General features: G+C 38.4%; 1 protein-coding gene across 1 annotated transcript; it reads right to left on the reverse strand.

Moving 5' to 3' along the window:
• Positions 1-15,864: 15,864 nt before the first annotated feature.
• LOC129767625 (sodium/hydrogen exchanger 9B2-like) lies at positions 15,865-49,909 on the reverse strand. The gene is made up of 8 exons (XM_055768695.1): positions 49,812-49,909; positions 38,687-38,951; positions 38,085-38,372; positions 27,373-27,555; positions 17,279-17,454; positions 16,841-16,947; positions 16,348-16,653; positions 15,865-16,284 (listed from the first exon to the last, which is right to left on the reverse strand). Exons 1-8 carry the CDS (start codon positions 49,834-49,836, stop codon positions 15,991-15,993), a joined length of 1,644 nt encoding a protein of 547 aa, XP_055624670.1. The 5' UTR covers positions 49,837-49,909; the 3' UTR covers positions 15,865-15,990.
• Positions 49,910-72,089: the final 22,180 nt, after the last annotated feature.

Genomic DNA, 72,089 nt, shown 5'->3' on the forward strand with positions numbered 1-72,089 from the left:
CCGACGGGACCATAATGCCTCGCAAACATTCGAATCTGGTAGTTGAGCACGATAGGAACTGCTGGTTACGCCCTCTGGCGCAATGTTAACTGTGGAAAGTAGAGATGAATCACAATTAACTATCAATCGCCAACATATATTATTCTGAAATGACTAATAACTTTCGGAAATAAATAAAAAAAAACCTTTTTGATTCTTCATTTTGATTCACTCCCTTATACTAGAGACAAAACATCACTTGGTTATCGATGTGCGGCGGAAATCAAACTAACAAACTCGGAAGAAAATTCTCTCACACGAACTAATCATAAATTCGAATGTGCCAATTAGAATATCATGAATGAAGAATGATCGCACGTTGGGTTCAGCGCAATCTTTTTCGTGGTGACAATAAATAACCCAACCAAAATCAAATGATTCTAGACTGCATGAACCCACCTCTCAATTAGTAAGCCTTCAATAAGTTTTTCTGCACATATCCGAAACCCACAAAGAACGCCATAGCCGAAAGATTATTACAGGTGGTTAAATTATATTAGGCTGTCAAAAAAGTCCTGCGGTATTTCCGCGAGGTGTCGTTGTAAGCGCGTAGTTCTAGTTGTATTCATTGTATCGAGTCATACTATAGCTTGTTGGAAAGGTATTTTTGCGCGCTATAATATAGTCCTTGACAGTGTTTTGTTTGGTTAAGTCGTTCGTGAGTTATAGTGTCGCAAATATGGAGCAAAATAAAGAGAAAATCCGACATATTTTACAGTGCTACTATGACAAAGGCAAAAATGCATCTCAAGCTGCCAATAAAATTTGTGCAGCTTATGGACCCGATACAGTTTCCATTTCCACTCATAACGATGGTTTCAACGTTTTCGTTCTGGTGTAGAGGTCGTCGAAGATGCGCCACGTTCCGGAAGTCCTGTCGTCGAAAATTGCGACGAAATCGCTGAATTAGCCGAGAAAGACCGACATAGTAGCAGCCGTAGCATCGGCCAAGAGCTGGGGATAAGTCATCAAACCGTTATTAACCATTTGAAGAAGCTTGGATTCACAAAGAAGCTCGATGTATGGGTGCCACACACGTTGACGCAAAAAAAACATCTTTGACCGTATCGACGCATGTGAATCGCTGCTGGATCGCAACAAAATCGACCCGTTTCTGAAGCGGATGGTGACTGGCGATGAAAAGTGGGTCACTTACGACAACGTGAAGCTCAAACGGTCGTGGTCGAAGCCCGCTGAAGCGGCTCAGACGATGGCCAAGCCCTCATTAACGGCCAGGAAGGTTCTGCTGTGTGTTTGGTGGGATTGTCAAGGAATAATCTATTATGCGCTGCTTCTCTATGGCCAAACGCTCAATTCGGACCTGTACTGCCAACAACTGGACCGCTTGAAGGTAGCACTCATGAAGAAGAGGCCATCTTTGATAAACAGAGGCCGCATTGTCTTCCATCAGGACAACGCCAGGCCACACACTTCTTTGGTGACGCGCCAGAAGCTCCGGGAGCTCGGATGGGAGGTTCTTTTGCATCCGCCGTATAGTCCGGACCTTACACCAAGTGACTACCACCTGTTTTTGTCCATGGCGAACGAGCTAGGTAGTCAGAAGTTAGCCACAAAAGAGGCCTGTGAAAATTGGCTATCCGATTGACTATTTTATGAACAAATGAAAATTCAAAAAAAATACCGCAGGACTTTTTTGACAGCCTAATATCAAAGGATCATCTGTGATTAGCGCAATCCCGAAGGACCGTTCTCACGATGAGCCATCACCATCGACACGCGTTCTAGAATACATACTGATCAGAACCAGTTAGAGTGAGATAGTGGTCCATTGAAACGCATTTAAATCTCAACTAGTGCAAACGACGACAAGATGTCAACAAAAAAAATCGTCCACTTGTGTGAATTCAAGATTGTTCCACGATTAGAGCGACGCGGCGATCGCTAGCATTGAAATCAATAATTAAATTATCTTCAATTAAAGTTTGTTTGTTGAATTGTATGACTTGGCTGGAATGACAGAATGTAACAGATTGAATATCAATAGTGACTGATGAGTGTTTGAGATGAATACGCTGAATCGCGCTCCCATGTAATCGATAGTAAAAGATGAAAATTAACCACAAACACAACTGAAGCCGTGCTCAATACCCGCTGATAACTGCAATGTAAAACAATAGATAGCGACAAAAAGAGACCATTCTTTCACAGCGAGATTGGTAGTATTAACTTTTATGGCACTTTGTTCATACGAAGAAAGAATACTCCAGTTTGGGTTAATCTAGATTTGTTTAAATACACGAGACGGTTCAAAGTCTCCCTCGTGTGATATTTCCCTATCTTAAATTCCTATGATTCATATCAAACTGCTGTTGTTTTATCTTCCGCTGCCTAAGGACACAATATGAATTCTGATCCGAACTGTTATTGTCATTAAACTGAATTTCCAAAACAGAACCGGAAACATTCCTCCCTCAAATTGCGTGTCTAAATTTGAACTGATTGAGTTTCGCGAAATTGGGTTGAGTTAAAAAAAAAGGCATAAAGCATGCTAACAACAAGTTCGCGGTAGGATCTGAAATTCAAAAAGTGCACATATAGATGGGTAAAATATTCGTTGGAATTGTATCGATTCCAAAATACTCAATTTTAAAACAGAATGAATAAATTTCAGCCGAAATCGGTACGACGGAAAGCATTTGCATTTGAATGCATTGGAAGTGAACGGTTGTTTCAATTAACACATTCCTCAGTAAACATTATTGTAGATTTTTACAATAAAACTAGACAAAACACTCAAATACAACCACCTATAGTGTTAATGTATCACAATAGCTTGAAGTTTTCTCAGCAATATCTTCTTTTTGACGGCGCGTTTCTAGACACGAAATTCGTTGTCTCTACATAGTTTTGTTTGCGTCATTTCTCTAAAATAGTTTCGGTGAATCGAGCTTTAAATAGTTAATATCGACGACGGCCACGTCCTTACAGTCACCAGGAGAACGGAAGGAATGTTGGAACGAGTATCAAAGAAAGGATAGTTGTTAATGGTGGGAGGTAAAAATCAGGATTCACTGTGGTGAGTGATGTGATTAGGAGTTTATTCATTTCTATGTATAACAGCTATCACAACCATCCTCCTTAGGGGCTCTGGGCATTCTGCTCTGGCTCTCAATAGTTACAGATTCTTTTCAGACATGTAACTATTTATTCTATTTATTTCAGAAATTTCAGCCATTCATGTCTCTTTATTTCAGAATTTGAAAAACAACATAATTTTGAGAAGAATGAATTTAAATTTTCCAAATATTTCATGTTTAAAAAAAATACTATTAATGTTCAACTCGTAACATTTTTATGCACAAATTATCGCGATTCACATGTTCTGGAAACTTTTTTCTATCTAGAAACATGTCAAGAACATGTCAAACGCGAGAATTTACAACATTAGTTTTTTTAGGAGTCGTTAGAAAAAAAAAATTTCCCTGTAAGAGTACCTATCTTCCAATGTATAGGAAGCTTGTTTGAAATTGTAAGGGCTTTTCACATGTTTTTTTAGAATTTTATAAAAAAATAAGTTTTTTTAAAAAAATGAGTTTCAATTTTTAAATTTTTTTTTTTTCATCATAATTTTTCTTTAAATTTTTATATCTTCCTATTTTTCATCTTCTGACCAGAATTTTGTAGATATTATAATTTTTGAGTTATATTTTTTTGTAAACAATAAAAATAAAAAATGGCCCATTCCAAAAAGTAATCTAATTCTTTTTTGAAGATTTCAGGTATGTTTTTAAAATTTCCAATGTCTTCACATCCACAACGTTTTACTGCAATCTGAGATGTTGATGTCAATGGCCAGTAGAGTTGGGATAAAGATTCGTCAGCAGTAGCAAACAATCAAGAATTTCTTAGCCTACAATTTTTTTAACAGATCACACTAATGTTGCAAATAGCCAGGTTTATGGCATTAATTTCTTTTGACTGATCATCAAAAACTGATAATACACTCACAACTATAGAACCACTCATGTTTTCTGAGTTTTCAGAGATATGTAAGAAGTCGGTTGAATTGAGATATATAGTGTAGAATACAATAACTATCTTCATTCATAAGACTGACCATTTCAACTTTATTGTTGTGTTCAGACGCGAAACAATCAAAAAACAAAAATTCCAGTGTTTCATAACAAATGGAAAAACTCTGACTCCTTTACAAAATTCACGTCTATTTCACATGAATTACAATAAGCTTTTAATTCGTAGGTCATCTTTAGTTCTCAATCAGTTCAAATAACCCATTCGGGATGGTTTCGGCCAAACTGCGCCATGTTGTAGTGTGTATCTCGTTCTACGCAAAGGATACTGCTCGTTTAAGCTCTCCAAATCACTCATACTGCTTGTAAGCTGCATCTACTATTCCTGGATTTGTGCACAAAACTGTCCTCAAGTTTGCCTAAAGACCCTCTAAAATTTGACTGGCAAACTGTCCTTATGTTGGCTGATGATCTGTCCTGAAATTGGTTGAGAATCTGTCCTGAAGTTGGCTTAAGAACTATACAGCTTCTATAAGACCACCTTGAACATATTGAATATGAATATTTGGTCGCATGTAAAATCTTGCATTTAATTTCAATGATCTTTCGATTATCAACATGACGAATATAGATCCAACGAATGTCATAAAAAGGAAGCATATGTCAATTGTTCTCCTTCTACAAATTCTTCCGAATATTTGCGATCGAAATCGAAAAATTCAGGATATTGATAACGAGTTTGGGGAGTTCTGAAACCTGGATTTTATTGACTTCACTGGAAACGAACGCAAGGATGCTTCTTTCTTTTGGGGTAAAATTTTGTCACTAAAAAGGAATGTCAATCATTTTGCTCATCCTAAGTTGAAAAATATTATTCCAATATTTCTTATTTTGCCCCATTACTCAGCAATCGTTGAACGATTGTTTTCATAATACAATTTGAACAAAACAAAACTAAGAAATAGAACAGGAACAAAAACTATGCGTGGAATTCTAGCTTTCAAAAATTATGTAGACATGCATAAAGAACAGTCAGGATTAGTAAGAATCACACAGAATGTAAAACAAAAGTATAATGTTAATAATGATCAAACAGATTGGGGAAATTTGAAAATGCTACGGTACTTACGTATTACGCCAACGAAGCGCAATTTTTTATGAAATTATTTTTTTGCTATAAAATTTATTCTGAGGGTAAAGTAATAGGGTGGCGAAGCTCCCATTTAACGAGAATAAGGAACAGAGAGGGTCCCAATTCATCGAGGTGACGCAATCCGAGTCGACCGCCGACTCGCTGTCAGAAGCGGCGGCCTCTCGCAAGCAGACCTGTTTCCCCAAATTGTAAACAATAAATTTCACTAAGAAAAAAATAAATTCATATTGAAAATAACGCTCCGATGGCAGAAATACGTAAGTACCAATGCTATGTCACCTGTCACTGTATACCCTTATTTGTATTGTTCATATAAAAAATGAGAAAAAACTTATAAAAATAATTCTTCCAGTTTTTTCCAGTTTTTTCAAATTTTTTCCAACTTTCTCCAGTTTTATTTCCTATTTTTTCCAGCTTTTTTTAAAAATTTGATTGGCATCTCTGACCGTGATGAACGGACATGCGAAATCGTTTGCTTTTGAATGCACCCAAGGGGTAGAATATGATTTCGCACACATTTGGGCAGTTAACTAGGTGTTTCCGTGATGATTTCTTATATCACGAAATGATATTTCAGATGTACGGAGGATTGAATAAGCTTGTCTTGATGATTTGAGTGTTGAACATCAAAAAGACATCTCAAACAAAAGGATATTATTTCATATATATGTGAACAGAACGCAAGATAACTCCATCTTCATCCATTTATTGAAAATTGATTTTGATGCAACTTCAAACAAATAATTACTATGCCGATGGTTGTCCAACGTTAACCTTCCGGTTGAATTACAGATATAACCCACTCCTAGTTTTTGACGTAGAACTACGTCTTTCAGGAAGAGTGCCAAATCAGAAAACAGGTCACGTTTTTATGAAATAAAGTTATAGTTAATAACTATTTTAACTGTGAACGAATTCTCATGATTTGCATACCAATCGAATCGGAAATTCTCTAAGATTTGCTATACATTACAATTCGCTAATATCTAAACTGTTTAAATCCATGAAAACTGGAAGAACTTCTTTTATTCCCATACATTTGTTCTGCCGATTTATGTGCTAGCCCTACCCGTATTTCGAATGCTTCTAACTCGAACATTTCTCAACAGATCGGAAAGATGTTTACATCAATTGATAGGAAATATTTCAACACGTCTATCACAATTAATAAAATATTATTTTCCATGAGATGAACTATTGAAGAACTGTAAAATATCAAGCCATGTCAAGTAAAATGTCGTTCCAATAATACGTTCAAACTGTCATGTTTTAATTAGCCCGATTTACGGTTTCCCCAACACAGACGTCAAAACCAAGAAGCCTAAGAAAATCAATATTGCAAAAACATCCAAGTAGGTCTTACTTTTGTTCTCTGGGGAAATCTGGGGGGAATATCACTGCCGTTCAACTGCACTTGGCCACAGATTTGTTTTTCTCTCTCATACTTCACGCACTGAATATTGAACACTGCGGTGTTTTGATTCGGTGTTGTCAAAATTTATTCATGGTGCCCACCACTCCTCATCTATAGCGCTGCGCACAGTTGGAATTGACAAGTTGTAGCCATGTAGGGGAACCGCTGATAATACGGACAGTGGGGTTAATATGGACAGGTGGTTGATTTGAGTAGTTACATCTTGAATTTCCGATTTCTGTTAATGAAAACATCTTCTACATGTTTTTTTCCAATTACTTATTATCTAACGTTTACAGAGTCAAATTTCACCTTAGAATATAACTTATTTTCTATATAATTAAGACTAACAATTTAATAATAACTAAATCTAACACTAGATTAATTGGACCGGATTAGGATTTAGGACTAGGATGGGGCGAATGGGGTAGTTTGGTTTGATGAGAAATATCATTTCTTGGTATTGTAAATTGGTAAAGAGAAAGCATAAGGTTGAGCTCGCGACTAGCTAAGATGTCTCTAACCGGTAAGTCAGATTGCCATTCTAGTGCCCTGAGTGAATCCGATAGGTGAGCCCTGGCAGAATGAAAGTTTCTACAGGACCAGACCACATGCTCGATGTCATGATAACCATCACCACAAACGCAAATATTACTATCAACGATCCCAATGCGATACAGATGTGCATCTAACAAGTAATGATTAGACATGAGGCGGGACATCACCCGAATGAAGTCCCGACCTACGTTCAATCCTTTGAACCATGCGTTTGTCGATACCTTGGGAATAATTGTATGTAACCAGCGACCCATATTATCTTCACTCCAATTGTGGCAACATAAGTACATAACTACGAGGAGTACAAAAAAATCTTCTACATGTTATTCTATAATATTAGGCTGTCAAAAAAGTCCTGCGGTATTTCCGCGAGGTGTCGTTGTAAGCGCGTAGTTCTAGTTGTATTCATTGTATCGAGTCATACTATAGCTTGTTGGAAAGGTATTTTATAGTCCTTGACAGTGTTTTGTATGGTTAAGTCGTTCGTGAGTTATAGTGTCGCAAATATGGAGCAAAATAAAGAGAAAATCCGACATATTTTACAGTACTACTATGACAAAGGCAAAAATGCATCTCAAGCTGCCAAGAAAATTTGTACAGTTTATGGACCCGATACAGTTTCCATTTCCACCGCACAACGATGGTTTCAACGTTTTCGTTCTGGTGTAGAGGTCGTCGAAGATGCGCCACGCTCCGGAAGGCCTGTCGTCGAAAATTGCGACAAAATCGCTGAATTAGCCGAGAAAGACCGGCATAGTAGCAGCCGTAGCATCGGCCAAGAGCTGGGGATAAGTCATCAAACCGTTATTAACCGAAGCTTGGATTCACAAAGAAGCTCGATGTATGGGTGCCACACACGTTGACGCAAAAAAACATCTTTGACCGTATCGACGCATGTGAATCGCTGCTGAATCGCAACAAAATCGACCCGTTTCTGAAGCGGATGGTGACTGGCGATGAAAAGTGGGTCACTTACGACAACGTGAAGCGCAAACGGTCTTGGTCGAAGCCCGCTGAAGCGGCTCAGACGATGGCCAAGCCCTCATTAACGGCCAGGAAGGTTCTACTGTGTGTTTGGTGGGATTGTCAAGGAATAATCTATTATGAGCTGCTTCCCTATGGCCAAACGCTCAATTCGGACCTGTACTGCCAACAACCGGACCACTTGAAGGTAGCACTCATGAAGAAGAGGCCATCTTTGATAAACAGAGGCCGCATTGTCTTCCATCAGGACAACGCCAGGCCACACACTTCTTTGGTGACGCGCCAGAAGCTCCGGGAGCTCGGATGGGTGATTCTTTTGCATTCACAGGCCTCTTTTGTGGCTAACTTCTGCCTATCCGAGTTTTTGCCAATAAGGAAGCGAGCTTCTATAACAGGGGTATTATGAAGTTGGCATCTCGTTGGGAACAAGTCATCGAACAAAACGGCGCATATTTGACTTAAAACAGATGATTGTAACTAATATTATGAACAAATGAAAATTCAGAAAAAATACCGCAGGACTTTTTTGACAGCCTAATATTACACACCTGTCCAAATTACCCCCACTACATGTCCATATAACCCGCATCGAAAAAAATGTTGTACTTTTCGGTCTGTTTTAATTTCAGTAAAAACATAGAAAAACACTTTTTTGTGAAATATTTGGCCAATTAGGTAGAGAAACAGTATTTTGAATTGCAAGAAACTGCATCAAAGTTTTAGGAAACATGAATTTCCAAAGATATAATTGAAGTTCTTCTTAACTTGTCCGTTTTACCCCCACCTCCCCCACAACAGTGAAATAGGTCGTTAGGGGCTGTCCACATACCACGTGGACAGAAAAAGTAAGCTTTTAGACTCCCCCCTCCCCCTCCGTGAACAAGCGTGGACATTGACTACACCCCTCCCTTGTTGTCCACGTGGATTTTCTTCCATATATTGTGATTGCAAAAAAGGAAATAATTGCATTGTGCCTATATTCAATTTTAAATTAGTCTTATTTTATGTTTGGTGTTTTTTAATGATAAAAAACAATTCAAGAGAAAAACATGTTCTTTTTTTGTGAACAAATGAATAGAAATAAAAAAATATTTTTTTTCGTCTCCGCAAATCACATATTCAAAAAATGAAGTAGGCAACAGTTCGGAAGCTTCTTAACTGTACTTCATCCAGCTACAGTATCTCAAATTAACTGTTGTTGTCAGCGCAATACAAAACCTTTCCCGTCATTGTTTGGAGAATTTACAGAGGACGCGTTCCATTCCGTAAATCGACTAAGACTACATCAGCACTTTGTAAATATGTGTTTCTAGCTGACCCGGCAAACTTCAACCCGCCCAAAATTTGTTTTTTGTTATCAATAGCAATAAAAAAAATCAATACCTTCAAGAACTGCACTCCAATCGAATAGAATCAGTACAAAAACAATTTTTATTATTTGCCCTGAGAAAGCTAGGTTGGACAACATTTCCCCTTCCCCCATATGAAGCTCGTTGTATGTTAATAAATATTGAAACACTTGAGAAACGCAGAGAAAATGCCACAATTTCATGTTTAATTGACTTAGTTTCACACAGGATTAGCTCTGAAAACTTACTTGAGAGCCTTGCGAGCACGGAATTTGTTCAAATCAACTTCATTTCGAACTTTATATGCTATGAATGGTCCACTTAATAGAATGATGAGAACGTACAATAAGTACAGTAATGTAATTGATGTGACAATGACGAAGAAATTATTGAAAAAGTCATTGACTGAAAGATCATTGTATTCGTGAATTACAGTTTTGTCATATATGTTTGCTGCGTTGCAGTTCGTAATTTATTATTAATACTAAAGACATGATACCTCTTATAATTGATTTTCATAAATATAGCTATAAATTATTCATTAAGTATATTATAATTGTAATGTAATGTATGTAATTTGTTGTCTACTATAGTTTGACGAAATAAATAAATAAATATAAACATTCACGTTTTCTTACTAAGCGCAAGTTCATGAGTCCAATCGCAGAACTGTTAATTGATTGATTTTCTAATCGACCCCGTTGAATTTACCTTTCACTAAAAAATTCCTAGTACTTCTACCAAAACTCATCATTATAATATCAGATTATTTTCAGACACAATTTTCGTTCAATATTTTTCAATCACTTGCAAATAACACGTTTCTCCGTTACATGGAATAAAAGTTTGATACAGAAAATATGATAGAAAAAAGACAGACCCCTCCCCTCTTCACCCCTTAGAGAGGAGGGAGGAGTGTCCATTCACCATAGAAACGTTTCGTGCCCCCTAAAATCTTCAAATGCCAAATTTGGCTCCATTTGCTTGATTAGATTTCGAGGTATGAAGAAATTTGTTTTTCATTTGTATGGCAGCCCCCCCTAAGAGAAGGGGGAGGAGTATCTAAGCACCATAGAAACATTTATTGCACCCTAAAACCTCCATATGCCTAATTCGGTTCCATTTGCTTGATTAATTCTCGAGTAATGTAGAAATTTGTGTTTGATTTGTATGGCAGACACCACCCCCCCCACCCCCCTTAAAGAGGGGGGTGGAGTGTCTAGCTTCCATAGAAACATTTATTACACCTTAAAACATTCACATGCTAAATTTCGTTTCATTTGCTTGATTAATTCCGTAGTTATACAGAAATTTGTGTTTGATTTGTATGGCAGACCCCCCCTTAGAGAGGGGGGGGGTGGAGCGTATAACCACCATAGAAACATTTATTACACCCTAAAATTTCCACATGCCAAATGTTATTCCATTTGCTTCATTAATTCTCGAGTTATGCAAAAATTTGTGTTTCATTTGTATGGCAGCCCCCCCTTAAAGAGGGGGGTGGAGTGTCTAACCACCGTAAAAATATTAATTACACCCTAAAACCTCCACATGCCAAATTGGGTTTCGTTTGCTTGTTTAACTCTCGAGTAATGAAGAAATTTGTGTTTAATTTGTATGACAGGCCCCCCTTAGAGAGGGGGGAGGGGTCTGGAAATAACATAAGAACCTTCCCCGACCCCAAAAACCCCTACATACCAATTTTCATGTCGATCGGTTCAGTTTGCGAGTCCATAAGAATCAGACAGGCAGACATACAGACAGAAATCCATTTATATATATATATATATATATATATATATATATATATATATATATATATATATATATATATATATATATATAGAGAGAGAGAGAGAGAGATTAACGAATTCCCAGCGACCATTCTGCATTTATTTCCAGAGTGCTCGTGAGGCAAAATTACACTAGACAATTCTCGTCTGAGGCAGTGCATCTTTCTTTCGATGCAACGCAAACTGCTTTACTTTTTGATCATAATCTTAAATCGAATAACCTTTTTTGAAAAAAAAAATAATGCAAATGGGCTTTATTAGTAGTAAATGTTGTTTTTTTTTCTTTGATTCCTTCATTAACATTGCCCGAAAAGTTATTTGTATCGCGCTTCAGTTTGTTCCAAATTATATTTATGTAGCATTTCTTATACCACTTCCTACCAATATATTTGAGAGTTTGAAAATATGTGAAATCGTAGGCTTCAGGAAACGCTCTGTTAATTATATGAAATGGTGAGTTAAAATTACTAAAACCAAAAATTCGTTCTTTTTCATCCCATTTGTTCGAATGCGTATGGAAATCTATTTAATGATTTGTGTAATAATCCCATTATGATAACTGCCCATCATTTATTTGAACAGATCTGAATGTATTTTTAAAAAAATCTGTTTAACGTGTCCACGTGGACATTATCTGTACCCCCACCCCCCCTCACCGTGGACAAGCGTGGACATTTTCGTACCCCCTGCCCCCCTAAAGTTGTCCACGTGGTATGTGGACAGCCCCTCACAGATACAGTGATTGTACCAGGTTGCTTGCATGGTTCTAGCCAAGAAGCTGGAATTGACAGGTGGTTCGTTTTCGACAGTATGATGATAAGGCATGGAAGATGCGAGAGGGGATAAAAAATGACAGCGACTATTTTTGTTTATAAACAAAGCAGGTCTAATTTTTATGCTACATAGCGGTCCACACCAACATATACATACGCTGGACCGGTTTCAAGCGAACTAGCTGTTGTGTCTCACAACCCGCACGATCAGGTGAGTCTCCAGCTAAAGCAGCAGTCGCCGGGAAACGATATGCATGGATATCCACAGCGCATCGCTATCACTCAATCCTAATGGGTCGCCAACGACTAATTCCACCAAAGCGAATGGAACTTAGAGCAGTACGGCATAAGCCCGCCGGTAGTGACCCTTTCATATACCCACTAGCAAAGCTCCCACAATCGCTGAATTGCCAATCCCAGCAGCAACAGCAACAACCCTCACGTTCCTTAAAACAGCAATGCAGACAACAACTTGCAGCAGTCACCGAAACACAACAATGATGCCAACAGCGTAAACAAAACCAACGTTTATGCGCAGCAAACACATAGCGGTATGCACTCATCATTGCATGCCATTTGTTATCCTCTTTCTCGGAAAACTCTAGCCGTTCGTTTGGTCGCTGTCAATTCGAACTCAAGTAATGGCCGAACAGCAGTTCTGACATAACGTTCCACCTTATTATACCGCCTTGGTTCTAGCGCTGTACATGCTGACAGACATAAACACGAAATGGGTTGTACAGGCAAACCTGTTATGGTGCGATCCCTTTTTGCGTCATGCCTCGTTTGTGCGACTCTTTTTGTACGATTTTATTATTAATCACATTAATCACAAACCAATCGTACAAATCATAAAATCGCACCTAAACAGTCACACAAATGAGAAATCGCACCAAAAGCAACCGCACAAAAACAGGTTTGCCTGTATATAACCTTGTACACCTTTCATTTCGTTTTCACCGTTCGTGATCAGGCCCACAATGTTCGGAGCCTCTATATATACCAGGTGAAACAATCATATGAAATGCACTTTCAGCCATATTGGAATTGCTGTCGGTATTCGCGTTGACAGTGCGACGGTAGTGCCTCCTGGTGTTGGCAGGTGTTGGCTTCTCATTAGGGGGCAAAACATAAACAAACCGCCATCGAAAATATACAAATTTGATACAGTGATTACTCATTGTAATTCTTTGATTGTGTCGTCTGCTGGTTTTAGGAATCTTTAAACAGCTTTCAAACAGCATATTACGGTGAATAACGAATATTCTGGCCTCATTCAGCGTTTGTAGGAGGCAGAAAAAATAGGCGCATCTGGAGGACTGAGATTTTAGGGTAATTTCTTTAATAAAATTATGAATGAAACTTGAAAAGAAATGAAGTGCTGTTATATTAAACAGTTCTGTCAATTCATTGTCTTTAATAATAAAGCGAAAAACATTACGATACAATTCATTTGCAGTGCAGTGCTTCGTGGAGAAAATGGCCGAGTGGAAGCAAGGTGAACCTTGCAACGAGCCTTGTGATGAAAATATCGGGATTCAATCTATAACACCGCATTCTAGTAAAGTGGTTTGTATAGTTCCTGGATGTCGTACACGGAATGTATACACAGAGTATGCACTGGATGAAGTGATGCGCCGGCTTCGTTCTTTTTTCCATTGCGATGATACTCTTTGTTCTATAGTTCTTGTACATATTTTGAAAGACTCGTATTCCGATACTTTCACATTAATTTCGAAATGAAGTTGCAGATCCTTTTCTAACGGGCCTAATAATTCCATTATTTCACGATCGATCATCGTGAAGTTATCAGGATGAAACGATCTTCTCAGGAAGGATTTAAGTAGACTGCAAGTCATATTTTCTTCAATAGAAATTAACGAAACAATGGATTCTGTAGAATGACTTTGCACATCTATATCGAGAAGTGTATTCAGAACATCAGATTCATCATTTTTGTCAATATTTTTCATTTCTCGTCCTTTCTTTTCGTATGCCAGACCGCTTTCAGGGAATCCTAATAATTAATAATTAAAATTTTATTTTAAAAAATCGATCAATAAATTGGAAGCAAACCTTTCACGAAAAGCTGAAGAATGTTGGTACCCTCATCGTGAGTCAAACCCGCCGGCGAGGCAGCTTCAGTCGTATCTTTTGTATTCGTCATTTTTTGCAGAATGCGGTCAATGGTGTTGTCTTGTACATATCGTCAGCAACTTTTTCTGCAATTTTACCCCACTTTTGTTGCAAATCTGTTACTGTAAGCAATGGAACTGAAGGGAACCTAAAAATAGAAAAATTGATTTTTGCCATTTGTATTCAAGAAAATCACAAAAAACACATTAGAAGATGTTTTAAAACGGCCATTATGTGTTTGCATTTTCCCATTCCAGCTTTGCACGAACACTGAAAAGACCACTTTTCAAAGGAAGGTCTGGTGCGGATGGAAATTTTGTGTGGATCAGCTCTAGGTGATGATGACTTCAAACAAGTCGCAAATATGGTAAAGCCGTCCTCGTGCACGGTTTGAACTCCGACAAGAAGCAAGTGGTTAGCTTGAAACACCCGTTCACCTTCGACTATAAACCTGCTTCCTCCTCCGACGTATTGAAAAATATCGGCAAGCTGCAAATTTACCGTCATCATCGAAGAGTTTATCGCATTGGATGCCTGTTTAAGAAAGAAATATTAAAGGTTTTCATTAGCTTTTCATTGCATTAGAAATATTCCGGAACTATTTTTTGTTCAAATCGCACTAAAGTAACTAAAGATTTTTACCACAGATTCAGGAAGAAACCTCGAAACATCGATTTTCATTCATAATTTTGATTCGAAACGAGAGATGAAATTCCAATTCGCAAATCATACTAGTTTTTGAATATTAATTATGGACGAACAATACAAGTACGATTTGCACGAATGGTGAAAAAAGATTATGCATATGGTATATGATATTTTCTTACTCACCATTTTTGCAGAAAGCTATAGAATCTCAAGATAACTTTGAACAAAAATTATAGTTTTTCTCACTGCGTTTGTTTACGTTTCACCCCCTAATCTGAAATGTCAAACTCAATGCCGTCAACGCGGATTGTTTGCAAACAGCATCAGAACGCTGCCGGTGGCTCTCTACAAACTGCTGCGACGCTTATTCGAACGATGCCTACTTTGTTCCAGGGGTTAGACATCAATTGAATATAGGCTACCCAAAATCAAAATCAATATGGCGTCATTTGTTTACCAACATATCATTTGCGAGGATTGAAATCGTTGAAATCACGGAGATAATATGCTTTATTCCTAACTGCATGAGCGATTTTCATATTTCGGTTTCACATGGAGCTGTTTACATTTAACATGGAGTTTAAAGTTAGCCACTATTCGACTATATAACCGGACCGAGTTTTAAACAACAGTAATTGATGGAACCAAAATGTCAGTGAACTGCAACAATATTGGGTACACTGGCAATATAAGGGATTTGACGTTTTAGTCATACCCCTGCTTTGTTCGGCTTTCGCGAATTTATGTGAAAAAGACGGGATGATTTTATAGAATTTCATTCTCATCCAGTTCATCCACTACTCTCGCATGTGAAAATGCAAAAATGGCGTATCCTAGCAATAACAAAACAAACAACCTCCGCTCCACAAACCGTAATCCCCTTCTCATTGAAGTGATGATGTTGCTTCACCTGTTATACATTTATACAAGCGCCTTGGTTCGGAGTACAACGCTAGTACAGTTGTATGTCTGTGATAAATATTAGTCGCAATGACATATTCGATATTTTGTAAATTGAGGTAGTCTTTATTGAAGCTCCTGGTACAGTTCCAATCATTATCAACTAGTAGATCCAAGCAGTGTAAAATTAAGTATATCTGTCAACTAGCGATTAAGTATTCAATTTCAACTAAGTACCCGCTGCTTGCCCATCATGCGTGTTCATTCTCAGCCGGTCCCCTTTTGAGCCATTTTGGTGCTAATTTGACCATAAGTAGGGCACCCAAGGGGGCGGTGAAAATTATGGCCAATACGGTAACAATGAGTACCGTTTGGGCTCGAGCATACTCTCCCACTGCGTTTAAACTACGCGCCAAGTCCATGGCGGCAGGTCCGAGAGCCGCTTGAACGGTTGCTTTCGGGAAGCCAGAAAGTGTCACGTAGGATTTTTCCTTCCAGTTCAGATCACTCCCAAGTGTGGCCAGGTACGAGAAAACCAAACGCAGCTGGAAAACAAGAGTCAGAGCATTATTTATCAACAGAGCGATAAATGAAAAGTATATACTCACAACAACAGCAACCGCCAGAGTGATAGAGCCGTACAGAACAGTGCTGCCCTCGAGCACCGCAAAATTGACCTCTTTTCCGATTAAAGAAAATGAAACCGGCTTCAGAAACTTCCACAGCAAGTCCAGATACATTCCGACCTCGTTGGTGTCGTAATCGATGCGTTTCTTCCAGCCAGTTCCGGCAACAAAGGACGTCACAATGCACCCCAGGGCGCCGGCCGAAGGATACCCGATGAGCTTGCTCCCAACTACTGAAAGCGTTCCGGCAAGAATCGTCATCGAGAAGCGCAGCCCGTTGGTGTATTTCTGTGTGAATAATTAAAATTTTAATAAGAACCAACTTGATTTACGACACTTTTCCTTGGCAGTGGCTTCCCACACGGACGCGGAGCCGATGCATACGAGTGAGTAGCGCGAACCAGCAGGAAGAATGTCATGTCTTGTAAGTGGAGAAATTAAGATGTGGGAGTAGGTATGTGTGTACATATCATACCGCTTGATAAGATGGCATGTAGAGCAACCCGACACCGCAAGCGCCACCAAAGACGAGACCAATTACGATACCGATTGGACCCTGGAGTATCTGGCTCGTGAGGTTACCTGTTACGAGGGAGAATAGAACACTGTTCAGTACAAGTTACATCGAGCTCCAGCAACTGCTCCGTCCTTTCAAATTTTCCCTAGCCGACCGCGTGCTGGTGTCTTGAGAAAGGTAGCAGGTGCTGGCTTCATGCTGTGAAAAGAAGCACGTATCACAAGAGCAATAGCTGTCTCCGGGAGGAATGCACAGACTTAGTTGGATGCTCATAGTTGCCATCGTTCCCATTGGATGTTCGTCTTCATTCCGCTCGAACGTTCTGGCATTCCTGGCCCGGCAAACGGTTGGGCGCTACCATACACAATTACTCTATGCTTACGAGCTGCTACTCACCAGTGGAGAATATCACCCCCAAAATAACGCCAAATAGGAAAATTGCTAAAACATCATTACAGCTTGTCATAGCGATGATTAATGTGTGGATTCCTTTATTCATGCCGAGGCGTTCTTCCTTCAGGCGCAGCAGCACCGTAACGACAACATTTGGTGAGACTGCTGTTACCACCAGGCTGTGAGAGGGGGTGAAAAAAATTCGGAAAGAAGGGAAAAAAATAGTCAAGTGAAAACTGAGTAGAAAAGTTAACCGAATGAAAATTCCAATGAGCTGCCAATTTAGAGGCGAATGAACTGCAAAGTTTAAAGCCTCTTAAAAACAAAGAAAGAAGAAGAAGCTGCCAATAGCGGGTGGACGAAAAATGACAAGTGGAATTCACCTAACACTATGCGCGTAATTTTCTCTCCCACTTGGTGGTGGAATTTTTGCTGTTGTTATTAGTAATTTGGTTGAATGTTGAGATGAAACTAGAACATGCTGCTTCCGAATGGTTTGTCCGAATAGTCCAAAAGCACATATTTTGACATAGGGCTACACTCTGTCCAATTCTATAGCGTTGCACCTTAAACAGTTAGTATTTCAACAAGATACATTCATACATTGTTGAATGCTTAGAATAAAGTATATTTCACGTCAATTTCGTTCAAACGAGATGTTTGTTTATTTATTGTGCTTAAATATGATAATTTCAGCTGTCCAGTTTCTATAAAACCACTTCAAAATTCATAAGTATTATCAATGAAAAATTCAGAACGATCGGCTGACCTTGCCATTTCGACTAATAACCTTGGTAGTTCGCGTTGGAAATCTATTTACCAAATTCTGCTGAACGTATTTCTCGATATTTTTCAATTTTTTCGAAATTGCGACCTTGAGCTCTTCAATTGTCGTGTAAAGTTTTCCCGCCGTGTAGATTCTGCGTACAAGGATCCCCCCTAAGATTTTCAACAAGATTCAAGTCTGGAGAGCGAGCCGGCCAGTCAAAAAAATTAAGTTTTTGGTACTAATGCATTGTTTAGTTTACTTGCTGGCATGAAAAGTAGCATTGTTTTGCTGGAATGTGAATTTTTTGTGACGGTATCCACGCAAAAATGGTAGGAGAGAGAATTCCTGAATATATATTGAATGATGTGGAAGCTATTTTCAGCCTTCCGGTTGCACAGAAATCCGCCCAAACCATGCACGAGTCTCCATCAAAAATACTGTTTCTTTTTCCGTAAATCACGACAGTACACGTTGAAACCATCTGGACCATCTAAATTTTTTCGTCAGTGAAGATAACCTATACATTGAAGAACCTATACAACATTATGATATATAAAAAAATGTATTTTTTGAAAACATCCTCTGTCATGACATATATTGTCCTACTGTCGGTTCATGTGAACTTTGGCAAAACTCAGATGTCTTCCGATGTGAGATTGTGTAAGTGTAAGTGAGGAGTTTAAACCTTCTAAGCCCCCTTCATGTGAGGATTTTTTTACCAAAATTTGACGAATTGTTACCCGAGTAACATTTAAATTGAAATATTGCTTTATTTGCACTTGCGATTTTGAGGCATTCGAACCTGTTCTAGCTATTTCCCGCTCATCCCGGTCAGAGAGCTTCGATTTACGTGAAACTCTCTCCTTTTTACTGTACCTTTGAGAATTCGCCAAATATTTGAGCACTAATTGATGGAATCGTCCAATCCGACGAGAAATTTCTCTGATACCAATATTTTCTTGGTGAAATGCATCGATTTGTCTTCCTTCTCTCTCCGTGAGGACTTTTTCCTTCGGCATTTGCCAGATTTAATTGATCAAAACAACTAAAACAACGGAAAATGTAACTGGTTTTATAGAAGCTTGACAGCTGCAACTTGAATGCCCGAGCACAAAGGGACAAACCGTTTCTCAGCAAAAATACTATGGATGGGTTATACCTATGATATAACCGCAAGGTTAACAACGTAGGACTGCCGTTGGCTTAGTAATCATTTGTGTTTTTTCAATTAACAATAATCGCACTTCGAATGTTCCTAATTGGGTACGATATCACCGCTGCGCAAAGCTGTTGATTAAATTATTGATTAAACTAGTGAATTAATGAAACAATTCACGAATTCAATCCCAATTTAGGGCAATTCATGCATTATGCTAGTGGTTATCGCAGCAAATAGCTATCAACATTTTGCCTAATCATCAAACGGTATGCGTAGAAGTTCAGTGAGCTGGTGACATGGAGGGGCATGCAGTCTTGAAATAACCGTGTTAGCCAAACCCATTCCGAAGTGTAAAAATGCATGGGGGCATAAAAAGAACTGCCGAGATCTGGAATGACGATTTTCCCAACTTATTGGTTTCGGAATCTGTGTCATTCCGGTTTGCAAAAACGCATGCGAGTACAAAAGTACTAGCAGCTTGCATCTCATTTGCAATGCTAATTTCCCCTGGCGCCATGGTTTTAAAGTCTGTGTTAGGAAAACCTTCCGATTTGCAAAAGCGCAAACGAGTACAAAAGTACCCGTTACTTGTATCCATTTTGCAATGCCGATTTCCCAGGCTCCATGGTTTTGAAGTCTGTATTAGGGAAACTTCATTCATTCCTGCGATGGTACCTCAATCGCTGTTCAATTATAACTGAGTGGATTTCCGAGCGGCGCTCGCTTATACACCGATTTGTGATTTCAATAGCCTGTTTTGAAAGCAATTGAATGCTATTGAAACAAGTTTTTGGATGAAAAAGTAACAAGTATATAACGCGTAGACATTTTATTTTTCGAATGAAGTGTTTATCATACCATTTCGTTCAGTTGTTTAGGAGCTATTAACGCTCAAAATCTCGTTCTCCGGCGTAACGCTTTCCTTTTCCAAACTTTGATTTTACACCCCAGTATAGAAATGGAAGACGTAGTCCTACGTCAAAAATTTCGAAGGGTTGTATCCGAGACACGACCGCTTAGGGCGTAGGACTACGCAATCCTTTTTTTATGAAATTTGTTGGTTTATCATTTCGGATATTATTTGCGAATACGTAGAAATTTCATAATTAACTCTTCAGTAAAAAGTTCCGAGAACCCTGAAAAGGTTTAATGGTTTGCGTGGTTTTGTTGAATCTTTTCGAGAACAAATGTATTATTAAATTTTCAAATTTTCATCAGACTTTGGGATTGTAATGTACAGCATATAAAACAAATCATAGAAAATTTCCGATTCGATTGGTATGCAAATCGTTAAAATCCGTTCGCAGCAAAAATAGTTATTTACGTTAACTTTATTTCATAAAAACGTGACCTGTTTGCTGATTTGGCACCCTTAATGAAAGACGTAGTCCTACGTCAAGAATCAGTACCTCAAAACTGATTTTACCAAATAACATGAAACAAATCAATGTCTTACTGGTAAAATGTTACTTCCGTAGACGGGTCCAAATTTAATATTTTTGGCTCCGATGGCTATCGTTTCGTATGGAGGAAGCCAAACGATCAATTCAACGTAAAAATCTGAAGGCAACGTGGTGGAAGGATGGTATGAGGGTGCATGTATGGGCAATTTGGTTTTCATCGATGGTGTAATGGATCAGAATGTTCATCCTGAAGGAAATTATGAAGCAAAATGTCAACAAAATGGGATGGAATGGGAACAATCTAGGAGATTTAGAAACCATCGAATTTCTAAAAATAACGATTTTGAAAAACACTTGATGAAAAAATAGATGAATATACCTTCCGGATGCACCATAAAACTCGTGGATAACGGCTAAATACAGCTAAAGATTGTTACAATGAAAAAGCGATTCCATTACAATGATTGAATTCTAAAAATGGCCAACGGCTTCAAAATCGAGTAGAAATTTTCAACCAGCGTACGAAAATGAGTTTGAGTCAATTTTCATACATTATCACATACATTCGCCATTTTTAGAGAAATAAAAATCATTCTTCTGAAAACAGATAGCATTCCTTTTAGCTATCATATGACGCTGTGACTTTATTTAAATAGAATATTCCGAAAGCTTGTTTTCAATTTTCAAAAGAAAGGAAAAGAGATCTGCATGGTGGAGTACGATTACGGATTTGAGTCACTGTATGAAAATCATGCAGTGTATGATAGTCACCAATACCTACACACTAGAATATAAATTGAAGCATTGTTTGTTTACAATGACACAAAGCAGCAAGATCATCACCTGGTCTTACAGAAGTTGGAAAGCGTGTATTTGACGTAGAGCTACGTCTTTCATTAAGGGTGCGAAATCAGCAAACAGGTCACGTTTTTATGAAATAAAGTTAACGTTAATAACTATTTTTGCTGCGAACGGATTTTGGCGATTTACATACCAAATGAATCGGAAATTCCCTAAGATTTATTTTGTTATGCTATATACGAGGTATGGCTATTAAATAACGAGACTGCGCGCCTGGAGGGCGCCCTAGAGGGGTGGGAGGAAAAACGAATAGTGCGTTCGGTAGCTTGAAGTGTCTGCTATAAAAGTACGAAAACACGTTTTTGTCACTTTAATAGTTTGCGAGCAGCAGTGGTTTGAATGGAACGTGGTTTGTTCTGCGCATCGCAAATCATGAGTGACGAAAAACACGAACAACAACGCACCTGCCCAGAGGGTCTCCGTAGCCACATTGGTTGCGCGTTCGCTAAGTAAGCGATCGATCGTGAGTTCAAAACTCAGGACCCTCATTGACCATCTTTGTGTTGTTACAGAATAGCTACGTCCACGCAACAATCATCAGCGATGGAGATCGATCCACGGTCGAAATAAGATCGATTCATCCATACAACTGCTCTGCTCTGCAAGACACATCAGGCTGCTGTTCTATAAATAACTCAACAATGATCAATCAACTGTCTCCGCTGTCCGGTCTAACTGGATAATAGAAGAACAGATAGAAAACTCTTACGCCTAAATGGCTACTGTGTAAACGTACCATATGTAATGTTATAGAAGAAATGCTGGCGAATGGCAATTGTGTAATGTACTAATTATAGATATGATAACCATGTGACATGTACACGATTAAAAAATTCGGCTCTGTTACAGGTTTCAGAAGAGTTTCAGCACTGCTTCGAACAATGGAAAAAACGTATCGCCTAATTTTTTGATGCTATGATGGACGATTATTTGGTGGTGCAAATTATGCACCTTGTTTATATTTATCGTGATGATAAATAGGAGAGATAGCGCGAGGGAAACATCTGAACTAGGGTATGAGTAATGAATCTCTGCTGAGGCAAATATTCTGCCTTTTTCGTTACTCCAAGCAGTTAACATCGTTTGTGCTCCGTAGTCATAAGAGCCTCATTGGTGCCTTCAACATTACATCAATGCATTGAACTAACGCTATGGCGAAACAGGCGTTAAGGTTGTGCGCCAAAAAGTTATTTGGGAAATACCAAGCTAGACCATCGAGAATGTCGGACTGGAATGTTATGAGTTATTTGGGTACGTTATTTGCCTGTCGTAAAACTGCCTTCAACTAGGATTACGTTTGAGCTAATCTTGACCATAATGAAGCAATGCAACTCTTTTCGAGGTTGTTGAGATTAACAGACAGCATTTATTTCGTTTATTTAGGCACCAAAAAAGCAAATGTCGTTCTAGAATTTTGTACGTGGCCAATAATATTAACAGAAGCGTTTCTTTTGAGAATAGCGCAAAATGATGAGAAGTATTTATATCCCTAGTCGCTTCGAGCTTCCGATGTGTTGCTTTGTATGCATGCTATGTGGAACGCTTGTTTGATGCTGGTTGGTTTACGTTGTACGAACGATGTCTAGAGGTGCGATCCCACTGAGGCAATACTAAATAACAATAATATTTGATATTTGCAAGTATGTACTGCTATTGCTGTTGTTTTCATGCGGTGCCAAACAAAAATTTATGTAGTTATGAGATGTAGAATAATGTTGCTGGTACAACAAGAATATAATCGACTGTAGCCGAGTGCATGTCAATTGCGAAAGAGGCCACCGGAATAGCGTTCGAGGTAAATTTCCAAAGCATTGTCATGACACAAATTGCGACATACGATCATTTAGTGTGTGTTCTGCAAGGGCAAAAATAAATCATCAATCAATTATCGTCAACACATAAAGAAACAGTTATTTTAAAAAAAAACTGAGTGGATGATGTTGGAATTATAGAAGTTGTCTAATCGCCCATATCTGTGCTACAATATAATTGAACCCATCTCTTATATAGATTTACATAAGTGTGTATATCGTCACGATTTTCTGCTGCACTGCACATTATTTCTCTTCACATTAAAACCTGTTACAACACGCACGTAGATTACTTTTACTGTGCGTTTTTCCCTTAATAGATAATGTGCCATGACGCGGAAATTTGACGTAGGAGAAAAATGTCCAATTTCAAATGCTTATTACTCAGTCATTTTCAGAAACTAACTAGGAAACAATATAATAATCTACAGCAATGGAAATCACACGTTTTGATTGGTCGATTTTCAAAAACAATCTTTGCTTGACCATCCAGTGCTTCTTCACTCTGTAAAAAACTGAAAGTGGGTTATATCTATGGTATAACCGCAATGGTGACGTAGGACTATCGTTGATTCAGAGATCCTTTGTTTGAAGTTGAATCTGAATCCATTCTGAATGAATGAATAAATGAATATTTGGGGGACTTCGAAAACGAGAGCGTTACGTTGGAGGTACAAGGTTTTATGCATCCAATATTGGATACGAAAATATCCTACTGATGGGGAAGAATAATCTTCAGAAGCTATCCTGTTAATTGCGATTAATTGAAAAATCACAAAACTAAATGTATTTGGTCATAGTGTTACATGGATAGAAAACATTCAAATAAACTCTTTCACATGAATCTATTTTTAAATTCCCAGAGGAACTGGCAGATTATTTTCAGTAACGATTAGATATTTCCACATTTTCCTCGATACTGGAAGCCCACCAGTGGTTTATGCTAACTCGATAACCATCTGTTAATAGCACTTGATTGAAACATATTTGGTCACAGTGTTACATGGATAGAAAACATTCAAATGAACTCTTTCACATGAATGTATTTTTAAATTCCCAGAGGAACTGACAGATTATTTTCAGTAACGATTAGATATTTGCACATTTTCCTCGATACTGGAAGCCCACCAGTGGTTAATGCTAATTCGATAACCACCTGTTAATAGCACTTGATTGAAAAATATTTGGTCACAGTGTTACATGAATAGAAAACATCAAAATAAACTCTTTCACATGAATGTAATTTTAAATTCCCAGAGGAACTGGCAGATTATTTCCCGGATCTTTCTCGATGCTGAATGGCATCCAAACGGGAAGAATTCCGTGCGTGTATGTGTGTGTGTAGCGGCTGCTTCGATGGTCACCTTCTCTTCTCCTGGAGGATCGGCTTCTCTGTGCTCCCTCACAGTTTCAAACAAACTGCTTGCGTTTCAGGGCAGATCTCGATCCTTCGCCGTCCAGCATCATCAGCAACGATGTTGTCTTGTCGATGTCCTCACGAAAAATGAATACGTCTCACCACCAGAATATCGCTTAAGTATGCTTTTTGTGCGTGATTGAATCGAGAGAAGGCGTGGTTTACGATGGCAATTTGGAAGGCAAACTAGAGGGGAATGAACTCTCTAAGCTCGGAACTTTCGGCGACTGAGCAATAATCGATTGCGGGCGCATACAATATTGGATACGGAAATATCCTCCTGAAGGGGAAGAATAATCTTCAGAAGCTATCCTGTTAATTGCGATTGATTGAAAAATCACAAAACAAAATATATTTGATCACAGTGTTACATGGATAGAAAACATTCAAATAAACTCTTTCACATGAATGTATTTTTAAATTCCCAGAGGAACTGGCAGATTATTTTCAGTAACGATTAGATATTTCCACATTTTCCTCGATACTGGAAGCCCACCAGTGGTTAATGCTAACTCGATAACCATCTGTTAATAGCACTTGATTGAAACATATTTGGTCACAGTGTTACATGGATAGAAAACATTAAAATGAACTCTTTCACATGAATGTATTTTTAAATTCCCGGAGGAACTGGCAGATTATTTTCCGGATCTTTCTCGATGCTGAATGGCATCCAAACGGAAAGAATTCCGCGCGTGTATGTGTGTGTGTGTGTGTAGCGGCTGCTTCGAGATCTTCCCGGGGAACCGTTTGTGGCATCACTCTCCTCCTGATGGATTCATGTCTGGCCTAAGGTGCACAAACAGGCTCTTGGTGACACCGTTCATCCGCGCTTTCATGATAAACGAAGAGCTTCACCACAACAGCGACAACATGCTCCAATCGCTGTTCAATTAGAACTGAGTGGATTTCCGAGCGCTCGCTTATATACCGATTGGTGATTTCAATAGCCTGTTTTGAAAGCAATTTTAAGCCTATTGAAACAAGTTTTTGGGTCAAAAAGTAACAAGTATAGAACGCGTAGACATTTTATCTTTCGAATGAAGTGTTTATCATACCATTTCGTTCAGTTGTTTAGGAGCTATTAACGCTCAAAATCTCGATCTCCGGCGTAACGCTTTCGTTTTCGAAACTTTGATTTTACACCCCGGTATAGAAATGAAAGACGTAGTCCTACGTCAAAAACAGAATACGGGACTGTATAATGAAAAATGAGTTTAATGCATGATCTTTTGTTGATGTGCAGGTCAAATATTTGCATCGCGAGCGAGTAGGAAGCGGTTTCATCAGACATTCAGTTGGTATAGAAGGAGGTATCATTCGTGGATTTCTCCACATTGGATTTTGCCACATGGTGGTCGCCTGAGGTGAAAACAGTCGAAAAAAAATAAAAAGTCGAAAAAAAGCCTTACGCAAATTGAGAAAGGGCCATCCGGAAAGTTCACTGAAGCCAACTGCTCTTTTGAAGCTTTTTAACAAAGTCTGGGATAACGGAACCCAACCCAATTGCTGGAAAGAGGGTTAAAAATTAAAAAAAAAAATACATAAGATTACATAACGGGCATGATGACTGGAGTCCATGATTACGATGATGAAAATGGAAACTCAATCTTGTCCAACGTCAAAATGATTTGCATTTCTTTGCTAAGCATATTCAACTATTTATCGATCATGGCCTCTGCTTCTTGAAGGATAAAAAGTTCCTGAGCATCGTTGAGTGAAATACAGTATGCTACAAAATTAGCAAACTGCACGATAAAATGTGTGTTAGGCTGACAAGTTATTTTTTTCTTTTTCAAGTTGTTCTTACTGCGTATTGGGAGGAGTTATAACCTACATTGCCTAGCTGATTGAAAAAAAATTCTGCTTTACTGCACTATCAGGATTGGACAAGAAATTTCAATAACATTATGTTTTTCTTCATTTCTTCCAAAGGTAACATCCCTATGCTCAGTACCATCAACCGGAAAATAAAAACCCGTTCAAGGCACTACTAAGAAATATTTTCTATAAAACCGAAATTGATTTCCTGTGTCACCATTTTCAGCGCGTACATACTACGAATGCAATCTGGTTAATACATTTTGGAGTCCGCGAAACGGGTGTAAACTTTTTTCTGCATTTCGTATTTTATACTTCTTCTGTGCCAGGCTGTCCATAATGAAGCTTTCAAAAAGCCGTAGTGCTACAGGAGAAAGCAGCAGAAATTTCCATCACTCGTCCCATTCTTTACACATTTTACGGGGCGGTAGGAGCTTTTCTTCCACCGATCTTTTGAATGGCCTCATTGTAGTGCAGAAGAGGTTAAAGAAAGAAAAAAATCTCGTTTTTCCAATTTTTTACTCCTGTTGCGGAAACCTCTTTTAATGTGGCTTTCAGCTGGATTGCCATTTCCATTAAGCTCCTCGTCAGCACACTTTTATTTTTACTTTCATGGAAGCACAAAAAATGCATTTAAAACCAAATTAAAGGATTTCTCGCTCTTTCGCTCGGCTTATCGCTATATGTTAGTCTGGCCGCCGGTGGTCAACTGTAAAACCATCGAAATGAGAAGAATTTTCTCCGAATAACCTATTTACGGGGCCTCTTCACGTTCCACTTCTCCTACTCCGACAGGAAGCAAAGCGGTTGTGAGTTTATAATGTTTCACCTTTCGCGCGCACTCACCGGTACTTACCCCAGCAGAATGCCCCACAGCCAGGGGAGATCCAGCAGGTATCTGGACAGCCCCGCGATCGCTACCACCTCGGCCACCGTCGGGATCAGGGTGAGCTGCATAATGAAACGAAAGAGTTTCTTCAGCGATTCATAGTCCAGGCCAAGTCCGGCCAGCAGCATAATGTTGATGAGAGCCATTTCTCTGCAAAGGGAAACAAAAATGAGCGACAAAAGGGTTGAAAGGTGTTCACAGGAAAAAAAAGAACGATGCGGTGCTGTTTGGCAGCGGTTTTGAAAGTTGGAAGGTTTCTTCTAGGCAGTAGGTTTTCTGAACGCCCGAAATGTGTAATACAAAAACACAATTGAGACTCTTAACGGAAACGGTAGCTTACTATATAGATTTCCTCAGTTCAACTCTGAAATAAAAATCAAACATTTTACATCATAACCTCCGCTTTCGGTAGAATTTACAACATGTCTTCGGGAAAGGAGATAATGTCTTCCATAGATCATTAAGTTACGACTGAGGACAAATTTTTCAAAAGCGTACTTTTTAGTTGTAGAGAATCGATCATATCTATATATATATATATATATATATATATATATATATATATATACACAAATTTCTGCATTACACGAGAATTAATCAAGGAAATGGAACCAAATTTTGCATGTGAAGGTTTAAGTGTGCAATAAATGATTCAATGGTGGTTAGATATTCCTCCCCCCCTCTCTTAGGGGGGACTGCCATAAAAATGAAACACAAATTTCTGCATAACTCGAAAATTAATCAAGCAGATGGAACCAAATTTGCGATGTGGAGGCTTTAGGGTGCAATGAATGTTTTACAGTGGTTAGATACTCCACTCCCTTCTCTAAGGGGGAGCTGCTACACAAATGAATGACAAATTTCTGCAGAATCCAAAAACTGATCAATGGAGCCAAATTTGTCATGCGTATGTTTTAGGAGACACGAAACGTTTCCATGGTGAATAGACACCTCCCCCCCATCTCTCTCTGAGGCGGGGAGGGGGGGCGGTGTACTGCCATACAAATGAAACATACATTTCTGTATAATTCAAGAACTAATCAAGCAAACTGAACCAAATTTGGCATGTGGAGGTTTTAGGGGGCAAGAAACGTTTCTAAAGTGGTTCCACACTCTTAGCTCTTCCTTTCTTAATGGGGTAGGGAGGTAGAATGTAATTATGATGATATGACACCCCTCCTTCCTCTGGAATGGAGAGGTGGTCCCATAAAAATATTACACATTTTTCAATCAAAAATATTCCAACCAAACATGATAATTGAAATTTTTCAGAAAACTCTGAAGGAAAGTGAAAATTCGGAAAATTAAATTCCCATATGTTCTACAATTACATAGTGACAAGTGCTGTTAGTCCATTTGATGTTTGCGTTAGCGAAATTGATCTTTGTTCGAAAGTGGAAATGGATTTTAATGTGATGAAACGCACTCCTGTATCTTCTTCTATCTATACCAATAAAAAGTATGGCCGAATATGTTGATAAGAGCAGATGACCTGCAAATAACTACCTGTCACATTATTCTCGTTATATTTACTATAGCACATATGTTACCATTTCGTAAATGAGGTGGTATTCTATGTATACAGCGATGATTTTGTGCTGTTTGCGTCGTTCATTTATCAAGAAAGTAAATAAACATTTTTACTGATTTTTGAGCTATCTTATAAGCCATTAAAACAATCACATATTTCTCATATAACTAACCCAGGGAGCTATAATCCAATATATATTTTTTAATGTTGGTATACTGCTCTCAATATTTTCTCAAATATTCATTCATATAAATGTCAATATGTGCGTTAAATTTGCATTTTTCTAAGAAACATCCAATATATCAAAAATCGGATCATGGTTTGTTCATTCAGGTTGCTCCACTGATAAGATCCAGACTACCTTTGACAGAATGAGCAAACTACCATACCCACGCATTGTTTGTAAACAAACGAACGAGTTCCTCCTGCGGTGCATATTCGTGATTTTTTAACAAAGTTATTATTCGTTTTCTGATAACTGTAGTGCCGTCTAAACCATCTAAAATGTCGCGAGAGAATGAGAAAAGAACCTATACAGACTACACACCCGAAAAGTTACAGGCAGCTGTAGCTGAAGTGCAGAAAAAAGGAGCATCTATATACGCGGCTTCATGGAACTTCGGCATACCGTACGGTACGTTGTACCATAAGGTGCACGGACTACATGACAAGAAACCAGGTTCCCCTAACGTTCTAACCGATGCACAAGAAAAGGATCTTGCTGATACCGTTCGTGTGACCGGAATCTGGGGATTCCCTCTGACTGCGGATTGCATTAAGAAGCTCGTCAAGCACCAAATCTACTAGCAAAGTGCCGAAGCTTGCCACTCGTAACCGTCGTCCGTTGAAAGATCTAACGAACAGGAAGGAATAAGGAACCGTCTCTCTGCAACCTTGAACGGATTGAAAATCAAATAAATGTTTCATAGCCGAATCAGACTGCCAAAGATATCAAGAAGCGTCGTGACAAATTAACAGGATCACGCAAAACCTGAATATGTTTGATTTAATTACTATACCTACCATAAATTCTTCAAGAAATACTCTTTTAAACTAAACGTTGAATTTACTTTTTGTAAACTTCTTTTTGTTTTTAATTTGTTGAATAAAAATAAGAGCAATGCTTGTTTCTTTATATTTGGTGTTTTACTTGAACCATTTCCACCTCATCCTGAACTGCCCACGTGGAATGTAGACGTCTCCTTAGGAAAAGCCTGCCTACTTCTATACAAATGTTCGGTTTATGAGAGAGAAGGAAATTGGCAAATGTCTGTCAAAAAGTGGAGAAAACCTAAAATCACAAAATAAAACAAGTCCACGTGGATTACGGATGACCCCTTGGACTGTCAGAATTATTTGGGACTGTTCATACTTTACGTAAAGGACCACATTCCACGTGGCCAGTCAAGTGGGAAAGAGGAGTTTGCAAATGTCCACAATTCATAAAAAGTGTTTTATAATATAACTAGAAGACTGTCGAAAAAAAAAGAGGAATTCAAAGTCTTCTAACCACGTGGAATGTGGATGACCACCTTGGGATCACCCACGAAAAATATGTCCACATGGTTTATGAACAGCCCTTTTATGAAACTTTACCTCAATATAATCTATCGTAATAAAAATAGTGATTTTTTTCTAATATTTTCCTTTATTATTTCAGCATTATCAAAGTTACCCGAAAACAGAAAACTGACCATTGATTACAAAACAAAATCAATAGCAAACTTGAAACAATACGGATGGGTTTTGTTGTTGTACATGCATTCTATAATATCCAGTACTTGTTTTAAAAATTTAAAAAACGGGTTTTCGTTCAAGAGATGTACATTTAGATAATGATTAAAAAAGCTATCAAAGATAACCGCTTTTACGGTACTTTCATTGGCACCTTACTATACACCTATAAAATTCTAAACCTGGTTTTGTTTGAAAGAACACAGAAAGAACACAAAGTAAGAGAAAATATGCCAAATTCCACAATTTTATCTCGATAAAGACGAATATGCAAGCCAATTAACACCTTGAACGGAAAGGATGAGTCCAGCTCGTCAAAAACTTTCCTGAACAAACTGACAATGACGAGCTGAACTCGTCAGAAAGTATTGAGGTTTGATACTTTTTACGAGAGCAGTACTGCCGTTCTACGCATAGTTGTCCCATGTTACTTTTTGACAACTTTCAATTTTCTTCATAAAACAATGTTTTTATGCCTAGTCTTCCGGAAAAAAACACAAAAAAAACAACATCAAGCTCAATTGTCCAATGTTGATATTCTATTCATAACTGTCCCACCATATATTTTTTATAGATCCATATCAAATAAATCGGTTCGAGTACAAGAATTTGATGTCACGCTTTCAACAGGGCTAATGTGCTCATTTCTAGCTTGGAAGAACGAATTAATTCTCAAACAAATAAAAAAATGTTTAACAGGACACGTGTACACCTTGTTAGCGAATGCCTAATAACAAAGAGATTTATATTCTGCAAAGTATTGCTGATTACTCTCTTCTTCATAAAACGATTTTTTTATGCATAATCTTTCGAAAAAAAATTATAGGAGGTTGTGTCCAAGATACGACCGCATTGTTGACGTAGAACTACGCTGTTATATTATAAAAGTCGCTTGTTTAAACCTTCGGATATTATTCTATAATGCTGTGAAATTTTAGAAACAACTGCTTAGTAGAACAATCTCTGAAATGCTTTTTTTCATTGTAGAATCAGTTGACGATAATTGACTGATGATTCATTCTTGCCCTCGCAGAACAATACACTAGCTGATCGTATGTCGCAATTTATTTCATGTCAATGCATTGAAAATTTACCTCGAACGCTATTCCGGTGGCCTTTTTCGCAATTGACATTACTCGGTTACAGTTGATTATACCAATATATCTTTGGCACCGCGAGGAAACAACAACAATAACAACACTTGCAAGCATCAAATATCATGCTACATGTTATTTAGTATTGCCTCAGTGGAATTGCACCTCCAGGCATCGTTCGTACAACGTAAACCAAGCGCCAAACAAGCGTTCGCCATAGCATGCATACAAAGCCATACATTGGTGGCTTGAAACTACTAGGAATATAAATACTTCTCATCATTTTGCGCTATTCTCAAAAGAAGCACTTCTGTTTATATTACTGGCCTCGAAAAAAAGTTGCATTACTTTCTCATACTCGAGCTAAGCGCTGCTGTCACCCTTAGTGGAGGAAGTTTTGCTACTGGCAAGCGAAACCTAATCACATACGAAATTCCTGAACGACATTCACTTTCTTGGTGATTGAACAAGCGAAATAAACTCTTTTTTTTAATATCAACAACCTCGGAAACAGTAGCATTGCTTCATTATGATCAAGACTAGTGCAAATGCAATCCTAGTTGAAAGCAGTTTTGGGACTGGCACGCGAACTCAAATAACTTATAACATTCTAGTAAGACATTCAAGATGCTTGGTATGTCCCAAATATTTTTTTGGCGCACATACCTCACGCCTGCTTCGCCATGACATCAATTTAATACATTCATGCAATGTCAAAAGCACCATCGAAGCCCTTATGACGGAAAACAAACAATGCTCACTGCTTGGAAAAAGACTGAATTATGCCACACAGGTTGTGCTCTGCTGTAACACCCATCGATGCAAATTCACTGATGAATTTGTCAAGAACAACCGCGTTCACCACCAGCGGGGTGAGCTGGTTGCTGCCTGGGTAACGGCCTGGGTAATTCCATTGAACAATAGTTCTTTGCTTATAAAAACCCAGTGTATTGCTAAACCGAAACGCTTAAAGCTTCTGGTAGACAAATATGCTAGAAAACTTTGAATGCATTTTTCTCAGTTGCTGATTTTGGAACATGGGACAACTATGCGTAGAACGGCAGAGTATCTGTAAGTCAGATTGATCTATTGCTTTGATATACTTGCGTGCATGCTTCTAGAAAAAATAAAAATTAAAAAACTATGGATGGGTCATACCTATAATATAATCTCAAGGTTGACGTAGGACTTCCGTTGGCTTAGTAATCATGGATGTTTTTTTTCAATTAGCGATAATCACACCTCGGATGTTCCTTATTGCCGCTGCATAGAACTATCTTTTGTGTGTATTGATTTAATTATTGATTTAACTAATTAATGAATGAAACTATTTACGAATTCAATTGCAAATAAATCCCAATTTAAGCCAATTCATGCATAGTAATTATCGCAGCAAATAGGTATCAACATTTTGCCTAATCATCAAACGGTATGCGTAGAGGTTCAGTGAGCTGGCGAAATCAAGAGATATCTTCCAATGCCGTCTTAATCGAGCCAAAGCGTTGTATTTGTACCCGCTTTTGTGAACCGTGTTAGCAAAACGAATTCCGTAATGTAAAAATGCATGGGTATATAAAAGTATTGCCGACTTGCATGTATCTGTAACTCCGATTTTCCCAACTTCTTGGCTTTGGAATATGTATTGGGAAAACACATTGCGGTTTGCAAAAATGCAAGCGAGTACAAAAGTACCCGTAGTTTGCATCTAATTTACAATGCCAATTTCCCCAGCCTCCATATTTTTGAAATCTGTGTTAGGGAAACATCCCAATTTGCCAAAACGCAAAAGATCATAAAAGCTCCCGCTGCTTGCATCTATTTTGCAATGCGGATTTCCCCAGGCTCCATGGTTTTGAAATCTGTGTTAAGGAAACATTGCGATTTGCCAAAACGCAAGCGAGTACAAAAGTACCCGCAGCTCGCATCTATTTTGCAATGCCGATTTACCAAGGCTTCATGATTTTGAAGTCTGTGTTAAGGAAACATCCATCCATTCCAGCGATCGTACCTCATTCGTTGCGCAATCATAACTGAGTGGATTTCCGAGAGGCACTCGCTGGTTTTGAAAACAATTTTAGAGCTATTGAAACAAGTTTTTGGATCATAAAGTAACAAGCCTATAACGCGTAGACATTTTATCTTTTGAATGAATCTTTGCGATCTATTTAGAAATGCTCGAGTTATAAGCATTCTAGAGTTTTCATGTTTTCCAACATGATCAGTGTATGGATTTTCATTTTACCATCTATATAATCCTGTTAGACGTAGTCCAACGTCAAAGCATAGACAAAGATGTACCAACAATTCATGATCGACATGTACACGAAGGTAGAGAACAAACGACTGGTATTCCTGCGATAAAATAAGTTAAAGCGATGTAAAGAAGAACACATTCACTTGCGAGGCGCTATAATAAGCAATGCCGACACAGCCTTTGCTATTGCCAAGCCAAAACGTAATGCATTGTCATGACATTACAACACGTGTATTCAAATAAAAAATGAAATCTTCAATAAGCGACATTGCAACGTTTCACGTATACGATTCCACGCGTTGCTGGCTGTACGAGGTATTGTTATTGAATAACGAGACTGGTTACGAAAAAGGGTTATATTTTAAAAATTGCGGTACAACGATATGCTCCCCTTCAATATACTCCCATTGGCTCCTCACACGTTTTTTCCATTGTTTAAAGCAGTGCTGAAACTCTTCTTTTGTTATGGCGTTTAAAAGCCGCGTCGCTTTTTCCTTCGCCTCTTCTACGGACTGAAATCGGGAAGGCTTTCAACACGGATTTGATATTGGGGAATAGAAAAAAGTCGCATGGGGCTAGATCTGGCGAGTACGGGGCATGTTCGAGCACTGGAATGTCCTTATCGGCCGAAAATTGCTTCACCGATAGCGCGTTATGGACAGGTGCGTTGTTGTTCGTGTTTTTCGTCAAATCAGCAATTTTGCATTCCGTAATTCGTTGGACTCAAGCCCAATCGAGATGTGCAAATGTAGCAACCTTGCCACGTTTTCAAAACAAAAATTATAAATTAAAAGAGCTAATCTCCCGTATCAAATATGTGTCAGATAATGACAGATAATTTATAGAAAAATAGTTATCAGAGGGTCCATCATTTCCAGCAACATATACGTTTGTTCAAATCTTTTTCATTAGATTCATGACAATCATAATCACAATCGATATATTAATCATAAACACACTTAAGATACATTGGTTATTTTTAAAATTCATTGAAATCGCAGTAGGTCGAGTTGAGCGGTTACTTATTTGACAGAGAATTGCTCTCGTATAATTAATAGTGTTGAATATATCGTGACTAATATGAACAAAAAGTATTAGGTTGTTTGTTTTGTTTCGATTGTCTGCAGGTATGGGCAAAATCACATCGAAATTCGTTCAATAACACTCATTCACAGATAAAACTCACCCTTCTATTCTCCGTTTATGCCTCACTGTATTTGAGACAGAAAACATTTATCTATCATCTTCGCAAAGTTCATTCTCGATTTAAACGGCAAAATACTGTCTCTCCCAGGTAACCATAAGCATCAACTTCTAGCTCTATTGTAGCACTTATTCAGCATCACTAATGCTAAATGGCAGTATATATGCTTTTTTGATGCCTGTAGGCCTTATATCAACATTATTAATGTATATGAACATTAATGAAAATGAGCTTTAATGAATGCCTTATATGCGCATTTAGTGCCAACATATAATACTTACAAGCATTAGGATAAAACGTATGAAAATAAGCATTGATGAAAGCCCTATATACATATTTAATGCTACCGTATAACACAACAAGTGTTTTTCTAAAAAAAAAATCATAATATGGAAAGTGGACATTTTAGGCGAAAAGATCATCTGTATAAAAATTTGGAACTTACTGAAACCTGCAACACTATCGAAGTTGTGCGAGAAAATTACTTGGGAGAGCTAGAGTTGTCTCTTCTTGTGCTTCAAGATTTTGAACGGACAATGACATCTGCAAATGGTGATGAGTCTGATTCTGGAAATTCTCAGACTGCCATACAAATAAAACACAAATTTCTGCATAACGCGAGAATTAATCAAGCAAATGGAACAAAATTTCGCATGTTGAAGTTTTAGGGTTTAATAAATGTTTCTATGGTGGTTAAACACTCCACCCCCCTCTCTAAGGGGGGAGCTGCCATACAAATGAAACACAAATTTCTGTATAACTCGGAAATTAATCAAGCAAATGAAACGAAATTTGGCATATGAAAACTTTAGGGTGTACTAAATGTTTCTATGATGGTTTCTATGATGGGGGGGGGGGATTGCTGCCATACAAATGAAACACAAATTTCTGCATTATTCGAGAATTAATCAAGCAAATGAAATGAAATTTGACATGTGAAGGTTTTAGGATGCAATTAATGTTTCTATGGTGGTTAGACACTCCTTCCCCATTTCAAAAGGGAGCTGCCATACAAATGAAACACAAATTTCTGCATTACTCGAGAATTATTCAAGCAAACGAAACCAAATTTGACATGTGAAGGTTTTAGGATGCAATTAATGTTTCTATGGTGGTTCGACACTCCTCCTCCCTCTGTTAGAGTGGGCTGTCCTACAAATGAAAAACAAATTTCTGCATAACTCGAAAACCAATCAAGCAAATGGAGCCAAATTTAGCATGTGAAGATTTTAGGGGGCACGAAACGTTTCTATGGTGAATGGACACTCCACCCTCCTCTCTAAGGGGAGAAGAGGGAAGGGGTCTGTCTTTATTCTATCATATTTTCTGTGTCAAACATTTATTCCATGTAACGGAGAAACATGTTATTTGCAAGTGGTTGAAAAATCTTGAACGAGAATTGTGTCTAAAAAAAATCTGATATTATAATGATGAGTTCTGGTAGAAGTACTAGGATTTTTTTTAGTAAAAGGTAAATTCAACGGGGTCGATTAGAAGATCAATCAAAGAACAGTTCTGCGATTGGACTCATGAATTTGCGCTTAGTAAGAAAACGTGAATGTTTGAAGGTATTGATAACAAAAAACAAATTTTTGGCGGGACGAAGTTTGCCGGGTCAGCTAGTGCCGTATAAAGAGCGGCCTTATAGCGAGGTATGGGTGTAGGTAGATAGTTGAAATCGGGTTGTTTCGTGTGCACTATTGCAATAACATTTTTTGACGTAGGACTACGTCTTTCATTTCTGTACCGGGGTGTAAGTTCAAAGTTTCGAAAACGAGAGGATGACGCTGGACTGCAAGGTTTTGAACGCTAATACCCTTTTACCGGCTGAATGGAGTGGTATAATAAACACCTCATTAAAATGATAAAATATCAATAAGTTATATGATTGTCACTTATTGGTCCAAAAAATCGTTTCAATAGCTGAAAAATTGCTTTGAAAACAAGCTATTGAAATCATAACAATCTAGCTCATTGATGATGATTGGTGATCGCTTCGATAGGTGTTCCCGAACACGGACGCAGAATCTAGGCACCTGGAGAAACCGTCATAGCGGATACATGAAAGCTGTGATTACTTTTTGAGTATAAGTATTTTTGAAAACAAAAATACTTATACTCATACTCATACTTATACTTATACTCATAATTATACTCATCCACCCACACACTAGCAAGAAAAACTTTTAGCAATCTTTCAAAATATTCATTCATTCATTCATTAAGAATTGATTCAGATGCAATTTTAAATAAATGATTACCGAGCCAACGGTAGTCCTACGTCTACCTCGCGGTTATATCACAGATATAACCGACTTCTTGTTTTTTTGTTTCTAGTATGAAACGATCTAAGTCAACGAAAAAGACCATATTAACGCAAGTTATTGGTGAGCGGGAAGGTAGATTCATGTGCACTTGAATGCTGACAAGGGAAAGAGTACAAGGGAAAATAAAATCATACATATACACATATTCAATCTGATTGAGTCTTTTTGACACAATCGTTATTTTGTTTCGTGCGATCCTTCCGACAGAGTATTCGTTCATTGAATGTTGTTTTCCACTCTTTGTTTTGTTATGTTCACTCTCAGTCCCGAATGAAGATGGTCGGAGATTGAAGAATGATTCATCGTGCAATCTCACGATTGCTTGCTGCATTCTTTTCGCCATGATTATTCCAAGCAGATACAAGAGTGGAGAAATGAACGAATGAACTTTTCCATGCTTAATTGTCTGTCTCTTTTTATCTATGAACAATTAATTAATTTACTTTTCCTATCACACATCGATCCATTTTGCATTTCCAGTTAAAAATCCAACCGCAAATCACGCCAATATTTAACAAGCAAAGCACCCACTTACCTTAGAAAAACTTCCAGCCGTTGTAGCCCCTCGAAATCCGCCCAGCCAACGTTGGTGTACACCACGCCCCAAAACAGCATTCCCAGCATATCGGGCAATCCGGTCAGCGAGACCAGAATGCCGCTTGTTTGGGCTCCGACGAAAAGAAACCATAGTCTCATGAATGGCGTGTTCGGTTCGGTCAGCTGCCTAGGGAGCACAGAGAACGCAACTCCCCAGAGCAGGAAGAATATGGCTAACAAGGCAACTTGCTGGGAAACAATCGGCCAATTTTGTGCGAGTGAGCTTCTGCATTTCAGCAAATTCGTAAACGTGTCACAACCGATGTCCGAAGCACCCGTTGGGAGTTCAGCAATAGAACCGACATAGAAGAGCAAAGTAAACGGAGAAAAATCTAAATCAACTGTTTGCATAAACATACGAAAAGCTAATATCCGGAACAAAAAGAATCGGATGTTTGCGTATAGTGGACGAATACAGCGCTATGGGCAAGGGGTGCTTGAATTGTTTGGATCAGCAGTCGTTAAACAAAAAAGCATCGATATTGCCATCAGTTTTTGCGTACCCCCAAGCCACAACGTACAAAATAGCTCGACCATTACTTCTCGGAAAGTTCATCACGCCTTTGTGGCTCCATGCTGTTCCGCATGTTGGGCAATGGTGCGTTAATCTGCTGTGTCTCCTCTGGATCGTACTGCGAATTGATGTATTGATGATGCTGTTTGTCCAAAGACATGCTGAGGTCTATCGATGGGATTGGCAGCGGGTGAGTGGTTAACCGACGTGGCCGTAATGCCTCAGGGATTACCGATGGTGGCAGTTGGGTGGGACTGGGAGTACTGGTTTCGTCCACCGACGTGATGTAAACTGTGAAGGACAAAAAAAAATAAACAAAAAAGAATTAACAAAATCCCGTGCGTACGTTATGCTAAGATAAATTAGTCATAAAAACCTTTCCGATTCTTCATGTTGACCCAGCTTATACCGATATGGCGATCAGTGTCCGATACAAGAGCAGAACGGACAATCTCGAGAGGAAATTGTCGCACGTGAACTGAACTCAAAACCAAGCGTGCCAACTGATATATCGTGCAGGCGAACTACCCAAACGATGGCTTTAGCGAAATCTTGTCGTGATGATCATGTGAGAAAACGAATCGCTGCATGAATTCAGATGATTCTGGTTTACATAAGCCCGCCTTCCAATTAGCGTGTCGGCACTAAGCAATTCTACACACAACCGAAACACATTTGTTTACGTGAGACGCGTCATATCCAAACGATTATCACAAATGGTGAAATATTATAAAAGCATCATCAGTGATTAGTCAGCAGCAGCAACGAGGAAACGGAAGGAACTGGGGCAATCGAATCGAGACAACATCGATCTCAACAATCGACCCGCGTCTTCACGAAGTGAACCAAACCAGTTATCGCAAAATTTCCGAAACGAAACAGCGAGCAGCTGGTTGTTGAGTTTTCGATTGCAGAAAAAAATGGGCCACAAAAACGAATTGGAACCTTATCTAGTCCCAACAACAATTAAACTGATGCGCCGAAGTAAATTGTTTGCTTGAGTGAGTCACTCTAGATCCACGATTATGAACATGCCGCGACGACCAACAGATTGTCAATATTGAAGTTATTAATTGAAAAATCTTCAATTAATGTTTGTTTGTTGAATGGATGTTGTGTGTTGCAACTAGAACACGACTATATGGAACAGATTGAATATCTATTTTCTGAAAAGGGAAGGGTATTGATATGAAAAAAACACTATTCTCATTCGGGTCGAGTTTTCCGAACACTTAAGGTTTGATGGCCATTAAACAGTGTCATAATTCAGATTTCTCATCCGTTGCAAGATCATGAATCCATTGGTGATTGATAACTTCGAAAATCTACTACAACTGACTCCTCAGTCAAGTTTTATGTCTTTATACCATGAGTACCTTACCCACGACGTGCACCCTTCACCAGGCATCTCCAACCAAGTTTGCTTCCCATACTTTTGCAATTCCTCTGTCATTTTTGATCTGTCCATGCGACAAAAAATCCATGGAATACCAGATCACCTACGCTCCAATGTTATTCCGTCGATATTTTCGGAAAAATATGGGAAAGTTGGATCTGATAAAATGTTCTTTACTGACGGTTCATACATAAACGGGTCCACTGGCTTCAGCATCTTCAATGAAAATTCCAGTGCCTCTTTCAAACTCAAAGATCCTTGTTCCGTGTATGTCGCAGAAATGGGTGCGATATACTATGCTCTAGGGATCATAGAAACACTGCCCATCGACCATTATTTTATTTTTTCAGACAGTCTCAGCTCAATAGAGGCAATCCGCTCAATGAAAGTTGATAAACGCTCATCTTATTTCCTAACAAGAATAAGACATCTATTGAGTGTTTTGGTCGAAAAATTATTCAAGATTACCTTAGCATGGGTTCCCTCTCATTGCTCGATTCCGGGGAATGAGAAAGCGGACTCGCTAACAAAGGTGGGCGCTTCAGAAGGCACACTTTTTGAAAGGCAAATTGCCTATAATGAATTTTTTCACATTCCTCGTCAGGACACACTCGTTAGTTGGCAGCGCATTTGGAGTGAAGATGAGTTCGGTCGCTGGTTACACACGATTATCCCTAAGGTTTCGACGAAAGCTTGGTTTAAGGGATTGAATGTAGGTCGTGATTTCATTCGCGTGATATCTCGGCTCATGTCCAATCACTACAACCTAAACGCGCATCTCTATCGCATTGGGCTCGCAGCAAACAATCTTTGTGATTGTGGCGATGGCTACCACGACATCGAGCATATTGTCTGGTCATGTATCCGGTTCCATGCTGCTCGCTCTCAGCTCTCTAGAGCACTGAGAGCAAAAGGCAGACAATCGGATATCCCCGTCCGGGATATCTTAGGTAGCCGTGATCCTGATCTTCTGCTTCATCTATACCTGTTCCTCAGAAACGCCGATGTCAACGTTTAATGATGTTTCCTTCGTTGTGTCCCTGTTTCATATCCCTCCTATCCGATCTATAAACTTTTACATAGTCGCGGCAATACATACACACACTCTTTACAGATACACGGGCCAAAGGTTGTGCAGTCCACTGATGATTCAACAAGAGCCAAAGATTGTACCGCTCATGACAACTCTACACGAGCTGATGATTGCGCCGGCTAGTGACCATTCTATCCTGGATTCCTCGAGTCGAGAAGACGCACCACGCTAGATATGGGGTACAGACTAGGGGGGCGTTGCTGATTAATGGTCAGCTGCATCCCAATAGGAAGTATCCCGTGTCGGGCACACGTACAGAGCATTGGAGGCAGCAACATCCCAATTACGAGAACACTTGTAATACTAACCTCGAGCCGACCGCGAGTAATCGGTTACATATTACTAACATAGATAATAAGAAAAACTGTCAAAATATTGAACTCCGGCCCCGTCAGGCTAACGCCATATGAGCCTTGATAAAAATATATATTTTGGAAAAAAAAACAGTGTCTCATTACTCAAAATGATACCCTTTATCGAAATTAAATTGATTTTTGGATACAATAGAGCCTTCTTTTACATTTGACTACAATCAAATTGATTTACAAATACATATTCATGGTGAAAAACTGAAAATATGTTAAATCACTTTTGTCTCAAATTCCGAACACCAAAACGCATTTTTTTTTCGAAAAATCATAACTTTTGAACTACTGGTCCGATTCATATAATCGATATATTAAATCAAGGTCAATTAGCTAGTCTTTTTTTGGAAAAATGTTATACTTCAAAAAAATGGATTTTGCTTCCGTAATAATCGATTGTATTTGTTTTTCATAGTTTACATGGTTTCGGGACCAAGGGCGCTATATTGGTATCGATACCTGCAAATGTTAAAATGTTAAAAAGAAGTGTATAACCCAAAGAATGGCAAGGTTTTGATTATAAAATTATTTATAACATTAAAGTTCAGTAAATACACATTCAAAAATAAAGTGTTCGCTATTTGAATCATGCGTAAAAACTTAATTCATATTCCGAACACCAATTTTAATGAAGATTTCTATATAAAATATAGTTCTTTTCATCCATTTATTGTAGATTCTTACCATTTCCAGCACTTAACATGAAAACAACAAACAAAATAGTTGAAAAAACTACAAAAACTGTAAAAATAATAATGCTTGTTTTTTACAGAATTTGCTAACGCAAACATTTTATCATTGGTTTTGACTGTCACTTTTTTGCAAATGCTTAATATTATAAATTATAGGCTATATCGATACCTGTAAATGATGTTAAAATAAAGGCTGTAACCCAAAGAATGTCAGGGTTTTGATTATTCAGTTATTTATAACATTAAAAGCCAGTAAATTTACATTTGAAAATTAAGTGCTCGGAATTTGAATCATGCGTAGAAGCTTGGTTTCATTTGCCTGGTTAATTTCCGAGTAATGCAGAAAGTTTTTTAATTTGTATGGCATCTGGTATCTTCCCGCAAGTGTGATCTTTTTTATTGAATCTTATTGGCTTCAATTTAATATGTCGATCATCTAAATCACTTCAGTAGTTCAAATGTTATGAATTTTTGCAAAAAATCTTTTTTGGATAAAAGGGGAAAAATGCTTTTTCGGACCATCGGTTAACTTTGAAAAATCGTATTTCAAAAACGAAAAAATCATCTCTGATATCGAGATATATCATGTAAGAATTCCTACCCTTTCATTTCTACGATTTTACGAAAATAAAACCCATTTTATCTGCAAGTTTAATATTTTTTAAAAAAAAGCTCATTGGCTTCAATTTGATATGTCGATTATCTAAATCGGTTCAGTGGCTCAAAAGTTATCAAATTTTGAGAAAAAAAAATCATTTTTGGGATAATGTGGAAAATTTGGAAATAGGCACCCCAATAAAAAAAATAAAAAAATACTAGTCTAATATTTCTCAATAATGAACCAAATTACCACTTTTCTCCAAAATCTGAGAACCACTATATCGCTTTGGTATGGAATGGCTGATCTAATATACTGAATTTTGTATTGCCTAAATTATTGATTGAATGAAACAATTTTCGAATTCAATTGAATTCGACATATTTCCTTTGTAAGTAAAGAATATGAAAAAAAAGCCATGTAATGTTACGTATCTTGCTTTTGATGGCTGTGTTAGGAAATACATTTCGATGAAAACGAAACTTCCCCCAACATGAAATTCCTAATTCCCCAGGTTCCTTGGTTTTGAAGTCTGTGATGAGGAAACCGTAAATCAGAGCAATCAAAACGTGGCAGTTAGGGCGTTTAGATAGCACTTAACAATTTCAGTTATTCAATTGCTAATCTCAGGAAAAATAACATTTCATTAATTGTGATAGATGCGTAGAAATATTTTCAATCAAGTCATGCAAACATCTTCCGATCTATTAGAAAATGTTCGAGTTCGAAATTTTTCATTTTTTCCTGCAGGATCTGTCTTTAGGTTATCATCTTACCGCCATATATTCCGGTTAGACGTAGTCCCAATTATTAACTTTTAAGTTTTAAGTTTAATAATTCGCCTCTGATATTGTGCAAAAACTCTCGACGTGGACTGAATGGAAAGCACAGCAAGAACAATCCGGTGCTCAACGTGTTAACTAAGCGGTCGTGTCTCGAACACAACCATCAAACTTTTTTCAACCGTTGACTATTGAAAATAGACAGCACTGATAATTAATGATTCCGGAATATTGCTACCCATTTAACTCTGACAAAGACGCATAAAACGAATAGTGTGTACATCTACTCAATAGTTTCCAAGACACCTACTGTGTTGATATTTAGAAACAAACACAGAAAGTTTAATACTTTTTTTTATGACGGAATGTCTTATTGAATATCAATAACCGAAACAACTTCACATGCTGTACTTGTCGCCATTTATTAAGGTCACCAAAAATTATGAGGAAATCATTACGTAGGAAATGAAAAAAAGCCATCAAGTTAAATATAAAATTGTATCAAACAACATCGCAACCGAAAACCGAATCCTCTGTTTTGAATTTCAATTATTTTTATATTGAACTAATGAGTGTGATTACGACAAAATAGGGGAATCCGGGGTAAGAGTGCCATACGGGGCAAGAGTGCCCATCTGATTAATTTGCCTATTTCCATCTTTAACAATTATTTAACTACAGAACTTTGTTTTGAGCTTGAGCTTGGGTAGACTGTACAATTCGTAGTTGCTCTCCGTGATTGACCTGAACCAACCAAATTGCACAAAGAACACACAGAATGACGCTTGGGACTAGCAAATCATTCTCGTTGTGCAATTTTCGGTGATTCGAGCTTTAAATGGTCAATAACGACGCCGGCCACGTCCTTACAGTCACCAGGGGAAGGGAAGGAATGTTAGTATGATATTCGCCGCCCAAAGGCCAGAAGGGTCGCCTCTATAGCGTGATTCCCTAGCGTTTATCATGGGAGGGATAGTTGTTAGTGGGAGAGGTTAAGAAAAATCAGGATTCACTTTGGTATGTGATGTGATTCTAAAAACGTGAACTCTCAACTATTCGTCGAAATGAGATTTGAAGAAAATATACATTCTAATCGGACCGGTCATGCATTTCGTTATTCGTCGTGCGTTGTACATAGATATTTTTCTTGACCTGAGAAGGTAATGAAAAACACCTTTGAAAACTCTCGATCTATATATTTTTATTCAATCGCGGAGACCAGGGGTAATTTTTTCAAACTGAGAAGGTCGCTAGGAAACCCTTTTAGTATTTCTCTAATCGACGATATATTCTCAACCTGAGAAGATCAACGAGAAATTTCTTTTAAACTCGCTTAAACTGACTATGTATTTCGGTTTTCGTCATTTGTGTTATCTTTCAAAATATTATTCAATCGTGACGACCGAGGTTATTTTTTAAACCTATATTTTGTGATTCATTACTCGCAATATGTTTTAAAATTATTTAAACGCAGTGGCTGAGATTATCTCTGGTCAACCTGAGAAGATCACCGGCTATTTCGAACGTCAAATCTTTGCGAAAACTGAGGAAGTTACCGAGAAAATTCCTCAAAACCAGCCATCTTGGTTCGATATTCAATTATTGATGCGCGTAAATTTTATTAATTCCAAATCGCGGCGACAGAGGGTTATCTTTGGGAAACCTGAGAAGGTAACCAAGAGAGCTGCTCTAAAATCAATCGATGTTATATTTCGTTAACCATCAAACAATCGCGACGAAGGAATAATTTTAAAGAATCAAATAATTATAAGATTAATTAATTTAAAAATAAAAAATCAAGGCATAATAGAAATAGAGGATTAAAGAATTAAACAAAACACATGAATTCGATAATTATTTAAAGAATTGGATAGTCAAAAAGTTAAAGCTCAAAACTACTCTACATTCAAACGCACTAAGCGTTCCAGGTTCTATATGGCGTCAAACATATACTACAGACAAATGAAATCAAACACAGAAGGCTATCAAGTTAACATGTTATATCCTACAGATAATAATAATACAAATAATACAATAATTACAATTTTACAGTGTCTCCAGCAGAAACACTGTTAAGGAAGTTTGGGATCTGAAAACTGGAATACAAAAACAGAAACTTGAATATGAACAACAAAGTTTGCATTATTTAATCTTATTCAAAATGAAAACATCTGAAAAAAAATCATAATGTGATCTACGAACTGAGATATATACGCAAATCAAAATAAGATAACAAAAACACAATACAGCAAAGTAAGGACCCGATGTTTTCAAATTTGCACCACCTTCAGATAATAATCTAAGTACAAAGCAATATCAGAAAAATTTACAGGGCTATCTCATAAGGGAAATCATTCAAATTTCTTGTGAGAGGCGAATGAACTCTAGGAGTTTAAAGCCTCTATAATTCAACAACGAACGCACGAACGAAAACTTCTTGCGTGAGGAAAGACAAATGCAGAAGTAGCGACTAGAGATGGGCAAACCGTTCACGAACGGTACGAACGAACTAGTTCGCCGAAAAGAGTGAACGAACGGTCGTTCTTTTTCAAAGAACGGTAGTTCTCCCCACGAACTGATTGCGAGCGAACGGTTTGTGAACGAACTGATTCCGAAAGAACGGTTTGCGAGTGAACTGTTTGAGAGTGAACTGATGGAGAGTGAACTGCTTGTGAACGAACTGGTTCAGAACGAACTGTTTGCGAGTGAACTGTATGGGAAAGAACTGATTGAGAGTGAACTGTTTGGGAACGAACTGTTTGAGAACGAAGTGTTTGCGGGCGAACTGTTTGCGAACGAACTAGTGCAGCTGAACTGATTTGCGCTGGACGGAATGAACAAATATAACGAGAACGCTTGTAAGGAAAATAAAACGATATTGTCATGATGAGCAAAATGCATCTAACGCAGGGTTTATTTTGTTAATGTATATTCAATTTTGTGTTAAAAATTAAATTAGATTTTCGTAGTTTTAAAAGCAAAAATATATATTTTCAATTACATGTATTCTTTCAATTCCGCCTAACATTCATATATTTCGTGATTATCAGAAAAAAATCTGGGGGAAGCTGGGGCGATTCATGGATTAGGTAAACATAAAATTTTATAGTGAGGGCATGTTGAGAAAAAAGTTTTTTCGTGGCTTTCAATTCATTGATTGGCCTATTGCGTGTACGTGTTATTGTGATTGTTTGTATGATTGATTGTTAGTGAAAATCGCTGTTGATTTTTTTCCCTGAATGAACATTATGAAATATGTAATCTTACATGGAACCAGTGTGTTGTCCAAAAAGAGAATATGAAAAATTGCACATATTTTGTGCGGATCAAATTATTACATAAATACCATACGTACACTATCCAATCCAACGATATCAATTAATAGCTGTCTATTGATGTTGGGTTCCAGCCAACATTCTATGTTGTTCTTAATACCGCTGAACGAAAGAACGGTTCAAAAGAACTGATTCACGTAGATGAACGGTTCACTCACTAACCGTTCATCAAAGTGAACTGTTTTGCCCATCTCTAGTAGCGACCGTCAATACAACCTTTATTCCACCGCTCACTCTCATTAAAATTCCCCTCACGGCCATAGATGCACTACTCTCACTACGATAATCCCGCTCGCTGTTACACATAGACACTCTACCAGCACTCCACTATTATCGCACCGTTTTCTTTCTCTGCTCTACTTTTATCTCTCTTTCGAGAGAATCTAAATCAAAAGCTACTTTCTCACGGCAAAAACGTGACGGAGGCGAATGATTTTGCATTTCATATGCACACTTCTATATTTACCACAAATATCATATTTTCGCTATTTAACTAAAACTTTACATTAATTTAAAATATCATTCACATGGTAGTTTGTCTGGATCGATTCGACTAAGCCATGTGAATTGTGCGCCACAATATCGTACACACGCGGAATCAGCTGACAGCGGGGCTCAAAATTGAGCAGCTTGTGGATGAGCGGCAATCTATTTAACTACAGAACTTTGTTTTATACAGATACTGCATATATCGCACATATTATCAGCCAGAACCATAAATATTTTTTATTGGAAAACAGATAAATACTAACTGAGCTTCTTACAACTGCAATCTATATAAGACCACACAGGCGCAAATTAACGAAATACCCTAAGTTTCTATACGTTTGCATGACTCCGCCCATAAATACAAATAGAATAATCATTTTTCTTCAACTTACTGTATGAACTAATTTAAATCGTACACATTTATTTCAATAGAAAATAAATTTGTTATCTCTTAACTTCCGGGGCAAAAGGAGCCATTATTACCGGGGTAAAAATGCCATAGTCGTAACCTCGAATTCGATCTGTCAAACGCAAATAGTGTAATTGTGGTTGTGTTTATTGTGGTCATGGTTTGTAAATATGAACGGATTTCGTTCCGAAACCAGTGGCAGATGGAAACTATGGTTATTGCCGTACATTCTGTAAATCATGGAGACGAACTGCGGAGGAATATAGTTTGCCCAGAAGAACATTGGCCAAATATGTGCAGAAGTTAGGCCGTTTTAAAACTGTGTTTTCTAAACAACAGGAGGAGCAACTCGTGAGTCACATCCTTAATATGCAGAAGTTATTTTATGGGCTGACAATACACGACATCCGGAACCTAGGGTATAAAATCGCAGAGTGAAATAATTTAGATCACTCTTTCGACAAAACATCCAAATTGGCCGGAGAAGATTGGCTTACCAGTTTTCGTGAACGCCACCAGAACTTGAGTTTGCATTCTTTGGAACCACCGTGAATTTCACAGCGCTTTTTGACGTAGGACTACGTCTTTCATTTCTATACTGGGGTGTAAAATTATAGTTTCGAAAACGAAAGCGTTACGCCGGACACCGAGATTTTGGGCGTTAATAGCTTTTAAACAACTGAACGAAATGGTATGATACATACTTCATTCGAAAGATAAAATGTCTACGCGTTATATACTTGTTACTTTTTCATCCAAAAACTTGTTTCAATAGCCTTAAAATTGCGTTCAAAACAGGCTATTGAAATCACCAATCGGTATATAAGCGAGCGCCGCTCGTAAACCCACTCAGTTATAATTGAACAGCGATTGGAGCATGTTGTCGCTGTTGTGGTGAAGCTCTTCGTTTATCATGAAAGCGCGGATGAACGGGGTCACCAAGAGCCTGTTTGTGCACCTTAGGCCAGAAGAGAATCCATCAGGAGGAGAGTGGATCCCCGGGAAGAGATCAGAGCAGCCGCCACACACACACACACACATAGACGCGCGGAACTCTTCGTTTGGGTGCCATTCAGCATCGAGAAAATTCCGGAAAGATTCAATCGTTGCTGAAAAATAATCTGCCAGTTCCCCTTGGAACTGAAAGAAAGAAGTGATCCTTGCTGCAAAATAATCTGCCAGTTCCCCTTGGAATTGAAAATTACATTCAAGCGAAAGAGTTTATTTTAACGTTTTCTGTCCATATAATACTGCAACCAAATACATTTGGATTTGTGATTTTTCAATCGAGTGCAATTAACAGGTGGTTATCGAGTTAGCATTACCCACTGGTGGTGGACTTCAGGAAGAATCCGGTAAGATACCACTGCTGCAAAATAATTTGCCAGTTCCCCTTGGCATTCAAAATAACATGCAAGCGAAAGAGTTCATTTTAATGTTTTCTAACCATATAACACTGCGACCAAATACATTTGGTTCTGTGATTTTTCAATCAAGTGCAGTTAGCAGGGAAGCTTCTGAAGATTATTCTTCCCCATCAGTAGGATATTTTCGTATCCAATATTAGATGCATAAAACCTTGTACCTCCAACGTAACACTCTCGTTTTCGAAGTCCCCCAAATATTCATTTATTCATTCATTCAGAATGGATTCAGATTCAACAACACTAAATCAACGATAGTCCTACGTCACCATTGCGGTTATACCATAGATATAACCCACTCCCTGTTTTTCATCAAAAAATATATTTTTATAAGATTGGCACTCTTGCCCCATACTGGAAAAATACAAGCCAAAAACATCATTTTTGTAAATGAAACATTTTCATAGTAAACATAACTTTTGAACAATTCGATGCATAGCTATACCTAAATAGGAGTATAAATGAACAAACCAGCACAAACAATGGAAAAAATATATAACAAAAGAGCATTCAAATACGCGTATTAGCTTAAGGTGGCACTCTTCCCCGGGTTCCCCTAACATCTTACTTCGTGGTGGTGGCCGATTATGCATGAGTCGAGCTACCCTTCCTTTACACTTCACAAAGCAGCACTGTTTCACTTGAAGCCAAAACGACGCGAACTGTCTCCGATATGCTTCTGTAGCGACAAAACCGATATCAATTATGTTTTTATTCCTACTCTCATTTCTGCAGACTTACGAAATGTCCAATAAGTTGGTGTTTGGAGTAATTTTATCTCTTGTTTGTATTCTTGCTGAGCTGAATAGTCTAACCAGAAGCCGAAATGGATTTTATCTTATTTATACAAAGCTTGTTTCAGAATAAACAAAATAGTTTTTTTTCCGAAATAGCACATTGGCACTGCTGTTTGCAACCGTCCATGAGTTGGAAAAGTACATCTTTCACTGGTGGTTACAATAGAATCGTCATACTCAACAGACGAATTTATTACAAATTTTCGATAGACAAGCAATCGCAACAAACTTATTTGACCAGTGTAAGCGTTTGCATAGAAAGTTGTTCGGAAATGGAAAAATAACTTATCGTAGGCTCTTTGTTCAATTTTATTTACTACACTGTTGCAACAAATACAGTGTCACTTATAAGGATATAAATCGAATTCTCATCGTTCGTTGTTCACGGGAGGCCAACCTCAGTTTGAGATACTCCTTTCCAATTCAGGCTAGCATCACTTAGAAGCCACACTATAATGTACGTTATCTTGAGTATACATCACAGCAAATATGTGTCTCCTCATCACGGTCAAAAAAACAGCATGGAGACCGAACAATATGCGCATGAATTATAGGGCCCTATTATAGAAATCGAATCGAGGATTCGATACAATCACTATCACTATCACACCGAGTAAAATCTGGAATTATAGAAATCGAGGAAAACAGCTCGATTCGTTACTCTGCTCGAATGTCAGTGGCCATGCTGAAATATTTTGAAAAGAGTTTGAAATGTTTCACAAAGCACTATAGAAAGGATGCCAAATCTTTTTTTGAGACATCTGCTACAAAAATTATAAATATCTATATTTTCAAAAGTGTTAATATGGTTATGTTTTGGAGAAAACTGGTATTCCCTCAACGAATGAAGCTTAATGTGCCTAATGCATTCATGGATGTGTATTAAAAACGACATCATGGAACAATTTGCTTTACAAAAAAGACGGGTGGGTAATGTCGGGGACATAACCGGAGTGACGTAGGACTATACAAAGGGGACAGCTTTTGTTAAATATATATTTCAAATATATTGTTTTATTTTCTTCTCCTACGTGAATACCTACATATCTACCTGAAAAATGGATTAGTTTTCTGTTTAATCACTCGATATCCCCATCTTGTTCGGTTAAACCTTCCTGTTTAGCTTTTGCGTTTGCCACTCGCCACAGCTTTCACAGTTGGAAAATTTCTTCCCATCCAGCTTGTGACATGTTGGTCAGTAAATTAAATTTAATGGCACGTCGCATTACCACCACTCAGTATCGGATTGGAGGTAATTTTAACCTGTAATTGAACATTTCCGATGACAGTGGTACAGTGTCGACTTTCAATGTGGGGTCATAATTTGGACCCCGAACTCTATGTTTACAAAAATGTCGCGTTACAGATCCATCCAATTAGCTCAATGTCGAGCTAAATATAAATTACTGTACTTTCAATCTAGAAGCAAATTAAGAATTGGTGAAAATTGGATAATCGGGAAAGTCCCCAACCATCAATAAGCTCAGAACAACTGCCAAATTCACATACTCATCATATCCTGACAAACAAATTATAAAAAAATCAATTTGTGTTTTATTATTATTTTGGATATTATTTTAGAATGCATTGAACTGTATTCCGTAAACTCTTTTTTGAAAGGTTTAATGGCCCTGATAAGCGCCGTGTTTTATGGAATGGTTCCAATTTAGAAAACTTAGTACTCGTGGTTTTGAAAAAAACCATTTCGAACGCCCTCGATGCCGCCTTGTTCTGGATTTGCCACCAAAGCAGTTTGTATAAAGAACAAACTTTTTTCTTCTGCTACTTGATGCCGTTTTGCGATTGCGTTTGCCACTCGCCACTCGCTGCAACTGCCTATTGTCTTGATGTCCACCGAACCGAATGTGTTCTGTTCCGAATGCAGGTTTTCTTATCGTCGCGAGCAGCTTTGCCAGCTAACTCGATCACTTCGGCGGCCGAAGCTATATAACGCCGGCTAGGTGGACTGGTACACTGGTACTAACGCGCTCGGCCTAGCTACCCTTGCGGAGAACTCCAGATCAACACGGTTCGAGCGGGATTTTGCCTTTCCCTTCACTTTTCCTCCTTTACCATGTCCAGGCATGGCTGCTTGGGTTGGTTTGTTGATGTGTTGTGATGCGAACCGATGTGGTGTACGGTTTGGATGAGAATGATCGTTACGGCAGCGGAGCGGGGATTTTTAAGCTGACTGGCTGGCTCGAGAATTACGCATGTGTGAGACTGCGACCAATGTTTCCCTCATTTTTTTCTTTTTCCTTTCCAATCGTGCTTCATTCTATTTTGCTGCTGCTCTGGTTGCCCGTTTTGGTCGGTACGATTTGAGGAGCACAAAATGGACCAATCAAAAATGGGCACATAGTGTATTTGGACAATGCTTGATATTTCACAATTATTCAATTATTTATCTCAAGAAAAATGAAATGTTATTCGTTATGATAGATGCGTAGATATATTTCCTATCAATTGATGCAAAAACCTTTGCGATCTATTGAGAAATGCTCGAGTTATAAGCGTTCCAAATCTTGCATTTTTTCCTACTTGTTCAGTGCCTAGATTTCCATTTCACCCCCTATATTTTCCGGTTAGACGTAGTCCTACGTCAAAAATATAATTATTAGAAAATGTACTTTTTCATGTATTTTCACAACTGCAATCTATGGAATTCCGTAAGGAGTCACGCATGAATTTCACTTTTCTTGACAAAATATTTGTTTTTGCATGTGATTCTTTTTTAGCGTCGATTTCTTGTTGTAGCGGCGTCAATAGCTTCATTGTATTGGGCCACCACCTATGACCCTAAATTCTCGCTTGTTGTGTGCTAGTGTTTTATTTACCTTTCACCTCATGTCAATCCAAATCTGTAATTTAAAAAACCATTATTGTTTTGCAAGACATTTTAGCTTTAGCATATGGTATATTTTTTTTTTTTATTAAATCGTTTATTTTTACAGGCTCAGTTACATAAGTTTAAAGGAGCCAAACTCCTATCTGTATTGTTACAAGTATATATATTCATTTTTCATTAATTCTAGTGTTAATGAAGTAGAGAACCGATTACTCGCGGTTTGCTCGAGTTTAGAAGGGTGACATTTTTTTCAGGAAAAGGAAGGGATATAAGGATATGTTGACAATGTTCACACTCACATTCGCACTCACATTCATCATACTCAATTCTTAAGCCTATCTTACATCTAACATGTATTTACATTTCACCTTATTCTATTGTTAGTAAGAAGGGATTTAATTTCTCGCGAAGGAAAAGGAAAAGGAAAATATAAGGATATAAGGACAATCACACACGAAGATCGATAGCTTTTAGGAAGACATATATTTGGGACATGTAATCAAGGTCTAACCGAGCCAACACATCTCTCACCGGCACATTGGGCTGTCTTCCTCTGGCCCGAAGAGAGTTTTCTAAATTCGATCTGGCAACAAGATACACCTCGCACGACCAAACAACGTGTTCGATGTCGTGGTAACCTTGGCCACAAGCACAGATATTGCCATCGGCAAGATTAAAACGAAAGAGTAGCGCGTCTAACGAACAGTGATTGGACATGAGTCGAGAGAAGGTGCGAATAAAGTCCCGACTCAAGTCCAGACTTTTGAACCATGGTTTGAGGCTAACCTTAGGGATAATCGAGTGAAGCCACCGGCCCAATTCATCTTCGTTCCACTTACGTTGCCATTTAACGATGGTATTTTTACGGACTAAAGAATAAAATTCATTGAAGGCGATTTGACGCTGATAAATATCGCCTTCAATTGCACCTACCTTTGCCAATGAGTCAGCCCTCTCATTACCCGGAATTGAGCAATGTGAGGGGACCCAGACAAAGGTAATGACATAACAGCGTCTGGTTAAAGCACTCAAATTTTCTCGTATTCTCTCAAGGAAGTACGGCGAGTGCTTTTCCGGCCTCACTGAACGGATAGCTTCGACAGAGCTAAGACTATCCGTTACAATGTAATAGTGTTCAACAGGTCGTGAGGCGACGCTGTCCAGCGCCCAATGTATCGCTGCCAATTCAGCAATATACACTGAGCAAGGATTCTGAAGACTGTGGGAGGTGCTAAAAAATTCGTTGAACACTCCAAATCCTGTGGACTCATTCATAGAGGACCCATCAGTAAAGTACATATTATCACAATTGATACGCCCATATTTTGCATTGAAGATCGTAGGAACGATCCCCGATCGATGATAATCTGGAATTCCATGGATTTTCTCCTTCATGAACAGATCAAAATGTACAGAGGAATTGATGTAGTCAGGAAAACAAACACGGTTGGGAATATACGAAGAAGGATCAACCTGCATGGAGATGAATTCATGATATGAAGTCATGAATCCAGAATGAAAATTTAGCCCGATCAGCTGCTCAAAATTTCCGATCACCAATGGGTTCATGACCTTACACCGGATGAAGAACCGAAGAGATAATAAATTGAAGCGATCTTTTAGTGGGAGTAGGCCTGCCAAAACCTCGAGACTCATGGTATGCGTTGAGGGCATACATCCCAACGCGATACGGAGGCAAAGATACTGAATTCGCTCGAGTTTAATGAGGTGTGTTTTGGCAGCTGATTGAAAACAGAAACTGCCATACTCCATCACTGAGAGAATAGTTGTTCGATACAACATTATAAGATCTTCTGGATGGGCTCCCCACCAGGTGCCGGTAATTGTACGGAGAAAGTTTATTCTTTGTTGGCATTTTTTACTCAGATACCTAATATGGGCCCCCCAAGTACATTTGGAGTCGAACCAGACCCCAAGATACTTGAATGACATAGCATGAGTGATTGGTTTACCCAAAAGTTGAAGCTTTGGTTTTGCTGGTCTATGCTTCCTAGAAAAAACCACCATCTCTGTTTTCTCCGTGGAGAATTCGATCCCTAGCCCAATGGCCCAGGTTGAAAAATTGTTCAATGTATCTTGTAAGGGTTCTTGCAGGTCGGATTCTTTTGATCCTACGACAGACACTACTCCATCATCTGCAAGTTGTCTTAAGCTGCAATTTTGTGTAAGGCAATTGTCAATGTCGCTTACATAGAAGTTGTACAAAAGGGGGCTTAAACATGAGCCCTGAGGGAGGCCCATGTAAGAGACCCGACTTACTGCCGAATCTCCATGAGAAAAATTCAAATGTTTCTCACAAAGCAAGTTATATAACATATTATTCAATAGAGGCGGTAGACCCCGAGAGTGTAATTTGTCTGACAAAACCTCTATTGAAACAGAATCAAATGCCCCTTTTATGTCCAAGAATACTGAAGCCATTTGTTTTTTTTCGGCGTAAGCCATTTGAATTTCTGAAGAAAGCAACGCAAGACAATCATTCGTCCCCTTGCCCCTGCGGAACCCATATTGTGTATCTGAGAGTAAGCCATTCGTTTCAACCCAACGATCAAGGCGAAACAAGATCATTTTCTCCAACAATTTCCGTATACAAGACAGCATTGCTATTGGGCGGTACGAATTGAAGTCGGACGCGGGTTTTCCGGGTTTTTGAATAGCTATAATTCGCACTTGTCTCCAATCATCTGGAACAACATTATGCTCCAGAAACTGATTGAATAAATTCAACAAGCGATGTTTCGCCACATCAGGGAGGTTTTTCAGCAAGTTGAACTTAATTCTATCTGTTCCTGGAGCCGAATTGTTACAAGAAAGGAGAGCAAGAGAGAATTCTACCATCGAAAACTCGGAATCAAGATCGCACCTATCTTGTGGTATATCTCGAACAATTTTTTGCACAGGAACGGAATCGGGACAAACTTTCCGTGCAAATTTAAAAATCCATCGATGTGAATATTCTTCGCTTTCATTCGATGAAGAGCGATTTCTCATGTTTCGAGCCACTTTCCATAATTTTTTCATTGACGTTTCTCGTGACAAACCTCCCACGAAAGTTCGCCAATAAGCACGCTTTTTCCCTTTGATCAAGTTTTTAAATTGATTTTCAAGGTCCAAATACGTTTGAAAATTCTCAATGGTTCCACGTTTTCGAAAAGCTTTAAATGCGTTCGATTTATCCTGATAAAGCTTGGAACATTGGCTATCCCACCATGGATTGGGAGGCCTTCGACGAATAGTGGAGCCTGGGATGGGTTTCGTTTGAGCGCGAACCGCGCTGTCATATATCAAACGAGAAATGAAGTTATACTCCTCCAATGGAGGCAAACCATCTCTGGAATTGATGGCTAGAGCAATCGCGTCCGCATATTTTTTCCAGTCAATGTGTCTTGTGAGGTCATATGCCATGTTTATAGATTCAGAAGAATTCGACCCAATGGTGATGGAAATTTTGATTGGCAAGTGATCACTACCGTTGGGGTCCTGGATTACATTCCACTTGCAATCTAACGATAGTGAATTCGAGCAAAGCGAGAGGTCAAGAGCACTTGGGTTAGCAGGAGGTTTAGGTACACGTGTTGTTTCCCCAGTATTCAAAACGGTCATATTGAAGCTGTTACAAAGGTCATATATCAACGATGAACGATTGTCGTCGTACTGTTCCCCCCAGGCAGTTCCGTGAGAGTTGAAGTCTCCCAAGATCAATCGTGGCTCGGGAAGGAGTGAGCACATGTCAACAAGTTGCTTGCGGCTAACCGCAGCTCTCGGAGGCCAATACAAACTGACAATACAGAGGTCTTTGCCTCTGATGTTTGCATGACAAGCAACAACTTCGATCCCTCCAATAGGTGGAAGTTCAATTCTAAAAAATGGGTGGCACTTATTAATCCCCAATAGTACCCCTCCGTATCTGTCATCGCGGTCCAAGCGTATTATATTAAAATCGTGGAAAGAGAGATCATTTTGAGAAGAGAGCCAGGTTTCGGACAGAGCAAAAACATCACAATTGAATTTATGAATTAGAAATTTGAAAGTATCCAATTTAGGGATAAGACTACGACAATTCCACTGTAAAACAGTGATATCTCCGACCTCTCTATTTAAATTAGACATCAAGAGAGATAATCATTGCAAGAAGGGGCCATGTTTGCATCAATTGCTGCAAAATTGTCTTTAACACTGGAAGCATTGAGATGACAATGGTTCTGATGGAGTCGGAAACGTTAAAACACGTGAAGATTTGATCCATAAGGTCAGTCAACTTTATAAATCCCGATTGGGAAGTTGAACTAGACGGAAAAACAGGGACAGTTGGGGTTTTTGATGTCCCCTCGAGTGCTGGGCCATTCGAAGGTGAATTATTCCCACGGAAACCAGGAGGAACCTGATTTTGCTTGTCCGCTGCACTCGATTTTTTAGACATGCTAACAGGGGGTATAACCGGTGGGGCTTGTCCTTGAACTTTGGGAGTGGTCACATTTTTGCGCCGGGGATTCCCTTGGAAAATGAACGGTGTGCCCCCGTTAGCTGTGTCCGCTTCCATTTCGTCAACGGGCAACGTGGCGAAGACATTTTGAGTGTTGATTGATTGTTGTTGGGCAAGTGGAGAAGCGCCCTTTAAAATATCCGCAAAAGTGCGTTTTGAGCGTTCCTTCAAAGAGCGCTTCTGTTTCTCCCAGCGACTCTTGTAAGTTTCACAAGCTGAGAGCACGTGTGGGGATCCCCCGCAATATGGACACTTATGCTCAGTCGCACTGCAGGATTCCCCCACATGTTGCTCTCCGCAAGTTGCACAGCGCTCCTTGTTGGCACAATAATCTGAAGTGTGACCAACTGACTTGCATTTGTTGCAAGTCATGGGCTTTGGCACGAAGAGTCGCACAGGCAGTCTCAATTTGTCCACCATGACGTAGTCAGGGAGGGCCGAACCAGCAAAAGTTACTCGAAACGAGTCTGACGGCGTGAATTTCGTTTTTCCCTCTTCTTGGGATACTTTACCTAGTTGGCGACTGTCCAAAATTTTAACGCCCACCAAAGGGAGTCTTTTGAATTTACCAACTCCTTCTTTTATCAATTGGCACGTCAGACCCGTTTCAGTTACCACCCCCGAGATTTCTACGTCATGGGAGGGCACGTAGACACGATACTCTAGGGTGAACCTCTCGTCGATCACAATTGCATTTGCGTGTTTCCGATCACTCACGACAACACGCAGTTTGTTCGGCCTAACCTTAGAGATTTCGACCACGGAGGAATAAAATCTTGCCAGATCTTTCGAAACCTGAATGACATTAATAGATTTTCCTTTAGGTTTGGGCCGGAAAAAAACAACCCATGGACCAGCTCCAGGTGCATCGTCTGGATAGACCTTGACACGAGGAGAGGAAACAACTGAGGGGGAGGACGAGGTCGATTGTTGAGCGGGAGTGGGATCAGTAGGACTGGGAGGCAAGTTCGGGAGTTGAACGGAAGCGGGAGATGGAGGGGGCGAAGAGGAAAAGTTTGCCAATTTTCTTGAGGGGGGCTTGTTGAGGCTAATTAACTCTTTCTCTGAAGAGACATCTTCTGAGGGGGGAACGCGTTTGAGCGACTTCCCAGCCCCCGTTGTAGCTAGTGAGGAGGAAACAGTAGTTTCAATCTCCATTTCAACTTGACCTTCTGCCATTACGGCAGATATGAAATAAAATAATTTTGAATTCTTCTATCTTCCTAAACCTAATATATATATATATTATACCTAAATCGCACACCAATGCGAATGAAATGAAACGGTGTCCCAATCGAACCGCGTGGCAATCGCTCGGTACAGCTGCAACGGTAAATCGCACCACCACACGATGATGGAATCGATGACGATGATAAAGCACACACAGCGATGATACGGCACACGCACCGCGCCCGCGGTGGAGAACTTCTTCCTCACGCTGGTTGTGATTGCTGCTCTTCTCACTCGCGCAATAAAGAGAACCCCGTTAGGGCGAAATAACTTCACCAGCCACTGATAACGGTATAATCTCCACTATATGATAGACGCGAACAAATTTGCGACCGATGTCTTCGGACTGCGCGAGCTGAATGCATATGGTATAGAAAGTTCGGTATAGTATAGCAATAAAAAAGAAAATTGCTGACAAAAGTAACACGTACTGATGTACGCTAGCAGGAATAAGCAATTTTTAGGTAGGAAATTCGGTTGATAGTAATGCAAAGAATACAATAAAATTTACTTATGAATTTATATGGATCGTAGAAGAAACACTTACTTTCTGCTATTCTAGGCTCCTCAATGAATTCCTTCCACTATTCCTTAACCGAGATTCTATTTTAACTGCCTCCACAAATACCTCTAGCAATGTTTACATTCGCTTTCATTGGTTCAACGATTGGTGATTTGTCTGTCCACTCATTTTCAGTCACTGAAATCTGCTCTGGAAGTAATTTTTGCATTCTAAATTATAACATGATTAATATAAATAATGCTGGATTGAACACCTTGTATAGACTATTCTGGCAGCACCGTAAAACAAATACTGATCAAAACAAACGAACATGTGTTGAAAATTGCATATATTTAAGCGTTTCTGAAATGTTTCCCAAAGGAAAATATCAAGGACGCAAACCAAAACAAAATAATTCTCTGAAGATATGCAACAAGTGAACCAAACAACTCGAAAAGTTCTGACACTTGCATCGATAGCTATCACTCGCTCGTTGCTATCGAATTGCTCGATTTCTATAATAGGGCCCATAATCGCCAATTGAATCAACGCCCATCGTTCTATCGGCTCATCAAAACCACGTATTGGCAATATCAGTGGTGCGTAAAATCTCGACCTGACGATTTTTCAAACAGATCCTGATAAACGATGCATAAACAGCTTATTAGAGTCGTAAACAGTCGACAGACAAGTGAGTCAGCAAATCACGCCCGAAACGTCCTTCCCGTTGCGCCTCCGTCAAGTATTTTCCACGGTTGGGACGCCCGGAGTCAATTAATGGGATTGCACATTTCGCCCGCGTAGCTTATTAGAAGCAATCGTAACGACTTTCGTAAGTCCAAATTTATAGCCTGCCGGGCCAAACTCCTCGTACATCTCGGTAGCGGCAGCCAAAAGAAAAACAGAAAATTTTCACGAAACACGAATTCAGCAGCGAGAATTTATCACTTTTAATGTGACATTACCTTCCATTGGCCACTGTGTGCAGCGAGTCTGAGGGAAAGTCTTACGGCAGGAAAAAAAACTTTGGTCTCTCCGTATTCGTTACGTGTCGTCGCTCCAAGCTAAAGAAACAGGTAAAAAAAAGGCAACGATTCGCCAAACCACCATTCCGTGCATCCCAGGAACGGCGGAGGTTGAAATATTTCAGAAGTGCGACATTCGTTGTGATAATTAAAATTAATTTTATGGAATGTTCTTTCACGGATCCAATTCATGTACACACCACACTCAAACGTACAAAAGGCGGGCGGAATATACTGAGAGACTGCAGGTGTAAAGTGCGGGCGGGGATGTTCTGAACCGGAAAATACCATTTCCATTTTTCCAGGTGCCCTCGGTAATGGTCTGTCGCGTAAAGCGAAACGAAACATGAAGGCGCCTTCAATTCATTAGCCTTTCCCAGTGCTTACAATTTTCGGAAGAAGCAGCAGCAGCAGAGGAGTTAGAATTGCATTTGCAGCCACGCTCGGTGGCGATTTTTTTTTCTCGCCGTTTTACGACACTTCTCGTATCACCTGCAGAAGATTTGGTCGATCCCGCTTGATAGCGTGTACCTGCTTTTTGCACTCGAAGCATGCATTCAATGTGGTATATATGAAATATCCAAATTATTTTTAAATTGCAAGGCTGATTTTACTTGTACAGAAGAACTTCGATATAACGTACACATTTTGAGCTTGGGTAGACTTTATAATTCGTAGTTGCTCTCCGTGATTGACCTGAGCCAACCAAATTGCACAAATAACACACAGAATGTCTCTTGGGACTAGCAAATCATTCTCGTTGTGCAATTTTCGGTGATTCGAGCTTTAAATGAGGTAAGTGATGTGATTATGTAAACGCGAACTACCTAAGTGGTCGAAGTGGTCGAACTATCAAAACGAAATTCTGAAAATCTTATATCTCAACAGGTAGCAGAGATCTTTAGGTATCCTGAGAAGGAAAACCTGTAACATTAATTAGATTTTTCATTTCTCGCACGTATTTTTTAATCGAAATCCAATTGCAACTGTGGGAAACCTGAGAAGGTAACCGAGAGAATTCCTCTACAATAAACTGACGATGTGTACTATATTAAGATATATTCCGCTATTCATCGTGCGTACGCTTTAAAAAAAAACTTGGGAAACCCGAGAAGGTAACCGAGAGAACTCATCTAGAAACAACCGTTTTCCATCATGATATAAATTAACACACCAAAGCTACTGCCATAGTTTCATACTGGTTCCATTTTGGTTAGATTTGATGAAGCTCTGCAAAAATACGGCCACACGGATCGCAACCACGAAAAGTAAACATCTACACAGAATTGTAAAGTGGCCGTGTTGCCAGTGACCGTCCGCCCACTCGAAATCGGGCACACCAATCGAACAAAATAGCCTGCTTCCCCTCGTCAGCCACCGTTCAATCAAACTATCGTATTCCGATTCAATATAACAGCAGTCAAGGCTACGTTAACAGTAAATCCGAGCTCACACGAAAGTTTGACTGCACAAATGACGAAAAGAAACAAAACACTCTGCGCGCCCAAAGTAGCGAGTCCGAGCCCAATGCACCCACACCAATACACAGCCGCATCCACCACCGCAGTACATAAGAGTATCCTATTGAAATTCAAACCGCTTAAAGAATTATTTTGAATTTATAATTTTTAGAATTCAGAATTTTAGAAGAATTTACTTTAATTTATATTAATTTCATGATAGTAGGATTTTAAAGTTTTAGAATTTAAAATTTTGGAAAATTTTGGTATTTAAGAATTCATGAATTTGAAAATTTTGAATCTTAGAAATCGATGCACACCTATATTGCAAATTTTACGTTGTTTCAATAGAATTTTTTACGAATATCAATAGAATAAAATTGTGTTGATATCAATACAATTATTATTTTTACGTTTAATGGGTCTATAATGTAAGTTTTAGCAACTTTAACATTGATTAAGCAAATTGTATTGCAGAGCTCGGAACACTGCCACGGCTGCCTATGCTTTCAAACGGAAAATCAAAATAGTAAACGGAAAAGTATTACATTCAATCAAAATACCTCGGTCAACGAAGAGAAGAGTTAAGGCTCTACAACGTGAATATGTGAAAACAAAACGATCAACGAAGGAAAAAAATTTAGGAATTATTAACATCGAGTTACTATGCGTATTGTTAATACCAAAAGATCTCCAATTCGCATGTGTTATAAATTTGCTCATGTTACGCTCGCGTATAATCAGTATTTTACTTCATATACAAATGCACCCTCTATATATATTTATATTTGCAATATCGTTCATACATTTTACTTTAGTATTGAATTGTTACTTTTTTCAAATGTATTCGAAGACTCGTGTCAATGAAGCGCCACACAGTCTGACAAGTGAATTGATCTATTTACGCGTGCTTTGCTCTTCTCTCACAAACGCTATTGCCCCATTTTTACACGTGGTTTTACCTATACTACTACAATGGCTTCCTTCCATCTTCACCTTAATATTACATTCTACTGTGTTATACGTTATACGCTTGGTATTAGGAGAGAAGTATGCTAAAAGAAACAGCATGCTAACTCTTTGTATAGGATACAATGTAGTGTATGAGAAAAAAAATCTGTATGAGATATTGATAAAATAAATCACTGATCAGCTACGTCCATTCATGTGATGATTCCTTTGGTGTGATACATTCACCACGAACACTGATACGATGGCATATCTCCATCAGATGAAGGTAAGCAAAATACATGAGTCGGAAAGAGAACACCACAACACCTAACCGAACGGGCGACGATTGAGAGCGTAACGAAAGGGATCGGGCTTTCACTAACACATACGACGCATAAAATGGCTTCATTTTAGCGTTTCACCTCGCCAATTTAGAATTATAAATATGAATAAATATTTGCGTAGAAAATTAAAGAAAATGTCACTGATTCCAGAGCTTGAGCTTGAGCTTGGGTAGACTGTACAATTCGTAGTTGCTCTCCGTGATTGACCTGAACCAACCAAGTTGCACAAAGAACACACAGAATGACGCTTGGGCTAGCAAATCATTCTCGTTGTGCAATTTTCGGTGATTCGAGCTTTAAATGGTCAATAACGACGCCGGCCACGTCCTTACAGTCACCAGGGGAAGGGAAGGAATGTTAGTATGATAGTCACCGCCTGAAGGCCAGAAGGGTCGCCTCTATAGCGTGGTTCCCTAGCGTTTATCGTATCGTGGGAGGGATAGCTGTTAGTGGGGAGAGGTATGAATCAGGATTCACTGAGGTAAGTGATGTGATTATGTAACTATTATTCTAATCTATTATTCTCACATACTTTTTGTAAATTTTTAATCTTGACAACTGTAGGAAACCTGATAAGGTAACCGAGCGATCTCATTAAAAATCAGTCGTCTCCAATTGCGACGGTGGTGAGTTATATTTAGGAAACCTGAGAGGGGTAAACAAGAGAACTCCTCTAACCTTCTGGTACGAATGCTTTTAATCATCGAGTGTACTCTTCATCGAACTTTAATCGCGACGGCGTAAAAGAATTTGAGAATTTGAAAACAGAAAAATTAAGGAATTATTAAGTAAATTGTCAGAATTTTGCAATTATACAATTTTATGATTTAATAGTTTTATTATTCCATGATTTTTTAACTTTATAATTTATAATTTCACATTTTTAGAGTTTTAAATTTCAAATATTAGCTATTAATTATTAGATAAATTTTATGCGAACCCACAGTGAATCAGACACACTCGTACTAAACATGTGCAAATTTTCAAATTTTACAACTATGTTTCACAAAAGATCGCGTCCACAAATAGCTCCCTCAGAACATAAAATCCGTATCAACCTTTCCGATAAGCTAACATACGCGCCTTTCAAGCTATAACTAACACACCTATAATAAATTTCTAACAATTTGATTGCTGTTAGCAGTTGTCACATACTTTTGCATTGCATTCCATTGCGTTCCTAGAGTTCGCTCTGATTTTTGCACTCTGTATGCGTTTCTCTTTCTTACACTCGTGTATTTTATACACACATTGTAGAGTGGAACCTGTTTTGCTATACTCGTCAAAAATCAGACACATACACATGCACGAATGAAGAAACATTTTGCAACACGAAACCGAGTGAACGACGAATTCAAGCATATTGGCGTATAAATACAGACCAGGTGGAACAGTTTATAAAAATTTGGATTGAAATTAATTCCAGGAAATTGGAAAACAACCATCAATCTTTAATGAGCTGAGGTAGAAAGCACATTATCTAACGAAATAATTCTACTCTTGTCGAACCAAGCAATAAAAACACTCTCGAATAGAGAACAACGCGCACGCTTAACCCGTATTCCCTTCAGCACATTTCCTTCTATTTAATTGCAACATTTTCTTTTCACTACTATTTTTATCACCCGATTTGAAAACACACAAAATAACATTTTTCGGTGAAACTTTACGGACGCTTCACAAAAAATCCAACCACTGAGATCACACGTCAACCGATTTCTCACACCGACAATAAAATGGATGAAGCCAAAGCATGTTCAAACATGTCGACGATGCCTCTTCATCTAATACGAACACTTTTTTTGATTTACAAAACTACTCGAAAACAAGTTCACATTCGGTATCTTCACGGAAAACTTTTTCAGAAAATGTCACTGATTCCAGAATCACTAAACCAGATAGCACACTTCGCACATTTGAAATATAATAAAAAAAACAGTACAAACGCGCACATACTCAAGAACGTTGTTCGCAAAGGTTCGAAGCCCATACTAAATGGAAACAACAAAAATTTAAACACACATTATCCACAAAATTTACGACTAAATTTGAGAGCTACGCATTAAAGTAACAAAAAGCGTAGTTCTACTTTGAAAAATCGGAATAGAAACATATTTATTGTTATCGCACAGAAATCATCAATATCAAACGAGACTATTGGCGATCTAACGTACAAATCTACACCTAGGCGGCGCTGCGGTGAAAGTGATTTTTTTTTTCCAAAATATATATTTTTATCAAGGCTCATATGGCGTTAGCCTCACGGGGCCGGGAGTTCAATACTTTGACAATTTTTCTTATTATCTATGTTAGTAATATGTAACCGATTACTCGCGGTTGGCTCGAGGTTAGTATTACAAGTGTTTTCGTAATTCGGATGTTGCTGTCTCCAATGCTCTGTACGTGTGCCCGACACGGGATACTTCCTATTGGGATGCAGCTGACCCTTAATCAGCAACGCCCCCCTAGTCTGTACCCCATATCTAGCGTGGTGCGTCTTTCTCGACTCGAGGAATCCAGGATAGAATGGTCACTAACCGGCGCAATCATCAGTTCATGTAGAGTTGTCATGAGCGGTACAACCTTTGGCTCTTGTTGAATGATCAGTGGACTGCACAACCTTTGGCCCGTGTATCTGTAAAGAGTGTGTGTATGTATTGCCGCGACTAAGTAAAAGTTTATAGATCGGATAGGAGGGATATAACACGGGGACACAACGAAGGAAACATCATTAAACGTTGACATCGGCGTTCCTGAGGAACAGGTATAGATGAAGCAGAAGGTCAGTATCACGGCTACCTAAGATATCCCGGACGGGGATCTCCGATTGAAAGTGATGTGATGATGAAAGTGAAAGTGACGGTGAAAGTGATGATGGTTTTAAATTTTGCCATGTGAGCTTATGGAAGGTTTGTAGTTCTTTCCACAAATTACAATGTTATAATCATAAAAGAATATTTGATTGCGATGAGATTGTAAGAAATTTAATTCTGCGCAATTTTATGTTATTTATGTTTTTTGTTTACCTCTTTCAGTAGTGAAAACTATAAAAATGTTGACAATGGTTGAATTAAAGAAGGAAATTCGAGAGCACAATCAAACACAAGTAGAAAAATCCACGATTCCTGCATGTGAGAACTACCTTGGAAAGCCCGGAAGTAAAATATACGTGATTTGTTTTTTGAGTTTTAGGTTACATTAGCATCATTTTCTTAGTTCAAAAACAGGAAGTGGGTTATATCTATGGTATAACCGCAAAGCTGACGTAGGACTATCGTTGATTTAGAGATCATTTGTTTGAAGTTGAATCTGAATTCATTCTGAAAGAATGAATATTTGGGGGACTTCGAAAACGAGAGCGTTACGTTGGAGGCACAAGGTTTTATGCATCCAATATTGGATACGGAAATATCCTACTGATGGGGAAGAATAATCTTCAGAAGCTATCCTGTTGATTGCGATTGATTGAAAAATCACAAAACCTAATGTATTTGGTCACAGTGTTACATGGATAGAAAACATTCAAATAAACTCTTTCACATGAATGTATTTTTAAATTCCTAGAGGAACTGGCAGATTATTTTCCGAATCTTTCTCGATCCAAACGGAAAGAATTCCGTGCGTGTATGTGTGTGTGTGTGTAGCGGCTGCTTCGAGATCTTCCCGGGGAACCGTTTGTAGCATCACTCTCCTCCTGATGGATTCCCTTCTGGCCTAAGGTGCACAAACAGGCTCTTGGTGACACCGTTCATCCGCGCTTTCATGATAAATGAAGAGCTTCACCACAACAGCGACAACATGCTCCAATCGCTGTTCAATTAGAACTGAATGGATTTCCGAGCGGCGATCGCTTATATACCGATTGGTGATTTCAATAGCCTATTTTGAAAGCAAATTTAAGACTATTGAAACAAGTTTTTGGATCAGAAAGTAACAAGTATAGAACGCGTAGACATTTTATCTTTCGAATGAAGTGTTTATCATACCATTTCGTTCAGTTGTTTAGGAGCTATTAACACTCAAAATCTCGGTCTCCGGCGTAACGCTTTCGTTTTCGAAACTTTGATTTTACACCCCGGTATAGAAATGAAAGACGTAGTCCTACGTCAAAACAAAATCCAGATGTCTCACCGATCGTTTTCGTTTTGCGTTAGATCGCCAATACACGGAGCATTAGAAAAAACATACGCACCCGATGACTGCCCGATGCTTCGATATAACGTACACATTTTCAATGTGTAAAACATATTTTCGGAATAGGAATTGAGAGTTTCATGTCAATCTTGCAGGTTCAACAAAGGTCACTTTGTGGTCTGGGTATAGATTCCCGAATTTTAATAAGAACATTGGAAACCCCATAAAAACAATCTATCTGTGTATTGTACATTCTTAATAAGCTGATTATAGTCTGAAACCATAACCCATAATCAGGAATTCTATATGAAATTAGCATTTTTGCATTACATGCTCTGCAATATGGCTGGAACACTTGTGCTGGAGGATAAAGGTGCAAGCGGTAATTTTATCGATTTAAATTTAAATGCCCTTAAGGTTTAATGCAGTTAGAATTCAGAATCCCAGTTCATTTTACACCAGCGTTCGTAGTTGGAGTATCTCAAATATTTTGACAGCAAATTACACTGACAAGGTACTCAAATCACAAAATCACTGAAGATGGCTAAATCCACATCTGTTGTTCCGATGTATCAGATGAAGGATCTTAGTGGAACATACGATCGAAGGTGAGTATTGAGCTTGAGCTTGGGTAGACTGTACAAAGGGAAGGAATGTTAGTATGATATTCGCCGCCCGAAGGCCAGAAGGGTCGCCTCGTGGCGTGGTTCCCTATCGTTTAACATTGAAGGGATAGTTGTTAGTGGGAATGGTTAAGAAAAATCAGGATTCACTGCGATAAGTGTTGTGATTATGTAAACGCGAGCTATTGGCGAACTAACGCAAAACGTAAACGATCGGTGAGACATCTGGGTTTTGTTTTTGAACTAAGCAAATAATGATAATGTAACCTAAAACTCCAAAACAAATCACATATATTTTACTTCCGGGCATTCCAAGGTAGTTCTCACATGTAGGAACAATGAATTTTCCTACTTGTTTTGATTGTGCTCTCGAATTTTTTTCTTTGATTCAACTACTCACATAAACTCACATTGAAACGAGCGGAAGCTGAGTATTGAGATAATTATCGCAAACTCTCGGACTATTTACAACATTGCCACAAACACCACTTTAACTAAAGTCCATATCCGAAGAATCCATATGCGAGAAGGTTATCGTAATTTATGTGCCTGCAAGCAAACAAACAGGACGCTGAAGCAAAATGTGGAGGCCAAAAGAACACTTGTGCCTCGAAAGTTGTCCTTCGTACTTTTGACGAAGTACGAAGGATGCATGCTGATGGGTGCCGAAATGTACGTGAAGATGGATTTTGGAGAGTTCCCAGGCATGAAATTCTAGAAAGGCACTGGTAGACGAGACATTCCCAGCAAATTTCAGTTCATTTTCGCTGAAAAAATTACCAGGAAGTTCTTGATTTTGCAAGGGACTCGCCGCTGTGGACAGAAACTGAAGTTTTCACTACAAACAAGACAATGTACTCGAAAATGTATAGGGGAGAGTGCCTGCAGAAAACTCAAGTGATGTTTTGACCAGATTTGGTAAGTCGAGGGGTGCTCCAAGGGTCCCCCGTGACAATGGAATTGATCACGAAACTATGGAATTTGTGCCAAACTTATTCGAGATGCTGCAGACATGACATGGTTGACCAACAGAGAGTTCAAACTTTGATGGGAGGTATCCGAAGAAAAGTACGAAAATTCATCAAAACTGTAAAGAACATTTTTGTACCTTTAACACATCCCGAGATACAATTGGTTTTATGATCCGAATTCTAAATGAATCAAGTTTTAATCAACGATATGATTATCAGGAAGGCTGGCTTCATCTTCTAGTTGAACTTTTGACGTAGAACTACGTCTTTCAGGAAGGGTGCCAAATCATAAAACAGGTCAAGTTTTTATGAAATAAAGTTAACGTTAATAACTATTTCCACTTTGAAAGAATTAGCATGCTTTGCATACCAGTCGAATCGAAAATTTCCTAAGATTTGTTTGATTAGCTATACATTACAATTCGCTAATCTCTAAATGGTTTAAATTCATGAAAACTGGAAAAACTTCCTTTTTTCTCATTCATTTGTTCTGCCGATTTGTGTGCTAACCCTCCCCGTATTTCGAATGCTGATAACTCGAAAATTTCTTAACAGATCGGAAAGATGTTTGCATCAATTGATAGGGAATATTTCTACGCATTTATCATAATTAATAAAATAAAACATTATTTTTCATGAAATGAACAATTGAATAACTGTAAAATGTCAAGCGTTATCTTCACGCCCTAACTGCCAAGGGTTGATTGGCCCGATTTATGGTTTCCCCAACACAGACTTCAAAATCGATGTACCTGTGGAAATCCGTTCTGCAAATATACATGCAAGTAGGGGGTATTTTTGTTCCCATCGAGCTGTGTTTCCCTAACACCAACTTCAAAATCAATGTGCATGGGGAATCCGCTTTGCAAATACATGCAAGTCGGGGGTACTTTTTGGTACTTTTGTACCCATACCATTTTGTTTTGTACTCGCTTGTCGTTGTGCAGACCGGAATATGTTTCTTCAAAAACGTTCTTTCAAACTGAGAAGCCTGGTAAAATCGTCATTTCAGATACTAGAGGTGAATGAGATATCGTGGTTCGAGAACTACGTAAACATGAGATGTGCAATAATTTCAAAGGGAAATGTAAAATACAATGATCGTTTGACAATTCCTCCGTTCACATATTTTGGTAGTCCTAGGCATCATATCAAACGTAAAAGAACGTTCATCAAATTAATTTGTAACGAAGAACATAATCTATTTCAAAAATTTCGATGCATTATAAAATAATATTCGAAGTGGTAAACAAGCAGATTGCATAATATAATTGCGTAGTTCTACGCCGAAAATATGCGGTCGTGTCCTAGATACAACCCCTTACAATCTTTCAGCATTGTTTACTTTTCTTACCCAAACAGCAACACAAAAAAGTAACATAAGCTATATGCCTGAGTTCTTCATTATCCTTCGATATATCGTACAATTCGATACAACGTACAATTTCAAAAGTAAAATGTACGTTATATCGAAGTTTCCCTGTATATACAGGTCGGATTCGGTTATATATACAGGACAGACTCGATTATATATGATTCGATTATATACAATTTTAGACTCGATTATATACAGTTTGGAAATTTTTGTTTTCACATTTTAAATATGACTTTAGATCAGTGTCTTAGAATATCAACAAATATTCACGAGAAACGAATATGATTTTGTTCCAGTGTAAATGACTTTTTTTCAGCTTGAAACACACTGCCTTCATTATATTGATGACAACAACAGACGAGTTCATTTTGTTCATATCGCTATTGCATGAACAAATTTGCTATAATGAATGAATGCGACATTAAGTGGGGTTCATAACTTCGCTGTTATGTATACTGTGAATATCAAAAGCAACAAATTGATATTCATCACATCCGAAACGATATTCGCTCTGGCAGTGAATTTAAGTTCAAAATAACTTTTATTTGGCGAGACGGTAGCAACGGCATATGCAGAATGGATACAACGAGTGGTTTTAGCTACCGTCAAGTCATTTGCGACATCGGGAATTTCATAAGATATTTCCGATTACGGCATCCGGCAACTGCAAAACCCAACCGCACACAGCAGCCTCAGGGTAGATGTTAACAACAGCAGCCAAATGAATGCTGAAATGAAATTCAGTTCTGACGTTTCCGATAATCAAGATGAAAATGACACTGGGTGGAAAAAATAAACATCAAAACATATTGAAGGACAAAAGTTTATTTGCTCATATTCAATGGTTGCCTGGATCTGAAATTTTAATTTTCGTTTGGAATATATTGGTTTTCGATGCAACCTAGCCCGAAAATCTATGCATTTGATCTTAGTGAAGATGATTTTTTCCAACACTGCTTTAGATGAAATTTGAAGTGGCTATTATATGGACAGTGGGGTAAAAATCTTGATTTTTGAAGATTTTGTTCGAAATTTCACCAAGAATTGTTTATATCGCTATTGCAGCGAAATTACGAAAGATAGAAGTTGGGTGTCAAATAACAAATTGTAGAGCGGTTAGAGAGCTTTAATTCAATTGGTAGGAACAACCAAGTTTGAATTTGTAGGATAAAAGAATGATAACACATAAATTTATTTCATTCACGTGAGAAAGATGTTTTCTAACTATAAGGGGATGAATCCAAAATAAAATTCTTCCTTTATATTACAAAAAAAAGAAAAAATATATGCATAAAAAGCGAATAAAAAATTTGATTCTTTGATTCGATTATATACTGGATTCAATTATATAAAGTGAAAAGAAATCCGAGACTGTATATAATCGAGTCCGCCCTATAAATAGTTTTTCTTGTAGAATCGCATGTTGATCACATTTTTATGTTGCTTTTCATAAATGGTCACGATATCACAAAGTATTGAAATTTCATAAATTTTCAAAAATTCATGTCTCCATTTGGTGAGTTTGCCACGACACCACTGTATGTCAAACTTTCATAAATTGCATTTGCAATGCAAATATACAAAGCAATATCGAAGGGATGTTGTGTTGTGCTATAAAAGTTTTTTAATATTAAATTCAGGAAAATAACACCTCAATAGTTTATTTGTTCTCCAACAATGAAACATCGTATTTTAATCATACATCTGGATTTTGAGCTACGATTTTTTGAAGAAAAGATCAATGATTATGGATACGCGCTTTTAAAAACTCAGTCGTAATTTAAATTGGTCATATGAGAATGGAAATTGTAATTTTAGGTAGCTTCCATCAAATGCACAAAGTTTCAATAAAATCGAAAAGAGTCGCGTCAAAATTTGCTATTTTTTTAACTGATTTGGCGTAGAATTGCCCTATAGTTCTATCCATTAGTTTTGTACCTTTTCATGCCACGATCTGAAACGCAAACTATTTCCACAAACACATTTTTGTTTATGTATTTAACAGCAGTGTGTGCAAATGTTGCCAATTTTTAATTGCGATACAAATGCCCGTGATGTCGATTCTCTCTTCCGGCATAGACA

Source organism: Toxorhynchites rutilus, chromosome 1, assembly GCF_029784135.1.
Source record: "Toxorhynchites rutilus septentrionalis strain SRP chromosome 1, ASM2978413v1, whole genome shotgun sequence".
Lineage (NCBI taxonomy): Eukaryota > Metazoa > Arthropoda > Insecta > Diptera > Culicidae > Toxorhynchites > Toxorhynchites rutilus.

What these genes read in the sequence shown, in the direction of transcription:
- LOC129767625 (XM_055768695.1), bottom strand. Translation starts at nt 49,836, where the DNA reads ATGCATAATCGGCCACCACCACGAA. An exon ending in TAATCGGCCACCACCACGAA is followed by an intron (nt 38,952 to 49,811) that starts GTAAGATGTTAG and finishes TGTCCTTCACAG; the next exon opens with TTTACATCACGTCGGTGGAC. An exon ending in CTCTGGCGGTTGCTGTTGTT is followed by an intron (nt 16,285 to 16,347) that starts GTGAGTATATAC and finishes CTTGTTTTCCAG; the next exon opens with CTGCGTTTGGTTTTCTCGTA.